At 44.3% G+C, this 71,040-nt stretch overlaps 2 protein-coding genes across 6 annotated transcripts; one reads left to right on the forward strand and one right to left on the reverse strand.

Annotated features, from left to right (window-relative positions):
- Positions 1-15,372: 15,372 nt before the first annotated feature.
- On the forward strand, positions 15,373-43,664 carry LOC133147176 (neural cell adhesion molecule 2-like). 5 transcript variants are annotated; one of them, XM_061271230.1, is made up of 18 exons: positions 16,169-16,338; positions 23,588-23,662; positions 25,196-25,402; positions 26,793-26,936; positions 27,177-27,314; positions 27,967-28,084; positions 31,785-31,954; positions 32,418-32,563; positions 34,880-35,030; positions 35,232-35,419; positions 35,530-35,626; positions 36,037-36,210; positions 37,802-37,921; positions 38,447-38,568; positions 38,661-38,835; positions 39,416-39,614; positions 39,857-39,896; positions 41,623-43,664. In XM_061271230.1, exons 1-18 carry the CDS (start codon positions 16,287-16,289, stop codon positions 41,689-41,691), a joined length of 2,385 nt encoding a protein of 794 aa, XP_061127214.1. In that variant the 5' UTR covers positions 16,169-16,286; the 3' UTR covers positions 41,692-43,664. The 5 variants fall into 5 exon arrangements, with proteins under 5 accessions (XP_061127219.1, XP_061127214.1, XP_061127218.1 ...); XM_061271234.1 differs by having other exon boundaries at positions 41,580-41,767; XM_061271235.1 differs by lacking the exons at positions 16,169-16,338; positions 39,857-39,896 and adding an exon at positions 15,373-15,496.
- Positions 43,665-53,883: 10,219 nt separating this feature from the next.
- On the reverse strand, positions 53,884-58,525 carry LOC133150243 (uncharacterized protein K02A2.6-like). Its single transcript, XM_061272654.1, has 2 exons — positions 54,728-58,525; positions 53,884-54,316 (listed from the first exon to the last, which is right to left on the reverse strand). The coding sequence occupies exons 1-2, from the start codon at positions 58,295-58,297 to the stop codon at positions 54,224-54,226; spliced, it is 3,663 nt and encodes a 1,220-aa protein (XP_061128638.1). The 5' UTR covers positions 58,298-58,525; the 3' UTR covers positions 53,884-54,223.
- Between the last annotated feature and the right edge of the window lie 12,515 nt (positions 58,526-71,040).

The raw sequence follows: 71,040 nt of genomic DNA on the forward strand, positions 1-71,040 counted from the left end.
TTAACAAGAATTTCTGCTTCAGTGTCTTGGCATTTTCCTACATCTGAAGAAATCAAACGAGCACGCAGTGAGTAAATTGGATGACAGGTGATTGGCAATGGCTTTTGCCGTGAGGCGCAGATAAATAGTTTTCTTCTTGCTAGGGGGGGGCGTAACAGAAAACAATTGAGAAGCACTGCGTTAATCCGTCTTCACATCAGGCAGAGATGATTCTCACAATGATTGTATTTGCCCGCGCCTCAATTAGACAGAAGCAGAGGTCTGACTGACTGACTGACAAAGAGACGGAGGATGCGCATACGTCAGCGGCGTGGACCTTGGAGCTCCACTTATCCGCGGTATGATGCCACTTGATACTCAGTAGTCCTCACTTGTGTACTTTCTGTACTACGGTCCTTTTATTCTCGCACCTTTAGATGTTCACAATGCGGAGCTAGGAAACACAGAGTGATTGATTCAAGTGCAAAGAGAAATGATAGCTTCAGCGGTAACAAAAGCAAAACAATTGAAGTGTCTGCGCTTGGACTTCTTAATATCTTCAACTTTCCAATTTGCCAGTCTGAAGTCAAACCGGGTGGGTGACCTTTTTCATGCCCCTTTTCTGGTGTCATGCTTATCTTTGAGGCCCCCACCACCCCCCACCGCCCCTCTCATATCGCTAGATGCAGCCGGAAAGATTTGCAATCTTGTGTGTGCGCGCAACAGAAGTAGACTCCAAAAAAAAGAAAGAGAAAACGTATCCAATAGCGTCTAATTGGTTCAATTGTGATGATTATGATGATGATGATGATGATGATGATGATGATAGAAGTTGTTTATTAAAGCTATTCCAATCAACTAAAGTGCAATCATGACCCACTTCTCAGTGCAGGCCAATTTTGTTTTCAGCAGGGAAGAAAATGCGCGATACTCTACTCAGTCCAGTAAGGCTTCATTCATTTTGCATTTTGCTTCTGTATTGAAACTGCTGATTAAACTGTGAATTGAAACTAATAGGTGGAGAACTGAACTCTCGCTCTTTATATAGCGGACGTGTCTTGCGCATCTGTTCTGTGCATACTCTCATGGCGGCCTCCGTATGATATCCGGTCTTCGATGGAGATTAAAAAACAAACAATATTTGACAATAACACACCTTCGAGGATTTGCATCATCGGATCAAACCATGTGTCGTCAATTATGAATTTTACTGACAGGATGGCTGAATGCGACGCGCGATTGACAACAAACAAGAAGAAAGGTGATTTCTAGTTTTATTTCGAAGGAGATTTTCTTAAAAATATATATATATCTAAAAAAAAAATTGTACCCATGTATAATGCGCACCCCAGATTTTAGGACTATAAATTAGTTAAATTTTGCGCATTATACATGGGAAAAAACGGTATTTACAAAAGCACGATTACTGACCAGGATTCTTCCTTCGGCCACAATGCGACGCAGCATTTTAGTTTAAGTCGGACATTTTAAACAAAAAAGAAAAACTTTTCCGTCGTTAATAGCAGAAGTTTCAAATCCAACCGTCAACTCGATAAGGGTTGCGTTGCGTTGCGTTGCTGAGCACTCCGACTTTTCATTGCTATTGAAAAGAGTTGCGCCTTAATTTCAAATGATCTGCTGCACTTGACAGCTAACGTAATAAAGCCTCTTTGCAAAACTGCTTTTGTAGGAAAAGAACATTGTGGGGTTTTTTTTCCTCGCCTTTAGAGATGATCGACGCTATTCTTTGCCGGCTGCTCATTTGTGCCAACATGTATTTGTAGTGTGTGCGTGTGCGTGCGTGCGTGCGTGCGTGCGCGCGCGTGCGTGCGTGCGCGCGCGCGTTTAAATCTGGTCTCTACCGAGGTTGGTAACAAGAGCCTGATCAAAATCTGGGATTTTCTTTCCCTTCTACCGCTGGTCTTGAAGGGAGCCTTGGCGAGGCTTTGCTATTGATCACTGTATTTTGGCAATACTATCTTTATTTCTCTTATCTCTATATATTCAAGAAGGCATTGTAGGACTAAAAAAACATAGTAACTGAGTATACATTACAGACTACTGATTAAAAAAAAATCAGAAAAATTATTTTCTGAGGAGTTTATATGTATTACATCAATACGCTTGTCAAACAATCTTCAGTAATTCCTCTCTCAACATAAGATACAAGTCACTTGCATGCAATGGATCTGATGGAGCGTGCCATTCATTTTCCTCCATTTGCAGACAACACAGTTCAAATACAGTTTCATCGCAAGGAAACTGGCATTTTGGAGTGCACTCTTCCATACACGCAGTGATATCTTGCATTCCAGTGGGTTTCAGTCGATCCTCGGCACTGTGCATGGCAGGGAATGAATACATGACGTCTGGCCGACTGGCATGATGGGAGAGACAAAATATTTTACCTGCACAAGATTATTTATCATAGCCATCCATGTGCCAAAGAGCATTTGGGCCTCTGCAGCTGTACTGGCGTCTTCTAAGGCGTCGTGCTCTTCTTAATTCCACGCCGACTGGGTCAACCGATTTTATAATTTGTCTTATTGTATCTTGTGAGACAACAACGAGAGAGGAATTACTGAAGATTGTTTGACAAGCGTATTGATGTAATACATATAAACTCCTCAGAAAATAATTTTTCTGATTTTTTTTAATCAGTAGTCTGTATACTCAGTTACTATGTTTTTCTAGTCCTACAATGCCTTCTTGACCTTTAAATATTCCTTAATGACCCAAATTAAACAGAATAATTCATTGCAAAATTGAATTTTTTTTTAACTATGCTTACCTGATCTATGGTTATTCTTTTCCATTTGTGACTAACAAAAACCAAGATGTTACATTTTGCTTGAAATGTCCTGAACTTGACTGCTTAAATATGTATTAAGTATTAATGTATTACTTGTATATTAAAAATTGTGTCTTTTCATAGAAGGCATCTGTACAACATAATACTTTATTTTTATATACCAACATTCAGGTGCAGTCAGGAAATACATAGTGGATGAAGAGTGAGTTTATTGAATGCAATAAAATATTACCACTCTTCATTACAGAAGCATTCACTTAATACTTTGTAGCTGCTGAAAACAACCATCCAATGGTTATGCGTAACATCTTGGGTCATTTTAATAAAGCCCTAGAACTTTTATATAACTGGAACACAATGCCAAATGCAAGCTGTTTCTATAAAATTCTAAAAACAGTGAAGGAACAAATACAAAGTTTGTTTCTATTTGACCAATACGAACAGTGAACAAAATATGTTGTGTTGATGCAACTTACAACGGATAATTAACGGAGTTATGGTTATTGACAGAATTAAACAATATCCATGACCCAGATATTGCTTTCGAGAACGGCATTGAATTCTGATCGGAAGTCTGGGAAATTTTCATTTTCTGTCAGCAATGTACAAAACCTCTCCAGACGTGTGCCCCACTGGTCTTCTACTAAACTCTGTCATTTGTTGAAACTGTTCCTCTCTGGTCAAAACCACACCACACTGACTTTCCCTCCGCCACCCCACGTCAGAAATTGGGAATAGTCAGAATTCTGACTTTATTCTCAGTATTCTATGTACTCTAATGGTTGCAGTGGGAAGTTGTTTTTGAGAGCAAATACCGAATGGCAGCAAGCAATGTCGACTCGTGTGCATGTGTTAAAAGCTGATGTTTAAACCTTTTATGTTGTGCCTTGGACAAGATTTGTCCGTGAGTATTATTCGAATTGTGAAACAATATTTTATTTTGGTGTGATGTTTAATGCAAACCTATTCACCGTAAATGTGATGTAGCTTGTATGTGTTGAGCTAACGCACAATTTTACTTGTATTTTCTCCTAGTTTTAAGACGGTCTTAAGAGGGCAATGGTTTGAGGCCATTCTACAAATAAATCAGCTAAAAGAAACCAAGTCTGATTATTTGGAGCGTCGTTAACTCGCTGTCTAGCTGGTGAAAAACTAGATGCTTCAGAGTGAGGACAGCACACTCAGAATTCTGACTTTATTCTCAGAATTCTGACTTTAAAGTCAGAATTCCCACTTTAAAGTCAGAATTCTGAGAATAAAGTCAGAATTCTGAGAAAAAAAGTCAGAATCCTGTCACCCTTGGTTTTTTTTTTTCTTCACTGGCGTTCCTTGTTGTTTTTTTGCCACCTCTGGCTAACTGAGATATTGGCTGGGCAAAAAGCTGCCGGGGAGGGAGGGAGGGAGGGAGGGAGGGTGCAGCCAGCGCCAGCTCGGTGAACGAGCGTGGCAGCGGGAGCGAGCGTAGAGGCAGGGGCGGAGGAAGGAAGGAAGGAAGGAAGGAAGGAAGGAAGGAAGGAAGGAAGGAAGGAAGGAAGGAAGGAAGGAAGGAAGGAAGGAAGGAAGGAAGGAAGGAAGGAAGGAAGGAAGGAAGGAAGGAAGGAAGGAAGGAAGGAAGGAAGGAAGGAAGGAAGGAAGGAAGGAAGGAAGGAAGGAAGGAAGGAAGGAAGGAAGGAAGGAAGGAAGGAAGGAAGGAAGGAAGGAAGGAAGGAAGGAAGGAAGGAAGGAGTAGAGAGAGAGCAATCATGTCAAATGCTACTTTTTACAATCAAGCTAAGAAGTGATTGGAAAAAAAAAAAGAGTGAAATGCAATGTTTGTACTCAGAGATGGCCAATTTGCAGCACTCCATCTTCACCTTTGTCCGGAACCCGCCCACCGCCACCGTCATTTTATGCGGCATTTTTTGGCGGATGGAGTCCTCTTGTGGATGTTCCACAATGTATTGTTTTAGAATCTGAAAAAACAAGAAAGGTCATTCAAATAATAGAGATGGCCAATTTGCAGCACTCCAGCTTCACCTTTGTCCGGAACCCGCCCACCGCCACCATCATTTTGTGCGGCATTTTTTGGCGGATGGAGTCCTCTTGTGGATGTTCCACTATAGTTTTAGAATCTAAAAAAAACAAGAAAGGTCAAACAAGTAATAAAGATGGCCAATTTGCAGCACTCCATCTTCACCTTTGTCCGGAACCCGCCCACCGCCACCATCATTTTATGCGGCATTTTTTGGCGGATGGAGTCCTCTTGTGGATGTTCCACAATGTATTGTTTTAGAATCTGAAAAAACAAGAAAGGTCATTCAAATAATAGAGATGGCCAATTTGAAGCCCTCCCCTCCACTCCTGTCGGAAATCTTCGTCGTGTAACCACTCTTCTAACCCCTCTTGCAACTTTTCATAAAAGTGACTACGACCTATTGTGTTGTTAGATTTGATATTATCGTGTTGCGGTCAACAGCATCAAAAATAAGTTTTATAATTGTGGAAAAAAAATGCTTGAAGACTTGACAGTGGAGGCAGAGAAGTAAGGGGCTGAATTAATTCTGGATGCATAAAAAAAAATGCAAATGAATTCCGGTTTATTCCAGAACAAATTTAAGACTTGGAAGAAAAAAGTGTGCCATCTCTATTCAAGTGAAATGAATCCCCGTACTTTTTCTCTCTGTCTGTACTTTTCACGACAGCCTCTTGAGATGTTTAGCATCCTGTTTTCCCCGGACGGAGGTGAACTCACAAGGAGCCTCGCCTGTAAGGAGAATACAGAAGATATGAAGATAAAGGAACCACCAAAGATACGGCTCGGCATGAAATCTTGGTTGAGCAATGATTGGCTTCCCCGCATTTTTTGTTGTTGTAATTCCTATGAATAGAGAATCGGTTATGAAATGGGAACGAAACCTCAAACTACATTTTCAATACGCTCTTTTTTTTTTTTTTTTAAACAACAATCAGTCTTGTGTAACCCAACACTAATTGCAGCAAGAAGGAAGTCACCACACCGAGCAGGGACGCAGCATACGTACGTAGCTGCCGCCACTAATGATGTCTGCTTCCAACACGGCCGATAACAACAGAATAAGTCATAATAAGCTGTAGTTATGCTAAAGAAAGGGAGAATTCCAACACACAGCGCAGCCAGACATGCCGTGTTTGATGCAGACGGAAATGCGAGCTGCGTTCGCAACAGCGCGCCGTGCGGGTCAGAAGTTGCGCTCCCGACCCGGCGGTTTTTCATACCAAAGACTATAAAAATGGGATCCATTGCCTCCCTGCGTGTGTGACGATCATTGGGACTTAAAAAAAAAAAAAAAAAAAAAATTCATAAAAATTGGGTGCGTATTATACTTGGGTACAGGCTTTTTTCCAGCATCAGCATGCCATTTTTAGGGTGCGTACTATACATGGGGGCGCACTATACACGGAAAAAAACGGTATTGATCTGTACAAGGGGGGGTGCTGTTACCCCGCCCCCCCGCCCCACTCGTTGAGCGTCTTGAGCATGGGGCTGACGGCGAATTCCACATTTCTCTCTTGAATGAAACTACGCGGACTTGTCAGGTCTCACTCGAGAGTCCGATGATTCTTTCTCAGTTGACAGTCACAAGACTTTGCTTTGCCCTTCGCCAGGGGTGACAAACTCTGGACGTTTGGCCCGCAGTGTAATTCTATTTGGCCCGCCCACCAAGACAAATTGCGCATCGACTTTCCCTCAATTGTAAAATTGCAAATTGTCTTCACTTTTAAGAAACAGAGATGTTCTGAGCAATTGTTATTACCGTTCCTGTTAGAATAATTAGTTTTGCCGAAGCGCTGGTCGGCCTGAAACCGAAGGTGACATGTCTTCGCTCAAGTCAGGCTAATTGCGTTGACCTCAGTCACAATGAAAACGTCCAAGCGTCTTGCGCTCGCCCGAAATCGGACGCTGGCGCCTTGATGCCGTGTCAAACGGACATAATAGTTGTCCACTTTGATCCCGCTCTGAAAACATTTAATGCAGGATTTCTTCTCGCTTCTAGAAAGTCGAAATCGACACGTTTGATGTAAAAGTGGACAGCATCAAGGCAGGAATTGGAGGGTGCCCCTTTGTTCTTTTCGTTATCTCGCACCGTGACCAAGCGGAAGCGGCGGTGAGAGGCAATTATTAACGCCCTCGTATATCGGACAAATATTCGCTTCCTATTGTCAGGCCGTTAGTGAAATGGAGAGGGAAAAGCCGGCAGGCAGTAATCTCCGATAACCCGCTGATGCTTGCTTATTCAGCGGGGTGGTGTCGTGCAAAGCGGGCCAATAGAATTCAAGAAGTGTGCTGTTGTTGTTGTTTGTGTTGCTGCTGCTGTTGTTGCTGCTGTTGTTGTTGTTGCCGTTATAAATTACAAACATTTCATGAAATGGACATTTTTCAGGGCTCCGGTCCACTGAAGTGCGCACTTGCTATTGAGTGACAGGCCATTTTAGTGACAAATGAAGCCCTCTTATTGATTTCAGCACATAATCATATTTCACATCATTTGCCATGGTCCAGACTTTTAATGATTACCTCGGCTCGTCTTTCTTCCCAACCACTGTGAGAGCCCATTTTCACGCATGCCTATATGTCGCCATATGTTTATGAAGACGTTGTTTTGAGGTTATGACCCCAACCAAGTTCAGTCGAAATGTCCCGAGGACACCTCATAATGGACCGTGGGATGCGACCGTAGTGACGCCCGCGAGGGAAACCTGAGCTCATTGAGCTGATTGGCGCAGCCTCATTTGCTCTCAGTCGGAGGCCCTCGGGGTTGGACTTGTCCCTTCCTTCACAAGTTGGTTTGAACAAAGCACGCGCATTTTCTTTTCCTTCTGTCATCCTTTTGCCTCGCTCGACCTTTGACTGGAGCCTTCGGCCGCTGCGGCTAAATCGATCCAGGGGAAGAACCTCAAAACTGATTTAAGGGTGCGCAAGTGGCGGGTCGTGGGTTCCGAGTGGCCCCTAGAAAAAATCTTTTTTGAAGGGTTGGGCGATTCTAACGATGTTTTCTCTACAGCAGTGCGTACTCATTTTTCGGTAGCCAAGACTTCCATTTTTTACTTTTTTGTAGGGGTCCAAACTCCGTTTTTGAGTGGAAAGCTTCTATTACCGCTGGGTCCAGTTGTTAGTACATATCAATGGGTTTCTGTTTTCTTCCAATGCTAACTGTTTATGCCGTAGCCATTGTGAGGCTTCCTGCTGCGCAATTTCTTCTCCAGCTCTTTTATGAAAGTGTTTTGTTTGTTCGTGTCCAACGGGGCTGAATGGTTTTGATGATGATTTGAATCATAATAATCGTGTTTTTAAAGGGAACATAGCAGGCAGATTCCTTTCTTCTCCTCTATGATTGACTTGACTATTTCTAAGGAGCTGAACAAAAGGGTCTTATTGAGGATAATAAATCCAAAGTAGATGTTTGTTTTTTTTTCTCTTTTCTCGCTCCATAGTTGTCAAATGTTCCTCCTTCTGATGGCAACTGCTCCCAAAAAAACACAGAATTGAGGTTGTTTATTTTCTGTAGCTGGCATCGGAACCTGGAACACCTTGTTCTACATAACGACGCTGTCTCGCAATCGACTCGCTTGTCCGATGCCTTTGATCCAATCAACCCTGTGAATCTTCCTTTGAAAGAGTTTGCGCGCAAACTTGTGGCACGGCAGAAACTCTAACATTGCCGTGTGCTCCGTCAATTGGCCGAGCATTACAGTAGAGCCCAGCTCCCATTTTCAGAGAGTGGCAAATGTTGTTTTTTCAGCTCAGGCGACAAAACCGTCCCGAAACACGTAGTGATCGTTGGTTAAAGGCTTTTTATCTGAAAGGATTGCTAAACAACCCGATTGGCACAGACTTTGAAATGAGTCATTACACCTGGCAAGAAGGACGGAACACAACAGCAGATTTCCAAACTAAACGTGCAACGATCAAATGACAATTTGAAACGAGAAGTTATGACCTGAGCGGATTATCAACCATCGGAAAAAACAGACGAGGCTGTGTGGTGAATGGTCTCTGTTGTTCTGCTGGTCTCCAAAAAAAAACACTCAGTGGACGATGGCTGTCCCGGCCAAGCACTCCAGTGACACACGGCTGATTGGGAAAAGATTTATTCAACCGATGTCAAAGTGATGTCTCTCCAAAAGTTTGAGTGGCCCCAAGAGCAAAGATGTTTCAGCTCTTGACAGCACAGATGTTCGCCCCAAAAAGGCCCTCGCGCTTCTTGCTCTTGCCCCTTGCGCCCCTGCGCCTTTCGCGCTGTTCCTCTTCACGTTCTTGACCACCCTTTCTATCTGTTCTCCCCCATCATTTGTACCTCGTAAGACAACAGCTGCGGTCCGAGTCTCACTCTATTGGTTACTTCCGATGCCTTTAAAAGTGCATGGACAAAGGTCTTCCTGGTCACGGACGAATGGCCCTTCCATATTCTAAGTACCTACACATTGCTGAAACTAGATCTTCTCTGTACCGCAAAAATAGCTTAGGGTCTTCTCACTGCTGCAAGGTCGCCATTTAAGGTGACATACAGTGACGCATAGAATCCAAAATTTACCTCAGCTGTTAGCATTTTTATTTCATACCTTTCTTGATTGCATGGTCTTTGTTGTTTCGCTGGTCTCCAAAAAACACTCGGTGGACAATGGCTGTCCCGGCCAAGCACTCCAGTGACACACGGCTGATTGGGAAAAGATTTTATTCAACCGATGTCAAAGTGATGTCTCTCCAAAGGTTTGAGTGCCCCCAAAAGCAAAGATGGTTCAGCTCTCGACGGCACAGATGTTCGCCCCAAAAAAGCCCTCGCGCTTCTTGCTCTTGCCCCTTGCGCCCCTGCGCCTTGCGCGCTCCTTGCTCTTCGCGCTGTTCCCCTCTCTTCGCGTTCTTGACCCCCCTCTATCTGTTCTCCCCCATCATTTGTACCTCGTAAGACAACAGCTGCGGTCCGAGTCTCACTCTATTGGTTACTTCCGATGCCCTTAAAAGTGCATGGACTCAGGTCTTCCTGGTCACGGACGAATGGCCCTTCCATATTCTAAGTACCTACACATTGCTGAAACTAGATCTTCTCTGTACCGCAAAAATAGCTTAGGGTCTTCTCACTGCTGCAAGGTCGCCATTTAAGGTGACATACAGTGACGCATAGAATCCAAAATTTACCTCACTTGTTCCTTTGGTCTCTGCTGTTCATCCTAAAACACAAAGGCGCTCTTTAAGCAATGCGACAGTGAGCGCCCGGCGCGCTGCGGTTGCGCGACCGCACCAAATTAAGCTCCCTGCGCAGTGCGCTCTGAGGTCCACTTAAGTCATTACATTTCACTCTAAAGTGCTTTATTGTCCTCCCCATTGTGGTTTCAAATCTCCAGAACTAATTTTCACCCAGGTAGAGTAGCATGGCAAATTGGCAACATGCAAAGCGGTGCTTGCGCACAGACTAATGGAGCCTTAATTGCCAAGGTCCTTTCAGTAGGTTCTTTTCAGACGGGTAGGAAAAAGTTCTTTTTAAAAAGCTCAACAAGATTGACGCCATCATAGAAAACGTTTGGATTCATTGCCACAAAGAAATGGAAGATGAATCATGTATTGTAATCTCCGTCTAGTGATGCAGACCAATAAGTGTGACGTGAAATGTCCCGGCAGCGACGATGACAATTGGTGCTTGCAACTGTATATTCGTTGGCTAATTCATTTAGACTGTTACTGTGTTTTTATTAGTTTCAATTGACTTTTCTTTTTACTGTCTTACTGTGCTTGTCCCCTTGCTATAAGATAAGCGCTTTGTTACAGCAATGCATTCTATAAATAAAGTTGGATTGAGTATATAGAGATATTGATCTAGATACGTCGTATACATAGATATATAGTCAGTCAGGATCCTGAACTTGCTTCCCCGTTCTGCGTAGCGTCCTGTACTTTTACTGTCTGTATGCACACTGGCTTTTATTCGTTGTGTTATCTATTCATTTATTATTTATTGTTACTCCTATTTATTGTTTGTGCCTTCTTGTTTTTTATATTGCGTTGTTTACTTGTGTGTCTATCGTCTAATATGTCTTGTCACCGTGGGATAGGGAAAACGTAATTCTGATGTCTTTGTGTGTCTCGGCATGTGAAGAAGTTGACAATAAAGCAGACTTTGACTTTGACTTTGGTATAGATCGATATTTCTTATGATGATATGAATAATGAGTTTTTGATTTGAAGGAATTTGGTCGAAATACAAAGAGTCCTGGCTAGCTACAAAAACAGATATGCTCAAACCTCATTGAATAAAGTACATAAACAGAAAAGTAGATTCCCATATTAAATCAATAAAAGACCTATTTTAAGCATATAACGAATTATACCTACACACCAAATCAATAAAGAAGACATAACTAGACAAGCATGATTAAACTAAGAATGTAATGATGTAAGCAAAGACATGGAGTATCAAAAGGACAAACTTTGCATAGTCAGGGAACATTAATAAATGGATGATGTCACAGCCAAAAGCTCACGTCATTCCGTACAAAATGACAAAATTGAAAGAATGACGAATGGATGCGGTGCGACAGTGTAAGAATGGAGCAGAATGTTTACAGGAAGGTCACTTGGAGATAAAGACCAGCAGGTGCCAGAGGGAGACAGCCAAGGATGATCGCCAAGGCCGAAAGACGGGATGGAAGACAACAAACACACACACACGCACACCGAATCGCCCATAATCAGCACCCACTCCCATGGAATCAAAATCTCCTGCGAACTCGCCCCACCCCAAAGACTCATCAGCCACCAAAGTGGGCCCACACCGACTGGCATGTGCAACTGAATATAAGCTGACCAAAGAACCTTGAACGTTGCCTTCTGTGAATGGAGACTTTCTGCTCTTGAAAGGCCCAGCGCTGTATTGTGCTTTCCTCAAAACAGAGCTTTCTTAACAAGAATTTCTGCTTCAGTGTCTTGGCATTTTCCTACATTTGAAGAAATCAAACGAGCACGCAGTGAGTAAATTGGATGACAGGTGATTGGCAATGGCTTTTGCCGTGAGGCGCAGATAAATAGTTTTCTTCTTGCTAGGGGGGGGCGTAACAGAAAACAATTGAGAAGCACTGCGTTAATCCGTCTTCACATCAGGCAGAGATGATTCTCACAATGATTGTATTTGCCCGCGCCTCAATTAGACAGAAGCAGAGGTCTGACTGACTGACTGACTGACAAAGAGACGGAGGATGCGCATACGTCAGCGGCGTGGACCTTGGAGCTCCACTTATCCGCGGTATGATGCCACTTGATACTCAGTAGTCCTCACTTGTGTACTTTCTGTACTACGGTCCTTTTATTCTCGCACCTTTAGATGTTCACAATGCGGAGCTAGGAAACACAGAGTGATTGATTCAAGTGCAAAGAGAAATGATAGCTTCAGCGGTAACAAAAGCAAAACAATTGAAGTGTCTGCGCTTGGACTTCTTAATATCTTCAACTTTCCAATTTGCCAGTCTGAAGTCAAACCGGGTGGGTGACCTTTTTCATGCCCCTTTTCTGGTGTTATGCTTATCTTTTCTATGATGGTGTCAATCTTGTTGAGCTTTTTAAAAAGAACTTTTTTCTACCCGTCTGAAAAGAACCTACTGAAAGAACCTTGGCAATTAAGGCTCCATTAGTCTGTGCGCAAGCACAGCTTTGTGTGTTGCCAATTTGCCATGCTACTCTACCTGGGTGAAAAAAAGAAAGAGAAAACTTATCCAATAGCGTCTAATTGGTTCAATTGCGACGATGATGATGATGATGATGATGATGATGATGATGATGATAGAAGTTGTTTATTAAAGCTATTCCAATCACATAAAGTGCAATCATGACCCACTTCTCAGTGCAGGCCAATTTTGTTTTCAGCAGGGAAGAAAATGTGCGATACTCTACTCAGTCCAGTAAGGCTTCATTCATTTTGCATTTTGCTTCTGATTGAAACTGCTGATTAAACTGTGAATTGAAACTAATAGGTGGAGAACTGAACTCTCGCTCTTTATATAGCGGACGTGTCTTGCGCATCTGTTCTGCGCATACTGTCATGGCGGCCTCCGTATGATATCCGGTCTTCGATGGAGATTAAAAAACAAACAATATTTGACAATAACACACCTTCAAGGATTTGCACCATCGCATCAAACCATGTGTCGTCAATTATGAATTTTACTGACAGGATGGCTGAATGCGACGCGCGATTGACAACAAACAAGAAGAAAGGTGATTTCTAGTTTTATTTCGAAGGAGATTTTCTTAAAAATATATATATAAAAAAAAATTGTACCCATGTATAATGCGCACCCCGGATTTTAGGACTATAAATTAGTTAAATTTTGCGCATTATACATGGGAAAAAACGGTATTTACAAAAGCACGATTACTGACCAGGATTCTTCCTTCGGCCACAATGCGACGCAGCATTTTAGTTTAAGTCGGACATTTTAAACAAAAAAGAAAAACTTTTCCGTCGTTACTAGCAGAAGTTTCAAATCCAACCGTCAACTCGATAAGGGTTGCGTTGCGTTGCGTTGCGTTGCGTTGCGTTGCGTTGCGTTGCGTTGCGTTGCGTTGCTGAGCACTCCGACTTTTCATTGCTATTGAAATGGGTTGCGCCTTAATTTCAAATGATCTGCTGCACTTGACAGCTAACGTAATAAATCCTCTTTGCAAAACTGCTTTTGTAGGAAAAGAACATTGTGGTTTTTTTTTCTCGCCTTTAGAGATGATCGACGCTATTCTTTGCCGGCTGCTCATTTGTGCCAACATGTATTTGTAGTGTGTGCGTGTGCGTGCGTGCGTGCGCGCGCGCGCGCGTTTAACTCTGGTCTCTACCGAGGTTGGTAACAAGAGCCTGATCAAAATCTGGGATTTTCTTTCCCTTCTACCGCTGGTCTTGAAGGGAGCCTTGGCGAGGCTTTGCTATTGATCACTGTATTTCGGCAATACTATCTTTATTTCTCTTATCTTTATATATTCAAGAAGGCATTGTAGGACTAAAAAAACATAGTAACTGAGCATACAGACTACTGATTAAAAAAAATCAGAAAAATTATTTTCTGAGGAGTTTATATGTATTACATCAATACGCTTGTCAAACAATCTTCAGTAATTCCTCTCTCAACATAAGATACAAGTCACTTGCATGCAATGGATCTGATGGAGCGTGCCATTCATTTTCCTCCATTAGCAGACAACACAGTTCAAATACAGTTTCATCGCAAGGAAACTGGCATTTTGGAGTGCACTCTTCCATACACGCAGTGATATCTTGCATTCCAGTGGGTTTCAGTCGATCCTCGGCACTGTGCATGGCAGGGAATGAATACATGACGTCTGGCCGACTGGCATGATGGGAGAGACAAAATATTTTACCTGCACAAGATTATTTATCATAGCCATCCATGTGCCAAAGAGCATTTGGGCCTCTGCAGCTGTACTGGCGTCTTCTAAGGCGTCGTGCTCTTCTTAATTCCACGCCGACTGGGTCAACCGATTTTATAATTTGTCTTATTGTATCTTGTGAGACAACAACGAGAGAGGAATTACTGAAGATTGTTTGACAAGCGTATTGATGTAATACATATAAACTCCTCAGAAAATAATTTTTCAGATTTTTTTTTTTTATTCAGTAGTCTGTATACTCAGTTACTATGTTTTTTTAGTCCTACAATGCCTTCTTGACCTTTAAATATTCCTTAATGACCCAAATTAAACAGAATAATTCATTGCAAAATTGAAATTTTTTTAACTATGCTTACCTGATCTATGGTTATTCTTTTCCATTTGTGACTAACAAAAACCAAGATGTTACATTTTGCTTGAAATGTCCTGAACTTGACTGCTTAAATATGTATTAAGTATTAATGTATTACTTGTATATTAAAAATTGTGTCTTTTCATAGAAGGCATCTGTACAACATAATACTTTATTTTTATATACCAACATTCAGGTGCAGTCAGGAAATACATAGTGGATGAAGAGTGAGTTTATTGAATGCAATAAAATATTACCACTCTTCATTACAGAAGCATTCACTTAATACTATGTAGCTGCTGAAAACAACCATCCAATGGTTATGCGTAACATCTTGGGTCATTTTAATAAAGCCCTAGAACTTTTATATATGCCAAATGCAAGCTGTTTCTATAAAATTCTAAAAACAGTGAAGGAACGAATACAAAGTTTGTTTCTATTTGACCAATACGAACAGTTGTGTTGATGCAACTTACAACGGATAATTAACGGAGTTATGGTTATTGACAGAATTAAACAATATCCATGACCCAGATATTGCTTTCGAGAACGGCATTGAATTCTGATCGGAAGTCTGGGAAATTGTCATAGCTGTCAGCAATGTACAAAACCTCTCTGGTCAAAACCACACCACACTGACTTTCCCTCCGCCACCCCACGTCAGAAATTGGGAATAGTCAGAATTCTGACTTTATTCTCAGAATTCTGACTTTAAAGTGGGAATTCTGACTTTAAAGTCAGAATTCTGACTTTATTCTCAGTATTCTGCCCTTTGTAATAAGTTTAAGTAGAAACACGTTTACATGTAGCGCTTTACCTTCCTCTAATGGTTGCAGTGGGAAGTTGTTTTTGAGAGCAAATACCGAATGGCAGCAAGCAATGTCGACTCGTGTGCATCTGTTAAAGGCTGATGTGTAAACCTTTTATGTTGTGCCTTGGACAAGATTTGTCCGTGAGTATTATTCGAATTTTGAAACAATATTTTATTTTGGTTACATGTGATGTTTAATGCAAACCTATTCACCGTAAATGTGATGTAGCTTGTATGTGTTGAGCTAACGCACAATTTTACTCCTAGTTTTAAGACGAAGAAGTCTTAAGAGGGCAATGGTTTGAGGCCATTCTACAAATAAATCAGCTAAAAGAAACCAAGTCTGATTATTTGGAGCGTCGTTAACTCGCTGTCTAGCTGGTGAAAAACTAGATGCTTCAGAGTGAGGACAGCACACTCAGAATTCTGACTTTATTCTCAGAATTCTGACTTTAAAGTCAGAATTCCCACTTTAAAGTCAGAATTCTGAGAATAAAGTCAGAATTCTGAGAAAAAAAGTCAGAATCCTGTCACCCTTCGTTTTTTTTTTTCTTCACTGGCGTTCCTTGTTGTTGTTTTTTTGCCACCTCTGGCTAACTGAGATATTGGCTGGGCAAAAAGCTGCCGGGGAGGGAGGGAGGGAGGGAGGGTGCAGCCAGCGCCAGCTCGGTGAACGAGCGTGGCAGCGGGAGCGAGCGTGAAGGAAGGAAGGAAGGAAGGAAGGAAGGAAGGAAGGAAGGAGGGAAGGAGGGAAGGAGGGAAGGAAGGAAGGAAGGAAGGGAGGGAGGGAGGGAGGGAGGGAGGGAGGGAGGGAGTCGATAAAAACCAGTGGACCACAGTTGCCCGCCGAGTCCAAGGCGAAGTGGATGAACGGATCCGACCTTTTTCCTTGTACGGCGTCTTTCTATAGCTGCGAAGGAGCTGCTCTACAATGATGCTCCAACTCGTGCATCTCGTGGCGTTGTTGGTGTGCGGCAGCCAAGGTAAAACGTGCGCGCGTGTGCGTGCGTGGTGTGTGTGTGTGCGCGCGGAATACCCGAGCTTTATGACTTAGTGCACAACTTTATTTGGGCGTTTTGAGATGCTGTGGACGGACGGAGAGAGGGGCTGGATTGTTGGACTGGACCTTGTTTGGTAGTTGCAGCACGTCTTTGCAGGAGCCAGGGGGCTTTGAAAGGAGGGGGCGGTTGAGGGAGCCTTTTTTTTTCTTCTTTTTTATTGAGCGAAAACACTTTTCTGGTCACTGTTTTCTGTTTAGGTTCTTTGAAATGTCCTACATGTACATCCAGATACTTGGAACTTTAAGTCGCAAAAGAAAGATTTGTGTTCCGTATTGTGAATCGTGCATGCATGACCCCCCACTTCTTCTGTCCAGTCGATCCAAAGTGAGGCATTTGCACTTGTAGTCAGTGATGCCTTTGAGAAGTTTGCACAAGCTGCATTGTTGCGTCTGTGTCTTGTGTGCACAAGTGGAGACGGTGCCTGTGTCTGCGCTTGCACATCCGATGAGCAGCCTCATGGTTGTCACAACTGAGTGTCGGTCGGGGAACGCACATAGGATCTGGCAGCTTGTGTTTAACAAATCCATCAATAACCACCCACAGTCAGGATCATTGTAATAATGAAAAGGTCCAATTTTCATTTCTTCTGTCAGACTTTCATGGTAGGCGATTGTTTTCCCTTTTATAATATTGGTGGCGCACGGTATCACACGGAGAGCTGTTTGTTTGTTTGTTTGTTTGTTTGTTTGTTTGTTTGTTTGTTTGTTTGTTTGTTTGTTATTGCTTGTGTTGGATATCAAATGAAAAAGAAAAAAAAAAGCAGCATGACGCGGTGCGCCACTGCAACCACGACAACGAAAATAGTGTCAAATATATTCCTCTCTGACCGAGTCATGGTATTCTATTTGCAAAGCAAACATTTTGTCACAGCTCATTTAACATGTAGGCAACCTAGCGATACTGTTATTACAATAAAGCACCAAATAATCGGCAATTATGGAAAAATGGTCGCATGCACAGAAATCGACAGTATACCAAAACCTTGTGTCTTTAAATAGAGATCATGACGTTTGTTGATGAGATCAGGGATTGTCAACTGGTGGTCCGTGGCGGGCGGTATTGCAGGTGGCCCGCCAAATTGGAAAAATGAAATTGCTTTATTTATCTAGTGTTGCACTTGATTTCTTTGAGAATAATTTAGCCATCCGAATGATGTCAAATGGAGCTGAGATTCCAGACATACTAGATGCAAATAAATAGCCTGCAAAATCAAGAATATTCTGAAAATCTGGCAGCTGTTTTCGTTCACGGCAGAGCCAAGAAGACATTTGGAGATAATAACCTCATCATCTTGTTTGTTTCACTTGAAATCCTATGCACAAAGCTATAATTGGGATCAATTCATCTCATCTCATTTTGTTTTTTTCATATTGTAAGGTGACACTAGGTTCCAACACGCTGAGGAACCAAGTTGGAATTTTTGGGGAGAATTCATCCCAACTCACTGTCTGACTTCTGCCCTTAAGCAAGGCAGCGACTCTCACTTCTCGCTCGTCTGCTCGTGTGTGGTGTGCGGTAGCAACAACAGAGAACGGCTAGTTACTGAAATTCCCCCCGAGGGATTCTAATGAGTATATTCCGAAGAAATCAAAGTTCAATGTAGGAAGGACAAAAAGCATTGCAGTCATTATTCTGTTCTTGTTCGTTTGTCAGCGACACCACGCAACATCTAATGAAGCGCACTTGTCGAGACAATTTGGTTGATTGGGGAAAATCGACTGTTTCCTTCTCTTGCGCCGCTTGTCGCCAAGGAAGCGGCAACACGGGCTCATCTATTGTCTCCTGCGGCTGGCGAACATTTTGGCATTACTTCTCGCCGCGGGTGTGTAAGGGGCTAAAAGTGCTCGGCATGACACGCGACTCGCATGTCCAAGAGCGCTCGCTCCTCAAAGACAAGAGTAATGAGCAAACATCCCAAACACATGTCGAGTCGCGTTCATTAGTCCCGCCGTTGGGAATGCTTCCTAAATCACAACCATCTGGAAACGCCCGTCGGCCGAGTTGCCATGCGGCGGGGCGGGCGGGCGAGCTGGATGCCAATCCTTCTCGCTCGCCATTTCCACGCCATGGCATTGATTGCGGGATCCCACGGTGATTGCAGGGACAAGCAAGCGCTCTTCAGACTGCAATGTGTAGATTGGAACGCATTCTGGCAATGGCCTTGTCAAGCTTTTTTCCGCAAGTTTGCCGAGGTTTAGAATCCGTGTTGATTCAGTTCATAATAACTAGAATCCAACTGTCTTTCATATGAATTCATGCTTTGTTTACCTTCATCTTAGCGTTAACCTTAGCTAAAGGGCTTGAACATAGATTCATTTCTTGCTTGTGTTGATTCAAAAACACACGGGAAGAGGAACTTGAAAAATAATCAGGTGAAATCACAATACTAAGAGAAAACAAATATTCAAAAATATGAATGAAAAATTCATTATAAAAATTCATTGATTTATAAATTCATTATAAATGAAATATAAAATAGAAATGTTATTTTCTACTTTTGTATGAAATGCCTCAAAAGAGAGTCGCGCACATTGCAGTTAAAGGAAACATAGAGGATGGCGGCCGAGACTCGTACAATTCCCGAGCACGCCTGCAATTTAGTCACAAGGTGATGTGTCCATCCTGTCCGTGTCCTCTCTTCCCTTTCCCGCCATCTCCAGGGAAATCACCCGTGGGACGAGTGCAATGTTAGCCCTGTTCTCAGTTTTTCCTCCATCCATGCATCCATGCATCCATCCATGCATCCATCCATCCATCCATCCATCCATCCATCCATCCATCCATCCATCCATCCACAGGGCTCGAAACTAACGATTGCCCGATTGCCCGGGGCAAGTAGCGATGGCAGACGGGCAAGTAGAATTTTTTCCTCACTTGCCCGAACTTGCCCTGCCATAATACCATGTTTTCAAGCTGTAAAAAGACGATTTTGTGCATAATTTCTCGCAACTTCTGCCGCTTCTGGTCCGACATTTTGTTTTCTAGGGAGCGGTTAGTTTCTCGTGTAAGTCTGCAATACATTGATAACGGCAAAGCGCTTCGTAATTAAATGCATGCTCTCTCACCCGTCCCTGGCTCTTCTGCGCCTGCGCACCAGCAGAGCTTGTTTCCGGTTGGCGGATACGAAGGCATATGAAGGCAAAACTTATAGTGTTGTCTTTTTTATTGCAAAAATGTGTCGGGCAAGTAAAAATCCACTCCAAAAAAATTCGGGCAAGTAAAATTTTGTTTCGGGCAAGTAAAATTTTCTCCAACTTGCCCGAGGGCAACTTGGGCAAAAAATAAGCTTCGAGCCCTGATCCATCCATCCATCCATCCATCCATCCATCCATCCATCCATCCATCCATCCATCCATCCATCCATCCAAGCCAAACCCATATAACCATACAGGCTGTATGTCACAATGTACCCTACACAAATCCGAAACATTTGTTGCGGCTCCGAGTCACGACGAGGGGCAAGTTTTGGTTTCCAAGGGTGTTTTTATTCCTCTTCAACGTCTCTCCCATACAGAGCCGCCTCTTTCCCGTGCGCGCACAGAGCGCGGTGGTGCGTTTACGGGCAGTCGGAGAAATCAACGCCAACAAAAAAAATTACATCCAGCCTAGTTAAGACCATACCAAAGACTATAAAAATGGGACCCATTGCCTCCCTGCGTGTTTGACGATCATTGGGACTTAAAAAAAAAAAAAAATTTTAATTCATAAAAATTGGGTGCGTATTATACATGGGTACAGGCTTTTTTCCAGCATCAGCATGCCATTTTTAGGGTGCGTATTATACATGGGGGCGAGCTATACACGGAAAAAAACGGTAGGCCAAATGATACGGTCGTTCAGCTCAGCCCTGCACTCATACCAAATGACCTTGTTACCACTTTTATTTATTGCGCAATGACATGTAATTAGAGCTGTTATTACTTGGCCTTTAGTCTCAGTCATTTAGAGGTGAGTACACTATCAATCCTCCCGGGTTTTTTTCTTCTTCTTCAGTCCCCGAGGTTCTTCTCTTTCCTCAAATGAGGCTGAGAAGAGCAGAAGCAACCCCCAACTCCACAAGTCGTTTTCACCGAGGCCTCTTAATTTAATGAGTAATTCCTCCCCATTTTCAGCTGAACACCCACAAATTGCTCCGGTCAGAGCCCAAAGACAAAAGGGATTTTGTTGTAATGAAGCGTAGTGGCTCATTTCACACTCTCTTCCTCCAACACACAGACGACAACTCTGCAGCTGTCCCTTCATTCCCTTGGTCTTTGTGTTAGGTGACTAACAGCTTTTCGTGAACTTCATGCCTAAGGTTCCTCCTGCTGCTGAAGTGAAATGCACTGTTGACGCACGCCTTTGTGTTGCGATGCCAATCGGCGTCTGCGGATACAGACACAAATGACAAAAGTAGACCTGCATCTTACATCTTTTGAGTCTTTTCAAGAAAAATAACAAAAACATCCAACTTTGAAATGTTGGCATGCTTGCATATTTTTGAGTCCATCTATCCCTTCTGGTCTTCCATTTGACTTCATTTTCTTCCATTGTCGGTCGGCAGCCACTGCTGATGCAGTGTCCCTTATTCACCAGAAAACCCTAACCCTAACCCTAACCCCTAACCCATTCATAATTTTCCCCGCTGCGTGGAGGAGTATCTTTTCTCTAACTTGTGATGCTAATCTAGCAGAGAGCCGTTAATGAAGCAAATTACAGCAGCGAGGTGGCCTAGATTTGGAGCGCTTGAAATTGGCACCCCTGGATGCTCATCAAGCAATTAGCCCTATTTGGATATCATTTTATGCTAAGCCTTTATTTTCTGACCCATTTTGCTCATTTCATACATTTTGGACGCAATCGTGAAGAGTCTGGGAAAAAGATGCCAGACGCCATGCTCACCCATGTCCAATATTCAAATGCCCAAATGGCATCCTAATTTAAAACACAGAGTGAGAGTCACATAGCAGATAATTGAGTGTAGCCTGTGAATAAGAGCACAAGGTTGAATTATTACAAATTGTGTTTAGGAAGTACACGAGCGAGCGGAAAAGGCCGTCTTCAGATTGGAGTTTGAATTCATCATCCAACACTGCGTTTGCTCAGCCAGCCACAATCCCGCTGAAGCGAGCTGCACTCAAACTTTACTATACGCTGTAAATGCATAACCATTCAATAAAAAAGATCGGTTCAGGCTGAGCTTCACTTTATGATGCAGAATGACTGCAAGAGTAGAATTGTGGCTTTATGATTGCCCCGCTGTTAACATGAAAAGCAACGGATGAGTTTGTTTTCACCCGCTAATTAGCATCTAGCCACACAATTCTGTTCGCGGGGGTTGGGAGGAATTAGTAGCTCCAGCAGAAAGTTATTGCAGTCAGTCTTTCTCTGTTCAAATATCTCTGTCGTCTTTCTATTCCCAAGCTTCCATTTAAGAAATCAATCTCATGAATGAACTTGAAGAATCATTTAATTAAAAGCTTGGATGTGTTATTCCCTACGGTTAGCATTTCCCGAGATAGCGTGCGACGTTTTCCCTCCAGTTTGTTTTCCAACAAAAAAAACTCCAAAAATAGCCGCAAATGTCTTTGGGCTCTTTGCGCTTACAAAAAATCAAAAGAGATACAAAAGAGAACTCTTTTTGCGCACTGATTTGGAAATGTGGACATTTGCTCGCAAATACAAACACAATGTTGGCCTCTCGTGCTTACAAGAAGTCAACCTCTGTGTACTGGGGGACTCTTGTCATAGCGCAATTGTCAAAGTCAGTCTGAGTAGCCGCCACAAAAAACAACACGCTTGGTCCCGGCGGATGTAAGAAGAGTTTTGGAGACAGCCAACTTATAGGTTATTACTTTGTGTCGTCTTTTGTCAACAGAAGAAGCAAACACACTTATTGTGTTATCGTGAGCGCTGACTTGCTTCAGAAGGTCGTCATGGTGGATGAAGATACAGCCCGTTCCGTGGGCTCTATTAGCAAGCACTTGGCGAGGTTGCTCTGCAATTTGCATTGGAGCCAGCGCTGCAGGCTTAGGATTCAATAGGTTTGTCTTGAAAAATGGATTGTTGCACATGTCGGATTAGCAGATCCTGCCTGGAAGCCCTTTTGCTTTTATTACTGAATCTATCTTCTCACTCAGTCCACGCCACCTCCTCCTCCCACCGTGGTTGCTTGCTCAAATCGATGTTTGCGTGAACGGCGGGAAGTAGCCCCCACCCCGCTGGATTTTTTTTTACGATTATTATTTGGAGCCAACTGTGTTGTTTTTTACCAGTCTGTCAGGCCTCCCATCTCTTTTCCCATTCAAAAGACAAACAGCAATGGGAAAAGTAATGGTCTTGGTTGGTTTTGCGATGGAGGAATTGTGTGTGCGTCTTCCACGGGGTGAAAAGTGCTTGTCCTCACATTGGCTCCCAATTCCTTCAGTTCATTCGGCGAGCAATCGCTGACCTCAATTCTTTCCATTCTCGCGGTTGATTTCACGCTCCATGCGACTGCAATGCTCTCGTATCAGACGCTTGCTCCATCACCTGCTCGTTTGCTGTCCCGTGCGCGCACGGAGCGCGGTGGTGCGTTTAGGGGCAGTCGGAGAAATCAACGCCAACAAAAAAAATTACATCCAGCCTAGTTAAGACCATACCAAAGACTATAAAAATGGGACCCATTGCCTCCCTGCGTGTGTGACGATCATTGGGACTTAAAAAAAAAAAAAAATTTTTTTAATTCATAAAAATTGGGTGCGTATTATACATGGGTACAAGCTTTTTTCCAGCATCAGCATGCCATTTTTAGGGGTGCGTACTATACATGGGGGCGCACTATACACGGAAAAAAACGGTAGTTTATTAACCCAGTTGAAGGAAACCTCCCAAAATGCATTGCGTCGGCAAAGAAGCTTGTAGCGGCTGCACTCAGTCACTCAGTCAGTCCCACAAAGGCTGTCTTTGTCTTATTCAAGCATCTCAAGGTTGTCGTTTAAGTCTTTTGAAAAGTAATAGCATTGCTAACTTCCCGCTAATTGGGTTAGAAGGCTAACGGATGACTCGAAAACCCTTGAAGGTTTGCATTCCCGCTGGAAAATCGTTCTCGGCAAATGTGTTAAACTGTTATACAACATATGATCAGCTCAGCCGTAACTAAGTATTTCTGTCCCCCCCACCCCCTCTTCTTTTCTCTGTCTGTTTGTCACAGCTATCCTGCAGGTTTCCATTTCTTTGAGCAAGGGGGAGTTAAGTGTTGGAGACTCCAAGTTCTTCATCTGCTCAGGTAGAAAACGCCACTGCTGTGTGTGTGTGTTTCCATGCATCATATGTTTGGAGACTGGTTGTATCGGCACAGTCGGGGGGACTGTTTGTTCTTTTAATGACAGTAAACAGCAGCTCCATGCTCCCCATATGGTGAGTGACATTTCGACCCCGCCGGAAGAAGCTCTTCTTGACACCGCAGGCTGTCTCGCTCGCTCATCCTCGGCCTTGCTCTATTTAAATGCAATATTGGCTTAATAATGGCCTTGCTTGCATAACATTGGCCTGTCCTAATGACAATCATCATGGACATGTGTGACAATGACAATATTCTATTCTATCAAATTCTAAACAACCTATTCGAAAAAGCAGAGAGCGATACGTTCAATGAATCCAGCCTGGAATTAGTACATAATCCAAATATTTTGGGCATTTTTACAAGTGCGTATGAGCAGAAATCAGTTTGACCATGTAAAAAAAATAAATAAATAAAAAACTGCGGAGAAATGCTGACGGTGTATTCCAAAGCAAAGACAGTTGAAAAGGTTTTACAGGATTTAAACAAGAATTCAATGCAAGCATGAGTTAAATGCAAATAAGAAAAGGTTAACCGTACGAGACAGGAATAAAACAAATAGAAATAGAACTGGTCCAAACCAAAACTCACAGCTAAAAAGCAAATAGCACAGAAGGTGAAAAATTGAAATCCTCAGTCGTGCTTAAAAGCAAACAGAAAAAGGATTTCCTGGCAAGACGAGAAGCTGGCGAAACAAGCACCAAGGTGACGATGGTGACAAGCAAACATCAACTTTCCTTCCAGCTCTCCTGCATGGACAGCAGCGGGTGGGAGAGTAAAACAGAAGGGTTAAAAAAATGGACACTGCTAAAAGTTCGATCTGCATGGGTAAGGATTTCAAATAAAAACAATGGCTACCAGAGAAGAAGAGGCGCCAATCATCAAATCAAATCAAATCATTGCGCTTGGCTGGCTGACACTAAAGAGCATTTATGCCATGTCAAACAAGCGGCTCCAGCAAAGCGAGCGGCTCCGCGTGACAGATATGGAGGGAGGGACTCAACTGACATGATGTAACCTCTCCAATTAACGCAGTGGCATCACGCCAAAACAAGCGTCAGCTGCTCAAACACATCACAGGCGGCGCCATGTTTGTTTGCCTGTGCTTTGGAAGAACTGAAGCAGGATTTAGCATGGGACTGCACAAGTAGCTAGCATGCAACCCTCCGGGAGTATTTCTTCTGCTATCATTTCTTCTTCCACTATCACTTGGCCATTGGCAAATATAGAACGTGTGGTGCATGACCACCACCACCACCACCACCACCTTCTTCGCCACCAGGAGACCCCAAAATGCAAGGCATTGGCGGAATGGTGGAAACAATTTGGGATCCAGAAACCATGTGACATGGGTTCAACCAACGCCTTGTATGTTACTTCCGCCAGTTGGACGAAGGATATACATACAGTAGAATGGTCGCTGTCTAATCATCATCTTGTAGCCATCTTGACGCCGTTCCGACTTTTGCTTTTTTGCAGCCATTGGCGAGCCGGTGAGGCTGGAGTGGTACAATCCTCAGGGCGAGCGCATCGTGGCCTCCAAGCGAATGGCGTTTCACACGGAGGCATCGCGATCCCGGCTCATAATCTACAACGCCAGTGTGGAGGACGCCGGCATCTACCGCTGCCGGGCCACTGAAGCCAGTGGTCGCATGGCGGAGGCATCAGTGGTGCTGGAGATTTACCGTAAGCTCCACACACCTTTCTCTATTTACTGCTCCGAGCGTGCCACGCGAGCTAATAATCACGTCGCAGCTCAATGAATCCGCATCATTGGGTGATTCGGAAACCGTTTTATGTCCATGTGTAGGATTATGGGTGTCTATGTTCCCTCTTTGTCTTGTAATTAAAGTCGAATGACTTGGAGCCACGCCATGGGACTCTGATCCTGCCAGGCATGATGAGGGAGGGATATGCCACTGAGGCCAGCCTTCCTTGCTGACCCAGCAAGGATAAAACCCAATGTTATGAGGCACAAAGGAAGGGGGGGGGACGCGGAGCGTTTGTTGTTCAGTATTTACACAGACAATTCCATTGTGAGGATGGCATGGTTAAAACAAACTCAGAATTGCAGTAGGATTGCTCTCAAGAGTGATAGCATCCATGTTTCATGTACTGTAAGTCAGCGGTTGCCTTTTGTGATGGCCAAGTAAGTTTCTCGAATTCTTGTTTTGCTAGCACCCATTTGCACAAAATCTTCCAGAGGTTAGCCCAAGACGTCCGTTGCGAGACTTGTGAAAATAAAGACAGGAGAGCAAAATCAAATCAAAAGAGTACAGAATTAAAGGGGATGCTTATTTGCCGTTTTGAACGTGTGCAAAGATGGAATGCAACAAAAGTGGACATAGAGAACTCAAATACACAAGATCATTTTCTGCTTGACAAAAAGAACACAGTGCTCAAGATGTCCAATGTACAAGGAGGAAAGGACATTGGATGAATGACCATGCAGGCACTATGCATTGACAGGTCAAGAAATACAAATATTTTTCAGTCATTGTGATTTTGATCATCAAAAGAAGTGTGATTATTTTTTTTCCATAATCTCCCAACCCCACTATTTTCTCACCAAAATGTCCTCCGATTCTTTTTTGAACTGTTGATTGTAATTGCTGTTATTTAAGGAGGCAGGCGTCTGCTCTGTCATATGCACTGTGTTAGGATATGGATTTTAGATATTGATCTGACTCCAAATTGTGATCAACACTTAACACAAGAATTGCTATGTTCTAATCCACACACTGGCGCACCTAACAATTTTGCGAGTTCGTTCTGTCAAAGAGAAGACCAGTAGATCAATCAGACCGAATTTACCAATTGTTTAATCTTGTCAAAGCAAGCTAATACAGGCGCCTGGGTCTTGGGTCCTTAACACAAAAACTCGTGTGCCTTCGTGACCAGAAAAGACAACACATTCAACCACACAAATGTCCAAAATGTCCAAGGTGAATAATGCAGACTGGTATTTATTTGGACTGAAAACAAAGCAAACTTTTGCACGATAAGTAAATACTTGAGTGTGTAACGAACGTTGCCACTCGGGCAAAAAAGTCGACAATCTTGTTTGATCTCGCAGAGAGGCTGACTTTTCGAGACATCCAGTCGCCGCAGGAATTCCGCTACGGTGATACGGCGGAGGTGCTGTGTGATGTCATCAGCTCGCCGGTGCCGCAGGTCGTGTGGTCCTACCAGGGGAGGGAGATCACTGAGGAACGCCACAGTAAGTGGAAATCAGAAAGAAAGAAAGAAAGAAAGAAAGAAAGAAAGAAAGAAAGAAAGAAAGAAAGAAAGAAAGAAAGAAAGAAAGAAAGAAAGAAAGAAAGAATCTGTGTCCATTTGATCTGCCAAAGATTGACTGACAATCTTCTTTTGTCATTTTGTTAAACATGCTTCTCTTGTCTGTCAATTTTTTCCCCTGCCTTGTTTTTGAAAAGTTTTTTTTTTCTTTCCCCCGATTCAGGCAGGTTCAAAATGCTGACAAACAACAGCCTGCAGATCCACCGCGTGACCAAAGCGGACGAGGGAGTGTACCGCTGCGAGGCCAGCGTGGAGGCTCGCGGCGAGATCGACCATGTGGATATCGCCGTGGTGGTCAACGGTGAGTTGGATGAATGTCAATGACGTAGCGTTTGGCAACGGTTATGTTTCCATCCCGAGTCTCCTGTTATTGCTTCCATGCGATTGGAAATGTCCAAAATGGCTTGGAGGTTTCAAAAAAAAAAGAAAAAAAGGAGGATGGAATTTTGATTTCCAAATTTGTATTCATCTAGCGGCACCATTCCTGTCTTGTAATGGTTGAGCTGCTCCAATCCTGTCTGTGCCTCATGTAGTAATATCAAATTGTCCCTTGAGCCGCCACCCCCCCCAAAAAAAGCTGTGTTGGATATTACTCGCCATTTATACGAGGCGAAGCTTGCTCATTGATTTGCGACATGGCTACCTGCAACAATCGGTGCAGTGTTGGGCTGAGACAAAATGGATTCTGTAACGGATTGTAATGGATTAACCAACTTTGCTTTCAAGCGAGCAACGTGCTTGCCGTTGCTTGATGTCGGCCAGAAACCTCAAATGTTCAAATATGGTCCAAATTTTTGTTGAAGAAAATGTTAATGAAGGTTAATTGGAAATATGGACTCACGTTTCAGCAGGATCAATCGCAAATTGCACATTTGCTAATTTTGTGTCCAGTTGTGCGCAGTTTTGGGTTGCCTTCTTTTTCTGATGCGATTCTTTTCCCATTGTGTCCACAGTTCCCCCGGTTCTGTCCGTTACCCAACAGTCATTCAACGCCACCGCCGACTACCAGGAGTCCGTCACCTTTACTTGCATCACCTCCGGATCGCCCGACCCTGTGGTAACATGGCACAGGTATGTTCCACTCTCCAGAAAAACATTTTGCGTCCCATTCACGGAAATCTCACAGCAGCTCTTGAATTTGTGTTCCCAACTGCGTCAATACTTCCTGCAGGTAAAACAAGGAGCTGCGGCACGGCACGCTGGTTATAGATCAAGTCGATAAACCTTTGAATTGATATTCCGTCCTCGCGCACAAGCCTTCCCCCAGCCGTCTAGTAATAGCACACGCTACTTTGGGAGCGGGTGTGTAAAAATGAGCGCCTGGAGAGCCTTTGACACCGCGCTGTCAGCTTTGCACCTAGTGCTCCGAAAATGAGCTCATAGAAAAGCAGCCATTTCCACATGAGGGTCTATTGATAAAGGTGCTTGTTTCCTGTGGCCTGCTTAATAGGGGTGTAAATCGCGGGTTTTGTCACGATACGATATAATATCGATATAAAGAACTACGATACGATATTTGCCGATATCTTAAAGCCTGCTGCGATTCATTCACGATGTATCGCGATATAGTGCTCTACGATCGTTTTTTTTTTTTTTTTTTTTTAACTAAAAAATATAGAACAATATCCTGATTTATAACAATTCATACGCAAAATCAACAAGGTACTGCAAACTCTTTATTTAGGAAATGACAAGAGTATTGTAGTATACAAATTGCTTACTTTAACACTGAACTTTGATGTGGTGTTTTTTCTTTAAATGTGCGGCGAGATTTGTGCTCCCTGAATATTTGTTCAGCGCATGGCAGGATTTACAAACTGCACGTGTCTTGTCCGTTGAGCCATCTTTTCTTTGGAATCCAAAGTGCTTCCAAACGAATGACTTGAAGCCTAAAGGGGAGCAAATTTCCACGTCTTTTTGGACACTAGCCATAGCACCAGCCCAGGAGCCGCGTACTAGTTGTCGCCTCCCTTTTCACGTGCCTGCTCTGCTCACAACACAACAACGCCGCGCACCCGGAAAGAGGAAGCAAGCAACAATGAACTGGATTTCAAAATAAAGTCGCGTCTAATGTCCGAGGTCAAACACGGCGATATAAATCGATGTTTACCTTTAGCATCGATGCCAATAAATCGTAGAGCATTATATCGATTAATCGATGTGTATCAATGTATCGTTAAACCCCTAGTGCTTAATTCTTTGATGCGGCGGATTCATCCGAGCTGGCTTAGCATTGCTAATTGTTCCACATGTCTATGCTGCAGCGTGTCAATGTCATGCTTGCAATACGTCGTCAGGCATGGACGGCACTGTTTAAAAGTCAAAAATGTCTTCCTCCAAAGACTGATTGGCGCAAACGGTCAAGGATTGACAATGGTAACACGTTGACGTCTGCATTCCATACTTATGCTAGCCTTGCATTTTGTCATTCATGAATGTTCAAATATTATGCATCAGGATTGAATGGGATGAAGACAATTGTGCTGCCGCTGCCAGCTGTGCCTACGTCTTCCAATTTCTGTTTTGTTTTGGGGGGGTCTTGGACTGATTGGTTGAATAAAACGGTGCGCTGCCTCAGCAAACTTGGGCTGACCAGCTCCTTGCGGACCGATTACATTACAGCCGTTCATTATTAACAAGTCAGGCTCGCTGGTATACATACATATGTCGACCCGAACTATTTCCACTCGAAAGAAATGGTCTGAAAAAAACATCCGGGCTTTCATTTTGGACATGTCTTGTCAACAATTATTGTACGATCATTATTATGTCCATTATTATAATAGCAAGTAATAGCAGACGATGTGGGGAAAGAACAATCATTCAATCGGTTTGTTTGAAAAACAACAACAAAAACGGAACTCATCATATTGGGATGTACAGCAACCCTGCTGTAAGCAGCATGGCCGTTGTTTTTCTCCATTTTGTTCTTTGTCATATTCTTAAAAGAGAGAGATCTACTTTATACTGGAATTCCCCCATATAGGGACAAATAAAGGACTATCGAATGTAATTGAATCGACACCATTGAGCGTGTCCTCTCCAGCTGTATTGCTGTTTGGGGTGGCGGCTGCACTGACTACAACTTGAAGGCCCTGCAGCGCATAGTGAACACGGCTGGTAAGATTATTGGTGCTTCGCTCCTCTCCTTGAAGGACATTTACACCTCCCGTCTCACCCGCAAGGCGACCACGATTGTGAGTGATGTGAGTCACCCCGCTCACTCCTTGTTCGAGCTTCTGCCCTCTGGGAAGAGGTACAGAAGCCTGCGCTCCCGCACCACCAGGCTCTCAAACAGCTTCATACTCCAGGCTGTTAGGATCCTGAACTCGCTCCCCCGTTCTGCGTAGCGTCCTGTACTTTTACTGTCTGTACTGTCTGTATGCACACTGGCTCTTATTTGTTGTGTTATCTGTTTATTTATTATTTATTATTACTCTTATTACTTACTATTTATTGTTATTATTGTTTATGTTTTTACTTTTGCGCTATGCTTGCTGGCTCCGTTTTGCTCCTCTTATTTATTGTGTTATCTGTTTATTTAGTATTTATTCATCACTCTTACTATTGATTGTTTGAAGTTTTGCCTTCTTGTTTTTATATTGTGTCGCGTACTTGTATGTCTATCGTGTTATGTGTCTCGTCACCGTGGGATAGAGAAAAACGTAATTTCGGTCTCTTTGTGTGTTGTGACATGTGGAGAGATTGACAATAAAGCTGACTTTGACTTTGAATGGGCATTAGCAAAGATCCACTTTTACAGGTAGGTCTCCCTTTTAACTCTCTTCCATTTGGCACACCGTTGAAAGTCAAGTCATAGCGACTCCCCTGCCTGCCCTCACAAACTTATGAATTGAACCTTTAAGTAAGCAAGCCCAGTTGCATTTCTTGTCTGCGGGATGTGCGGCCTCGCACCCATGCATCTTGAGTAATGGAGCTCCTGTCAGTCAGCGTAATGACATCCACCGAGCCACCTGTCCCATGCTGCTCGTGCCCGGGATTCTATACTTGCTCTCTTGTCACTTTTCAATTCAGTAGCACAATGGCGGCGCTTTGAAAAGAAAACAGGGTCCGGCTTCAGATTGAATGCGTCTTATCATTGCCATCAAATAAACAGGCTTGAATTTTTAAAAAAAATCATATAGCTATTCTATTTTTTTTTTGTAAGACCTGTGAACACGGATTTGTGTTGTGCTTTGTTGTAAGGCCTTAGATGTGTTTATAAACACACACACGCAAACGCTGGCAGTTCACATTTTCTACAGATGCGATACAAAAGCCGTACCAAAAAAAAAGTCATTGTGAGAAAATTGGCAAAAACTAACTTTTTCCCAGGAGTCAAAAGACAAGTGAGCTTAGGAAATGGAAGCCGGCTCACACTGTGACGTGCGTGCGAGCGATGAAGATTATCAACGGCGTATTCCACGCCACAGCCGAGGGCCGCCGGCAGCCGAGTGTAGCCAATACACGTCAGCCTTGACAGACAACGCACTCCCTGAGCAGAGGAGGAAGAGCTCTCCGGGCGACAGAGTTTGAGAAGTTGTAGCTCGTGTGGAGAATTTGGATGCAGGAGAGGGGGGGGGGGGGGGGGGGGTTGATTTAACCATTCACTAATGAAAGATTCATTGAAAAAAAACATGTGCTCTGTCTTTGCGTAGGAAAGGCCAGCGACTGGAGCCATGGGATCATCAGTACATTGGAAGTCCACTGGAAGGGGGGGCGGAGCATGAAAGGTTCATTGAAAAAAAACATGTGCTCTGTCTTTGCATAGGAAAGGCCAGCGACTGGAGCCATCGGATCAGTACATTCTAAGTCAACTGGAAGGGGGGCGGAGCATGCTCACCATCCGCAACATCCGTCAGGTTGACGGAGGCTTCTACTACTGCAAGTCTGCCAACAAGGCCGGCTCTCAGGAGATGGAGCTCTTCCTCAAAGTATTTGGTGAGTGGGAAAATGCCCGTAGCTCCCAAGGTTGCGTTGCGTGTACATCGTATAACATCAAGTTTATATTGAATCCTATTTCGCCGGCGTATCAAGGTGATGTATTCATCTGCGCTTCGGAGCCTTTTTTTAATCAAAGATTTCAATTTACTATCGAGGAGGGGTCACCGACTGAAGTACGGAAGGCAGAATGTGCATGGCAGCAGAGGCAGGCTGGATATTTGAGAAAGACGTTTCATCTGTAAATCTGCTGAGAGTGGGCCAGAGGGTTTCCTCCTCGTCTTGACAGAAGCAGAAGCCAGTGATTTAGAAATGATCAGCACCTCGGTCATGCATCATCTGTGTGTGTTTAAACCTGCCGGCGGCGCAGCCTTCATCTTCTCTTTCTGACTGGCGCTCTCATCTTCTCTTATTTTTCTGGTGACTGTCTCCACCCTCCAAATACATTCGACGTGGCCTGCAGTCCAGCCCCACATCACACACCTGAAGAATGTGACAGCGGTGGAGGGCAGCGCCGCCATGATTTTCTGCATGGCTGAGGGCGAGCCGTTGCCGGACATCTCCTGGAGACGAGCCAGCGATGGGCGGACCTTTGTGGACGGAGACAAGGTAGCTAGCGACCGACCGACCGAGCGCCAAAAGACCCATCTGCCATTGGAATTGTGCACAGTGTCTTCTGGTGGGAACACAAATGTGTTGATTTGGTAATGCTCAGACCCCGTCCCGTCCCGGTGCATTTTTCCTTTCAGAGCCTCGCTCAAAACACAAGCACGTCATAAAACAAACGATCCCAAAGATTCTGCTACAAATTGCTTGCGTAGATTCTCCGTTGTCCAGGTCACACCCGCTGAGCTGCAAATGGAGAGACTCCACACCTACACATTTTCAACTGGAGAAGATTTTTAGATTAAAGGTGAAATTTGTTCCCCCCAAAAAACCCCAATAGCAATTGTTATAACTCAGCCTTTGCGGCTTTACGCTGCAAACTGCTTGTGTATCCTGCAAACTGCTATTCACCGTGTAGCCTCCCTTCCCCCAAGACAATAACGAAGCAAACCAAAATGTATTTGGAAACATTCACCCTAGGCTATTTGAATCCTCGAAATTGGCCATAGCTGTGAATGTTGAATTTTGCCATCTTTTATTCACCGTCTTTCAATACAAGTCATCTGCATTTTTTTGAATCGAGCCCAGTAAAATGCATTTGACGTCGATGCAAAGTAATCGAGTGCCTGTGTTTGCCTGGTCTAGTTGAATGCTAAAAGCCAACATTTACAGGTCATCACTGCTATATGTCTTCATAAATGTCGAGTCATAATCCTTCCCACTCGCCATGTCTGAATGGGTGAAATTAGTGTCAGCCTGTCGGCCTACAAGTGCTGCCCGTGACCAGTCCATAATCAGATGCTTTTAATATTCATAATAACGTTGTTTATTTTTCACGCACATGCCGCAACTCAGGATGGCAATGACCTTGTACTTAAATTGACCACAAGGAATGATTTGAAATTGAATGAGGAACAGCTAGGCTACTTTGGGAATGGAATCATTGACGGACGGCGGAGGGACAACAATAACAACAGCGCTGTTTTGGGTTTTTTTGCTGGAAAAAGGTCACCACAAAACATTGCCATCACTCAGTTATATTGATCTTTTTTGATATCGTCAGTAATGATACATATAAGCAGCTATAATCATCTGGATTTTATGAAACAAGACAACAGCACTAGGAAAAGAAGACAAAAACTAACGACACTTTCAAACCATGCTGCCATTTCCAGCTGCCATTTCGAATACGTCCCTCGCACATGCCAGCCCCCCCATCTGAGAGTCAGATGCTTGCTTGTATTATTGATGCATTCTGTAAGATCTCTTCTACCTACTCCTCTTCATCAAGCCTTCAAACCGACGCACCATTTCTGCGCTTCCCTGTTGTGTGCTGGCCACTCACCTTCCACTGAGCTGCATATCAAACAGGCTGTGCTTTGGCCGCCCTGGTCTCTGCTCACACACCCCGCCAGTTGGCAGAGAGGAATGGGATGGGATGCATGCGAGGGAGGGGGCGTTTCCTGACGCAGAAGCTCCTCCCCTGGAAGGTGTCCTCTCTCTCTCTTCCTCCTCCTCCTCCTGGCTGCTCCGTCCATCCTCAGCATTCAAAGTGTTGCGTGCTCCTCCAATCCCATTGAGCCCGGCTGGCAAAGTAAACAGTCAACGTGTGAAGTGGTGAGCCACTGGAAGTCATTGGCTGATAGATATAGATAGATAGAGAGCGAGCGCTGCTGTGATAAGAGTGCCGATAAGCTAAATAGGATCAAGCTGAGACAACAAAGAGTGTGTTGGTGAACTGGGGGTTACATTACAAGAGCAAAATGTGCAAGGGAAGATGCACACTGCAGGGAATAAATAGCATGACCAAAGCCACATTTACACCAACAATGGTCCAGTTTAGATTTGTTTTCAACTGAATTTGTCTTAAATAAGAAGCAACCTGGAGTCTTCAGCTGATCACTATGAGGTGTTTTTGCACTTTCTTGTCCTGAGATTTATATATATATATATATAGCTACACACATACTATATAAGTACACACTCTCCCTCCCTGAAGTGCCCCCTCGTTGACTCTAATCAATGATTAAGTCAAGAAATAACTGAATAAATGGAGCAATCTAAAGCAATTTGACAATCTCAAAGGTAAGAGCGTAGCAAAAGCTGACTTGGGAATCAGATTAATGATGCCCGTCATGATGTAATATTTCCTCTCAGGTGCAGTTACTTTGTGAAATATGCACGAGTCCAGTGTTTCACCTCCCAAACTATTTTCATCTCAACAGCAGCTGAATGAACTGAACTCGTGCACTGCCATATAGACGTCATAGGCTTATTGGAAATGAAAAGGTGGGCCTCCTGAACATTTGATGTCCTCAGAGCCAGGACGGACGCTTCGAGGTGCGCGCTCACCACGGCAAATCGGTGCTGACCGTCAGCGGCGTGAGGCTTGCCGACCTGGGCCGCTTCGACTGTGAGGCGCTCAGCAGGATCGGAGGGCATCAGAAGAGCATGTTCCTTGACATTGAGTGTAAGTGGCCATTCCAGGATGTTTCCCGTGACTTTTGTCCTCCCAGCATCGCATGCACAAGTGTCGTAGAATACCTCGGCTGCGAGGAAATATGTTGGCCGCCGCCATTTGGCCCAATTTGCATCTGCTACTCGCCGTAGGACGAGGCTCCAATTAAGAGCGCCCTCTCTTATTAACACCTCCGCGATGTGTCTCGGACAGACGTACCAAAGTTCTTGAGCAACCACACCATCTACTATTCTTGGGAGGGCAACCCAGTGAACATCAGCTGTGATGTGATGTCCAACCCGCCCGCCACTTTGCTGTGGGGGAGGGAACACTTTGCCATCTCGCCGGAAGGGACCAGCAACACTCGGGTGCACAACGCCATGGGCAAGTCTCTACTAGAGGTGTGGCAGAAGCATGAGCACACGGATGCATGACCGACCTACTTGTTGTCTTGTCACGTTTGCTTTGTATTTCTTCCGGTATGAAAGTCGACGGCTTGTTATACTTGTAGGTTACGCCGATGTCCGACAGGGACTTTGGTCGTTACAACTGCACCGCCGGCAATAACGTCGGCATTCGCTACCAGGAATTTATTCTGGCCCAGGCAGGTGAGTGTGACTTCCGAGCAAGTTGGCAAAGTTAGCCGACCCGCGTCAGGGACTTGACTGTACAAGGACTTTGTTGGACATTCAAATGCTAATGAGCCTATTTGTAATTATGGCAAAGTTCCACGTCCACTTGTATTCTCCCTATCTTAATCTCAAACAAAGCCGTCTGATTTACCATTCCCTCGGCTATTTGCAGAAGTGGCCTCTAATTGACTGCAGTGCAGGCCAATACATGATTGCGCATTCCAATTATCTTCAGTGCGGATTGAATGGTAACCAAAGTAAGGAATAAAAGCTGACCTCGCATGATTACATCCAATAAGAGACAAGATAGGCGCCCCTATTCAAATTGGGGGTCTTTCGGGATCCCCCCCCCGCATACTGCCACCGACTTTTGATCCCATGTCCAGATGTGCCGTCCAACCCGCACTCGCTACGCCTGTCAGCCATCTCCCGGCGTTTGGCCGCCGTCACGTTCGTGAAGCCGGATTCCCACGGCGGCGTGCCCATCGGCTATTACCTGGTGCAGTACAAGGAGTTGGGCCCACAAGACTGGAAGGACGTCCGATCGCATAGTGTGCACAGTGAGTATTCCACGGAGCACTGAATGACAAAAGTATCGGGAGGCGCAATTGAAACGCGTCATGGAAGAAGAGACGCCGTTGGCCGTATTCATCAAGAAGACACAAGGTCAGAGGTCAAAACCCTCTAAAAACAGACTTCCTCCAACTTTTTCATTTTCTCGCCAAGCTCATCCGGTTCATCGATCGACCGAGCTGCGCTTTGCGAAATCGTTAGGCTATCGCTCGTTTTCATCCTTTACAGTAAATGAATGGCACGTTGTAACTCAGGCAAATTCGACTACAGAATGAAAGCGGATGAATAAGCTGGTCCAGTTGAATGTAGTATTTCTTCTATTAGTCTCTCTTCTTTCAGAGACCACAAATACAGTTTTTTCCGTGTATAGTGCGCAAAATTTAACTAATTTATTGTCCTAAAATCCGGGGTGCGCATTATACATGGGTACAAAAAAATTAATTTCTTTTTTTTTTATTTTTTATTTTTTTAAGAAAGTCATGGTACAACAAATCCAACAACAGGACTGACCGACAAAGTCGTGGAACAAAAAGACAGGGTGACATTACCAAAGACAGGAACATAAACCACATCATGACAGTAACACATGCAATGATCCGACGGTGAGCGAGGGGCAGACAGGACTTAAATAAAAAACACGTTACATCGATTGAGGTGACACAGGAAGAGAGGGGCGACGCGACGCGAACAGAAACTATGGCAACACATAGCAAAACTGGGGACGAGACATGACAAATCTCCCTCGAAATAAAACTTGAAATCACCTTTCTTCTTGTTTGTTGTCAATCGCGCAACGCATTCAGCCATCCTGCCCAACACACTTAGTAAAATTCATAATTGACGACACATCGTTTGATGCGATGGTGCAATCCTTGATGGTGTGTTATTGTCAAATATTGTTTGTTTTTTAATCTCCATCGCGGACCGGACGTCATACGGAGGCCGCCATTACAGATGCGCAGAACGGTTGCGCAAGACACGTCAGTTATATAAAGAACGAGAGTTCAGTTCTCCACCTATTAGTTTCAATTCACAGTTTAATTAGCAGTTTCAATCAGCAAATAACAAAATGCGTATTACAGGGGCAAGTTTTGGTTTCCAAGGGTGTTTTTATTCCTCTTCAACGTCTCTCCCATACAGAGCCGCCTCTTTCCCGTGCGCGCACGGAGCGCGGTGGTGCGTTTACGGGCAGTCGGAGAAATCAACGCCAACAAAAAAAATGACATCCAGCCTAGTTAAGACCATACCAAAGACTATAAAAATGGGACCCATTGCCTCCCTGCGTGTGTGACGATCATTGGGACTTAAAAAAAAAAAAAAAAAAAAAATTTTTTAGAATTCATAAAAATTGGGTGCTGATCTTGAGGTCCTCTGTGTTTACACTCCATTTTTAATATGCGGTACGCGCGCCGGGAGATGAGCAACAAATGAGCAGGTATTGAGCAATTGAGTGAATCCCAATCAAGCTGGTAAATAAAGAAAGAAATATTTATGAGGGAGGCAACTTGTTCTCAACAGGAAAAGTTGTACGCTCCTGTTTGCGCTGGCCCTGTGATCCATGGCTTTCTGTCTCACCAGCGACGGTGGTGCTGAGCGGCCTGGAGCCCAATACGACGTACGAGGTTCGAGTGGCGGCCGTCAATGAGATGGGTCAGGGCGAGTTCAGTCACATGGAGACTTTCCAGACTTTACCCGTCCGTAAGTCTCTCATTTGGCATATTTCTTGATGGAATTCAGGATTCCTTAGTCCTTATTGATTTCAGTCAGTTCATTGTGTTCAAGGCACAGTAGGCCTTCTGTTTGGGACAGGTTGTTTTCCCTCAGGCGCGGTGGTTTCATTTACATTAACTAAGAGATGGAGTCGTCAGTCACCTGCTTTGTTGTTTTCTACGGATCATTTTATCTCATCGACTGCCTTTAAATGGTGCCATTTCACCCTTAAGAATAGAGGCAATTCAACAACACCCACTAGCTTGGGAGTGTCCCAAAAAAAAAAAAAAATGGGTATAGTGCTTTTCCAGACACAATAATTGCATTATTCATTCGTTCACACATTCCCATTTGGGTGCTGATCTTCTTTCCGAGCCTGTGTCAATATAAATGCAAGGCGTTGTAGTTGTGCCATAAAACTATGACTTACTCTTCTGATACGTTAATCAGTCAATAGCATTGGAATGAATGGAATGGAATATCATTAGAAATTCAAAAGGCTCCATTTGTCAGGAGAACCGAGCCCACCAGCAGTCCACGGGCAGAGAGGACTGGGCAAAGCCTACAAGCTGGGCTTGGTCAAGCAGGATGATGGCGGCATGCCCATCGTGGAATATATCGTCAAGTACAAGACAGTGAGTGACAACAAAGGTTGTCCGTTGTGATCACAAACCTCTCATCCATCCATCCATCCATCCATCCATCCATCCATCTGACTCGATTGCAGGATAAAGAAGAGCAATGGATGACCAAGCTGGTTCCGGGCTCCAATGACTTTGCCACTTTGCAGCCGCTGCAGTGGAACACCCGATACGAGGTGGAGATTACGGCCCGCAATGTTAAAGGCTTGTCGGAGCCCACCTTCTATCAGTTCTTCATGCCACAGAAACCGGAAATCACAGGTAAGCGCATTTTAAGGGAGGGACGGTTCTCATTAGGGCTCAAACATATTGGAAAAAAACACAATATGGATTTTGCTAGATCTAACATTTTATTGGACTTGTTTTTCATGTGACATGGCTGAATGTGACTTGATCTGTTTTTGTTTTTTTCCAATAGTATTATTGTTTTAGTTACAATTATATTGTGAGGCAATCTGGACATTCTTATTTGATAGTTTTGTCGTTTTGATGTTTGTGCGCTAATGAAAAAAAAATCTGAATTTAAGCAGTAGTTTTATTTTTCATTGGTCCAAAAAATATCCAATTTAAATAGAGTTATTTAATCACAGAAAATACCTTTGACTTGGCTAATCCCATCCTAACAGTTCCTTTTGATTCTTTTTGTAATAGTACAATTTTTTCAAGAGCTATTTCTGTGTGCGGGAGCAACATACCTAACCCACAGTGCTCTCAAGTGTTTGTTATTAGTTTTCTTTTCAGTTTCGAAAGGTGCTGGCGCTGCGACTGCCATGACTGAACGAATGAATTTGCAAAGCTCAGCTAAATGGTCATCACTGGACCTCTTCTTCTGTGTGAGCAGAATCCCTCTTCAACGGGCTGAGCCTCGGGGCGGTGGTGGGCCTGGGCCTGGGAGCGCTCCTCCTGCTTCTTGTCCTTGTGGATGTCAGCTGCTTCTTCCTGCGCCACTGTGGTCTGCTGATGTGCATCACGCGCAAGCTGCGCAGCAAAAAGACAGCCACCGGCGGCAAAGAAATGGAAGAGGGCAAGGCCGCCTACCTGTGAGTGTCCTTTTCTTGTCAATGTCAACATGAATGACTTTCATGCTTGCCCAGGGAGCATCTGCTGTGGGTGTCACGGCCTTTGGGTCACGACTACATTATTATTATTTTTTTTTTCAAGCTAATGTGCACACGTGTTGAGTGACCTGTGTGGCAAAAGTTAAACCAAACCCGTGAAAGACTCAAATCTAGCTAGCTTTTTATTGGAGAATGAGAAAAGAAACCTTCTCTTTGCCGTCTAGGTGCACCTACAACAGCAGCCCGACCACCTTTTCAACCACAGTATGTCTCTGATAATGTCTTCTTCACAAACATCTCATCCTGCGTGTCTCGTTTGCATGTAGACGTTCACACGGATCAAGTGGTTGTCTCCGTATTTGACCGCGATCCATTGAAGCGTTCATGATTCAAACACAGTTGGAATTGTGCACGTCAAACACAAATTCAGCTTGTCATTCACTTCCTCATTTCATGGACATGAAATTAGGTTGCAGCAGTACACGGAAAAAAAGTTTTTGATGGCTTGATTGAAATTTGGTTCATCGAGAGGTCAAATGAAATCTTCGACTATCATCAACCCAAGGTTGGATGCAGGCCATTTATTTGCATCTGCAGGTCTATTTCGGGAAAATTCAACTCCATTTGGATGGGTAAATGAGGCCCAAAATGAATTGGAAAATCCATTTGACTTTGAGAATCTTCCTCATTTTCCAATTTGCCCTGTTGACAATCCCTGATCGAATACACTAGACATCTACCGTAATTTTCGGACTATAAATCGCGTTTTTTTTCATAGTTTGGGTGGGGGGGCGACTTATGGTCAGGAGCAACTTATATACATATATATGGGTTTTTTTTTTCACTTTTTTGGGCATTTTATGGCTGGTGCGACTTATACTCCGGTGCGACTTATAGTCCGAAAATGACGGTACTTGAAAAGTATTTCTGGATTTAGATGATTTGATTTTGTGCAACCACTTGAGGAAATAAACATGTTTTTAGTGTAGCTTCATGCAACCACTACTAAATGGCACTTAAGCTTGTGTTTCCGCTTTGGGCTTGTTACAGTGACAACGTACGTAATAAGCAGCTAAGCGGCGTTATCAGTCGTTCTGGCCCAACTTGATTGAGGGATGTCAATATGCCGCCGGATTCATCCCGAATGAATCCATGCAAAGCATGGTGGCAAAGGTGCCGGCGCTAGTCCAATCTGGGTTTGCATGAGCTCATGAAACATGAAATTGCTTAACGTCCTCCAATCAAGCACTTATTGTGCTTATTTGGCTGGATTTCACTCTCCTATAATCTCACTTGTCTTGTTGCGAGAGAATTTGTGTCCCATTTCAATGGATTTGCATCGTGAAAGGACGCTGGATGTTTCTGTCGCTTGTGCCTCGTCTTTGGGCTCATTCGGTGGGCCAAAGCTAGTCAGTCTCTCCGCGTACTCACACGAGGCTTTTTGAAATCGATTACAATGATTTGACCGTTGAAGTGACCAGTTACCAGTTACTGTGTGAATAGAGCAAAGATTGAATCATTCACACTGATCATCAAGTAAATAGTGCGATTTGGAGAAAAATGATCCCATTTCCTGAACAAATCCTTCTTGAGGCTGGATATCAAGCGGGAATCAGCTTACTGACAGCAGTACACGAAGGCGTCTTGCTTTCGCTGTCTTCATCGAAAGAATTTGAGAAGATTTAGAAAAGACCCTATCATCTCACACTTGCGGGAGAAAACCTCTCTCTCTCTCTCTCTCTCTCTCTCTCTCTCTCTCTCTCTCTCTCTCTCTCTCTCTCTCTCTCTCTCTCTCTCTCTCTCTCTCTCTCTCTCTCTCTCTCTCTCTCTCTCTCTCTCTCTCTCTCTCTCTCTCTCTCTCTCTCTCTGTCTCTCTGTCTCTCTGTCTCTCTGTCTCTCTGTCTCTCTGTCTCTGTCTCTGTCTGTTCTGTGCTCTGAAAATTGCAGGAAACTCACGATGAAGGAAGAAATTGGCAAAGAGTCTCTCAAGGATACTATTGAAATCAAACTGCAGGGCGACCGCCGCATCCACCCTAAGCCGGACGACAACAAAGCATAGAAGGGATGGGGAGGGGGGCCGGCGGCGGGGGCAGCTTTCCCGCAAGAAAATTCGGATCACCAGACCAAAACCCTAACAAACATACTGCGGTGGAAGGAAAAATGATTGTATATTTTGTGTTTTGTTGTGTCTGGTTATGATGCTTTTATTTGACCCCCCCTCCTCCTTTTCATATCAAAAGTATTCACAGTTGAGTCATTGCTCCCCCGCTGAGCTCTCTCTCGCTCAGCATCATCACGCTTGCGGGCCATTCTAGCCAGAGAACCTCAACGATACGCCGATGATGTCAACCTTCTTAGTTTCCCTGGCGTGATTGGGCAAGCTTCAGTATGGACAAACTATTTTCTACAGAACAGGGGGAAAGAATCGTTTCATTCTGTGTTGCCAGAGAACAAACAAAAAGGGACTCGTCAAATAAAAAAGACAAAAAAGAATGATGTCGTGGCAAGTAGCATATGTGGGTTGAGTTGTTTTCAAAAGTCTTTTTCTAAAGTATTGACGCTGAGTATTGTTGCCACTGTTGTCATCTGTCATTACGCAATGGATGTTTTTGCTATTTCGGTCTCCTCCTGTGAGCTTGAACTGTGAACGTTTCGATCGATCCGAGCGAGCGCTTTGTCGGAGGGAACCAACCGACCAATCGTCAACATTTACCTTGATCTCTATGCGCTCTGTGCCTTTGATGTCTCCTCAAAGTACCCCCCCCCCCCCTTTCTCCTTTTGCTCGCTGACATTGTCACGTGTTGTACATAGGTGAGAAGAAAAAAATATTTTGCAGAGCTTTTATGTAAAAACACTATAAAAGATGTGACTTTTTTTTTCTTTCGCAAAAGGCAGATCGTTCTTTTGTCATGTTGTATTTGGTCCAAAGCTTAGTGCTCGTCCAACTTTTGATTGTTTTGTCAAATGTGCAGCGATCGCGTTCATCTGAATTGAGGAGGTCATTCTATTTGTTGAGACATGAATGTTTATATGCGCTGGGAAATGTAGTAAACACTGAAGAGAACATTAGTATGAGTGGTGGGATGACTACTGATGCTGACATAACAGGTCTGTCAGAAAGATTCCAGGACCGGCGGCGCAATCCATATCTTTCAACACACTTTTTCAGTCCACTCTGTGATGCCTTCGGATCTCCTTGAGCTAGGGAAGGAGGGGCAAAATCATGAGTGCTCGAGAACGTTGCTCCAGCACGGACACGGCAATGTTGTTCTCTGCCAGGAAGTGTCAGACGCTCAGGGTATTGAGAGCAGGTGCGAGTTGAAAGCACAACATTTGCTACAGGATCTCTTTGTGGAGGTGCTGCTTGATCGCCTGAGCTCCACAGAAGGACCATTTGGTTTCTTTTGTGACACCAGCCCTAGAACCTTTCTGACATACCATGTTGAGCTTTGTCAACTTTGTCTTTGGCAACTCTGATTTTATTTTATTTTTCTGCTGTATTTTTCATCTGATGTTGTATGAGATGATCATGACCTCCCATGAATGTGACTCGTTGATTTATGCACTTGTGGACCGTGATTGACTCCCCCAGGCCGCCGCTCAGACCGTGGATTATTTTTTTGGTTTGTTTTTTTACAACGTGCTTTGTCCCAGCCAGCCTATTCTGCCTTTTGTAATAAGTTTAAGTAGAAACACGTTTACATGCAGCGCTTTACCTCCCTCTAATAGTTGCAGTGGGAAGAGCAAATACCGAATGGCAGCAAGCAATGTCGACTCGTGTGCATCTGTTAAAAGCAGATGTTTAAAGCTTTTATGTTGTGCCTTGGACAAGATTTGTCCGTGAGTATTATTCGAATTTTGAAACAATATTTTAGTTTGGTTACATGTGATGTTTAATGCAAACCTATTCACCGTAAATGTGATGTAGCTTGTATGTGTTGAGCTAACGCACAATTTTACTCCTAGTTTTAAGACGGTCTTAAGAGGGCAATGGTTTGAGGCCATTCTACAAATAAACTAGCTAAAAGAAACCAAGTCTGATTATTTGGAGCGTCGTTAACTCGCTGTCTAGCTGGTGAAAAACTCGATGCTTCAGAGTGAGGACAGCACAGTAAAAGGACACTAGCGCGGCGGGCACAACCACGAGGAGCTACATCCAGCAAGATAACCATGAGCCTACCATCAGGAAAGCGGTATCACCCAGGTCTACCAGAAGAAGATCTAATGCCAGACCCTACAGAACCAGGACAAGTGCACAACACAGACGATGTGGACAGCACGGAGAACAAGGGTAACGCAAGCTACACAGACACAAAGATGAAGTCTTCACGCTCGCATACATCCAAACGTTCATCCGTAAGTTCTGCAGCGCTAAAAGCACGTGCACAAGCAGTTGCTGCACGAGCACAGCTGGAGTATTCATTAAAAGAAGCAGCCATAATGAAACAGAAAACTGAACTTGAGGCTAGTTTACATGTTTTGAGTAGTCAAAAAGCTGTTGCAGTTGCCGAAGCAGAGGCTGCTGTTTATGAAGGAGAGGAGGGTCTCTCAAAGACTGAACTGAGTCATGTGTTTGTAGAACCACCTGCTAATCCAATGCAACGCACAGCAGAGTATATTCAGCAACACACAGACATTTGCCATGAAGGATTCACGTCACGAGTCGATCCTCTCGCTTGCCACAATGCTGCACGTGAACAATGTGAAATGGCTATGACTACAAAGATAGACAATAAAGGCATGCACAGCGTGGAAAAAACGGATATTAAAGTAGAGCACCAAACACAGCAAGGACAGACGAATTCCCCCAAACTGTATCCGTACGACACTCCTCCGTCCAAACGGGTGCGTGTGATCTCAGTGTACAGTGCGCGTCGTCCTCGTGCCCCAAATTTCTTTGCGCCCGTTTGGACCTTCAACCCTAACCCCTCGCGGAATGTGCTTTGTGCAGGCAGGACGTGGGAATATCAATGTCTCTCTGTATGTACATGTGTAACACTTGTGTCATATGTAAATAAACATGTCCTGGTAGAAGAGGCCCTGGTTCCCGATGTGGCTTTCTCTTCGTTGCTTCAAGGACGTCGACGGGCAAGCGGCGGGCGGGCGGGCGACACGCACGCATGCACGCACGCACGCACGGACGCACGGACGCACGGACGCACGGACGGCAGTCCTTGTCATTATCCCGGCCGGCCGTTGTGACAAACTGTCGGTGAAATCACATTCTTACACAAACATCGATTTTTTTTTTTTGCCCTTCAATGGACAATTGGGTGGGCTTTTTTGTCTTTCCCAATAGAGGGCAAAGTGCTTTTTTCCGTCAGGGTCATTTCCAAGCCAGTATTATTTCAAATGGAAGCTGTGTTGCATTGAAATCCATCGTCCACTCCAGGACGAGAAAGTCAAGAGAATTGTGCGTGCAAGGTGAAATGAAATGAAGATTTTAATGCGGCGTGCTTTTCACTTCACTCGTTTGAGTGCCATCAACTACAATTTCAATTCCAAACTGCTTTTGATGAAGTGCGCAATTTTAGACAGGCAGCAAATTGCTCATGTAATTCTCTCTGAAAAATACTTAGTATATAGTACATAATAGTAGTATTTTTAGTATATCGCCTTTTTTCCTCCATAATTAACAATCAAAGCCTTCTCATAAAATTACTTTTCCTGAATTCGTGACCACTCTAGCAATTTAATGACCAGTTCCAAATCTTTCTGGGTTGTTATTAGCACTGATTAAACTCCCTCCATTTTTGAGCCCCTAAGCATCCAGACTGCAAATAAATGGAGCTTGTATGAATATGCCACTGGCGGCTCATTTAACTCCTTTTGTTTCCAGACAGAGACCCAGAGAAATCTATTGGAAAGTCATAAAGGCTTTTGTCAACATTTGGTGCTGCGGAGGCCAAAGGTGGACTGAAAGCCAATCAAGCTGATTCTGATGAAAGAAAACAAAATATACATCCAAACAAAGTCAACAAAAGCACAGATCATGGCAGTTTGTAAAAATACTCCACTCCGGTTTATTGATAGAGCACTTTTGAAAGAACCTCATCTGAAACAAAAGGCCTGACGGAGATGAGCTGGCCCTCAATCATAGCCGGCGATCCAAAAGGATAGCACGCGGATGGATAGCCGGCCGCTCCCTCCCTACCTCCCTCCCTCCGTTGTTCAACTTGTCATGCTCAGCTGTCTTGGTTGGGCCACATCAATTCAAACATTGTTTTGAGCTGACTGGCAGGAAGTCATAAAGCGGAAGAAAAAAAAAGAGAGCACAATAAGCCTCAGGTAATATTTTCCCCCTAATCTTAGGCTTTGCAGAGTCCCCCATGATACTGACAGACAGCACCTTAATCCCAACTACTCAAGAAAGTTTGAGACAACACCCAAGCCATTGTTGGAAGTTTGGGCTCCCTTATGCGTAAAAGCAAGCGTGCACTTAAGACACCACTTCTCCGCACAATTCCGCAGTGACAGCCGCACACAAATTCAGACCATTATCAGACCAGACCAGAAGCACACAAGGTATCCGAGCGGCTTCAACCGAATGTTGACGCTAATCAGAGCGGAGGAGCTTGACCTCAGATTCAGGTGGGGTAACCTGACACCATGGTTCCCATGTGGCCGCGTCAGAAGTGCCAAAGGCTCTTTGGCAGGCAGTCCATTTGTGCTGACCACAGATGAGATCGCAAAGGCGTCGCGAAGGTACTTTCCTTCATTTGAATTACTGTAGTAGGACTGACGTGGCATTACCTGTCACACGTTAAAAGCTTTGTTGCGACACCCGCTGCAGCTCAACTTGCCGCCTTACACCTACGTTCACATACAAGATTTCAGTCGCCTCTCTGCCCCGCGTGGACCTGAGGTCGCGTACGCTAACCAGTGATGTGACCGTGCCAGATGCTCTCCTCTGCCTCCCTCGCCAGCTGCGGTCCGTGTCCGGCCCGCTCGGTTCGCTGGCCTGACTTTAGCACGCTAAAAAAACAACACGGACCGACTCTTTAGTTCCCAAATGGCTCACTCCAAGACAAGACATTCAGCGGTATCCAGCTAGCAGTGACTTGGCAGCTAGCAAGAACTTGATGCCGTCACTTGTTTTTCTTTCTTTTGTCTGTCATGTCAAGTCAGAGGTGCAAGCCACAGGCAACTTGCAATCAGCTCCAAACCTCCTAACCTGCAGGGGGTAGAGAAAGAGGAAAGTGTCAGCCAAAAGCAGGAGCCCAAGCCAATGAGCCCTGGAACTAAACTACCTACCTACCTACGTATCTATATACTTCCTGTAGCCTGCATGGCATGGAGAGCAATCAACAATGTTTGGGAGCACTGGAACAAGCAACCAAAAGTCACTCCGCTCACGGTCAACACGCAACTGGTATGAAAATGGACATTTGTATCGATTGTTGAGGAACCTGAGCTATTGGAACGGTCAAATGAATTGAAATGGGAAATTTGAGTACTTGTTTGAAAGTTGAAGTAGGTTTTGTTTGAATTACAATGAGACACATGTTTATTTGTTTAAAGGTTATCAACCTGAAGTACAATCTACATGACAACCTTCATTGGGACCTAAATGGAATGTAAACTGGAACCCAATGAAAGGAAAACGAAATGAAGATTGGACTTGTCCCTTTGCATTCTTCAGAGCAGGCTTTTTTCAAGTTGAAGCAAGAACTGGGTGAAACATTGACAGAACTTGACATTGTCACACGCGCGCCCACACATTCACAAGGTGGGAATCAAACGCGCGGTGTCGGCGGCACACAAGACGAGCAAGTGTAGCCAGCCCTCCACCCCATCAGCCGCTCCCTTGATGCTATCGCTAGCAATGTTCTGCCTGTTTACGTTGCTCGTTATTTGATGAGCTCATCATTCCAAATAGGTGTGTTGGAAGAGAGCCACATCTAGTCATTTATTCATTTTTTATTTGATCTAGCGAGTTAGCTTATCTTTTTTGAGCTAGCTTGTCTGTCCGTCCGTCCGTCCGTCCATGTATCTATTTATCCAAAGAGCAAATCTGCTAGTAACTAGCAGATTTGCTCTTTAGATAAATCTATCTATCTATCTACTACCAGCTAGTAGATGTGTACAGAGTTGTTTCTCAGACAAGCTTAAAATGGTGACAGGTGTATCTTGTTCCTTTCTTCTCTGCTGTTCACTTCAAACACGCTCCATGCGACCGCAATGCTCTCGTATCAGACAAGGCTTGCTCGATCACCTGCTCGTTTGGTGTCCCGTGTGCGCACGGAGCGCGGTGGTGCGTTTACGGGCAGTCGGAGAAATCAACGCCAACAAAAAAAATTACATCCAGCCTAGTTAAGACCATACCAAAGACTATGTATAAAAATGGGACCCATTGCCTCCCTACGTGTGTGACGATCATTGGGACTTAAAAAAAAAATATATATATATTTTTTTTTGTACCCATGTATAATCCGCACCCCAGATTTTAGGACAATAAATTAGTTAAATTTTGCGCACTATACACGGAAAAAAACGGTATACTAAAATGAGACTGTATTTTTTGGCCTTCAGTCACAGTTGTACATTTTCTCTCTTTTCTCAGTGTTTATTTTGCTTCCTCAATTTCATTTGGTTTTATGGAGGGATTTTGTCTGATAGCAAAGGGGAAGCTCACTATTGTTTGTGTATTTGAATGTTCCGAATCAAAGTTGTCAATCAGTCCAAAAAAAAAAAAAAATCGTGTTGACAAAACCCCAGAGAATGGTTTTGACTTGGGGTTTAACAAATAACTTGTCATTTTATGATTCTAATTCTGTCCGTTTTGAAGAGCCCAAATTTAGTTCCTTGACCTAGTAAGTGGCAAACCACTGTTGGATACACATTTCTGTTTTGCTTAGCTGAATTCAAATTCAAACGTAGCGCACACAGACAGTCATTAGTTTATTTCCAGTTGGCCTTGAGCCCGACCTGAGAGCATTTTACTCCCTCGGCTTGGCCATATTGTGTTTGTAGGATGAAATGCAGTCACCATAGCAACCCTTGGCGGACGGACGGACGGACGGACTGACGGAGAGAGCAAGCTTCTTTCTTTCTTTCTTTCTTTCTTTCTTTCTTTCTTTCTTTCTTTCTTTCTTTCTTTCTTTCTTTCTTTCTTTCTTTCTTTCTTTCTTTCTTTCTTTCTTCAGAGTGCGAGCTCAGCCTTTCTGTGTTCTATTAGGGAAAAGGGCCGACGATCCTATTACCGCTCGAGTAATCTCACCGGGCCCGGCCAGACAGGACTTGGAAGGATTTCCCATCCAGCCCTCCCTCCCTCCCTTCGTCTCCTTTGCCCACTGACCCTCCGGACGGAGTCCATTTCCCCACAGCTCGGCCGCTCTCAACGGTGCTTTGAGGCGCACTGCGCACACGGGTGGTGTGGTGCGGTGCGATATGATGTGAAGAAGAAGCACGGAGCGGCAGGTTAAGGAAAGAGAGTCGACTTCTAGAGAGCGTACACTTCACCTCAGGTCTGCTGGTTGCTAGTTAGGACATCTTCTGTTTGCCTTGCTAACAGCCGTGACTTTTGGAAGTCGCGCATGCAAGCAAGCAAGCAAGCAAGCATGCAGTAACTTCTAATCTGGCCTGTTGCTGTTATCAGGTTGAATCCACCTGCTTGCTGGACGGTCGGTCGGTCGCCCTCAACCTGTAAGGATGACCATTCAAAAGCCAGCCAGCCAGCCAGCCAGCCAGCCAGCCAGCCAGTCATTCTGTTGTTAATGCTCCTTTGAAAAATGCCCTTTTGAACACAATGGTTTTGCTTTCTTGCAGCCAAGCTTTGAACCTTTTGAAAAAGTAGAGTGCCGCTTGTTCTTCCTTTTCATTCGTTCATGGTACTAGCATGCTGCGTAAGCCTGCAGGGAATCAATTCGAACTGGGCAGGGAGACTTTTTCAAAGACGTCCCGTGCAGTCTCAACTAGGGGTGTAACAATACATCGATACACATCGATTAATCGATATAATGCTCTACGATTTATTGGCATCGATGCTAAAGGTAAACATCGATTTATATCGCCGTGTTTGACCTCGGACATTAGAGGCGACTTTATTTTGAAATCCAGTTCATTGTTGCTTGCTTCCTCTTTCCGGGAGCAGTGCGCCCGGCGTTGTTGTGTTGTGAGCAGAGCAGGCACGTGAAAGGGGAGGCGACAACTAGTACGCGGCTCCTGGGCTGGTGCTATGGCTAGTGTCCAAAAAGACGAGGAAATTCCCTCCCCTTTAGGCTTCAAGTCATTCGTTTGGAAGCACTTTGGATTCCAAAGAAAAGATGGCTCAACCGACAAGACACGTGCAGTTTGTAAATCCTGCCATGCGGTGATCAAATATTCAGGGAGCACAAATCTCGCCGCACGTTTAAAGAAAAAACACAACATCAAAGTTCAGTGTTAAAGTAAGCAATTTGTATACTACAATACTCTTGTCATTTCCTAAATAAAGAGTTTGCAGTACCTTGTTGATTTTGCGTATGAATTGTTATAAATCAGGATATTGTTCTATATTTTTTATTAAAAAAAAAAAAATCGATCGTAGAGCACTATATCGCGATATATCGTGAATGAATCGCAGCAGGCTTTAAGATATCGGCAAATATCGTATCGTAGTTCCTTATATCGATATTATATCGTATCCTGAAAAAACCCGCGATTCCAGGTATCGGGTGCTAACCAAAAATCGTAAGCATTTGTGGTTGATGTGCTATTTGAAGCAATAATTACTACGCTTTAGTCAGTCATTTATAAATAAAGTTTTCCCCTTTTCAATTTGTGGTCGAACGCCATACGTTTTATTTGTAACTCCACTTCCTAACACTAAAGTATTACAATATTAAATGTAAGTATCCAGTGGCTTTATAAATTGATAGTTATAAATCGATTAAGCCATGTCTCTTTTTAGATTATACTAGCAGACAAAACTTTTTCCCAACGAGAGAGAGAGAGAGAGAGAGAGAGAGAGAGAGAGAGAGACACAGAGAGAGAGAGAGACACAGAGAGAGAGAGAGACACAGAGAGAGAGCGAGAGAGACACAGAGAGAGAGCGAGAGAGAGACACAGAGAGAGAGCGAGAGAGAGACACAGAGAGAGAGCGAGAGAGAGACACAGAGAGAGAGCGAGAGAGAGACACAGAGAGAGAGCGAGAGAGAGACACAGAGAGAGAGCGAGAGAGAGACACAGAGAGAGAGCGAGAGAGAGAGAGAGAGACACACAGAGAGAGAGAGAGAGAGAGAGAGAGAGAGAGAGAGAGACAGAGAGAGAGAGAGAGAGAGAGAGAGAGAGACACAGAGAGAGAGACACAGAGAGAGAGAGACACACAGAGAGAGAGAGAGACACAGAGAGAGAGAGCGAGAGAGAGAGCGAGAGAGAGAGCGAGAGAGAGAGACACAGAGAGACACAGAGAGACACAGAGAGACACAGAGAGAGACACAGAGAGAGACACAGAGAGAGACACAGAGAGAGAGAGACACAGAGAGAGAGAGACACAGAGAGAGAGAGACACAGAGAGAGAGAGACACAGAGAGAGAGAGACACAGAGAGAGAGACACAGAGAGAGAGACACACAGAGAGAGAGAGACACAGAGAGAGAGACACAGAGACACAGAGAGAGAGAGACACACAGAGAGAGAGAGACACAGAGAGAGAGAGACACACAGAGAGACACACAGAGAGACACACAGAGAGACACACAGAGAGACACACAGAGAGACACACAGAGAGACACACAGTTAATAATTCATGTACATGACGTAATACTTTTTTCTACAAAATTCAATAGATGACTCTCCAAGAGCAAGAATGCCACTGCATTTAAATTGTTTTTTTGGCGGGAAATTACACTTCCGGTATCAATATCGGATCGAATATCGGGTATTTTGGGTAGGAAATACTTGGTATCGGATCAATTCCGAAATCATTGGTATCGCCCATCCCTAGCTCTCGTATCAGACGCTTGCTCGATCACCTGCTCGTTTGCTGTCCCGTGCGCGCACGGAGCGCGGTGGTGCGTTTATGGGCAGTCGGAGAAATCAACGCCAACAAAAAAAATTACATCCAGCCTAGTTAAGACCATACCAAAGACTATAAAAATGGGACCCATTGCCTCCTTGCGTGTGTGACGATCATTGGGACTTAAAAAAATAAAAAAAAATAAAAATAAAAAAATTACTTTTTTTTGTACCCATGTAAAGTGCGCACCCCAGATTTTAGGACAATAAATTAGTTAAATTTTGCGCACTATACACGGAAAAAAACGGTATTCATCACTCTTACTATTGATTGTTTGAATTTTTGCCTTCTTGTTTTTATATTGTGTCGCGTACATGTATGTCTATCGTGTTATGTGTCTCATCACCGTGGGATAGAGAAAAACGCAATTTCGGTCTCTTTGTGTGTTGTGACATGTGGAGAGATTTGACAATAAAGCTGACTTTGACTTTGACTTTGAATAAACGAGGGAAAAATAACTAGTGGATCATTTTCAGATATGTCACCCATCCAGGAAAGCACAAAACGTTCTGGGTTGGAATGTGGAGATTTTTGTGAGGATGTCACAAAATGAATTCATCAACGTTTGCGTTAGTCCTGTTTTTGCTTTGTGGAGTGACTTTTTGCCCTTTTGGACGTAATGAATGGCAACAAGCATGTAATGAGTGTGAAATAGCTCCCTAACAAGGGTGCTCTTTCTATACCGTACACCATCAAGGTTTATCAAGTCATCCCGTGATAGACTCATGGCATCAGTGGAATGGAAAAAAAATTGTACAAGGTCGGGGGGCACAGGGACACAGAGACCTTTCTTTGGTGCCCCCCCTCCCCAACCACCAAATTCTCACCCTTTAGATGGCACTTGAATTCGAGGCAGGATTTGATGTCATGAGATTGGTTGCAATGCAAAACAGAACATGCTTAATTCATTCATTACTGTTAAAGACGCCACTGCACTGACAAGTTCATATGTAGCACCCCCTAGTGGAACATCGGTGTAAAAATCTATATTGTGATAGCGTCCCTCACTTTCCAATAGTACATTCCGTCCGAGTTTCTCTCAGCGTTATTTGTAAACAATCAGGTTTCTTTCCAGTGGGATAATTGGTGGCATCATGTTGTTGGATGTGAGATTTAAAGCTCAAATTCTGCTTCAAGACTTAAATGCTGGCGTCAGTGCGGCAAGATCACATTCGAGAGATTAAAGTCTTACAAAACGTTTGTAAATATATGACGCATGAGGCTGGGATACGTGGTCAGAAATGAGAGCAATGGCGGAGGAAGAGGATGAAGGAGTGTGATAGAAAACACATCGACTAGCAATCATCATAAAAGTGACAGCGAGGGAAATATGGAAGTGAAAAGGGAAGTTTTTATTTCAGAGTGAAATGGGGTTACAAAGCCAGTTGATGGTGAAAGAAAGAAAAGAGGATAAAGATGGAAAACGATCGATTATGGAGAAGAGGCCGATCCACTTTCCAATGTTCTTTTACGTTTATTTGCATTATAATACTGCCTCTCAGTGGCCAAGGCGGGGATACCAGCATCATAATACATCTAGAAAATTCCTTATTAAAAGGACAAAGGCAACATTTTATCTTTGTTTGTTGACCTTTCCGTCCATTTAAGATAGAAAAGTGTTTTTAATAACAGGAACGATTCAAGCCGTACCATTGTTTACTAAATGAGGACGCACAGACTACAAGACCCACAATGCACTACGCCACTTTTCTCTGACGTCATCGCACCAGGTGGTCAACTGCGCGGGGTGTGCGCGCTTTTGGAGCAGCAAGAGTGCAACATTGTTCCAGGTTTGTTGTCTCTTACAAACGTCACTTTTCATTCAGTGTTGACAACTTATGGAACTTGTGGTGTGTGTTTAGCAAAATGGCTCCGTTTATTTTGGAGAAAGTATTAAGAGAACAAGCCCAAGTGCGCTCAGTGATATATTTATTTGGCACCTTGTGTTGATGAGTGACAAGAAGTAGTGACGCTCGTGACGTGTTTTTGCACAGCTCGGTTCTTGCTGACAATGACTTGTTCGTCGCTCCTTTGGAGGAAAAGGAAGGAGGTGACGACAATGATGACGATGGTGGCGCACACTTCGCGGGCAGCCAGGCCGACGGAGCCGAAGCCCTGGTCGGAGTAGTTTACCTGTCAAGCCGAATTTGCCGCAAAGGATCCCCGCGGGGAGGAGGCAAAAATGCCGCGGAGGAAACAGTTGTTTGTGCGTGATATATGTATTGATATGAATCAGACCCAAGACGACAGCTGTTGTTTCAGTCACTTTCTGTATTGAACTGCCGCGCCTCCCCTCATGACGTCACACAACACAGCCTGACATCCCTAACATCTCACCTTCCATAGATGGCAACTTATACATGCAGATCGAAGATAAATTCCCACAACATTTCCCCCCCCACTTGTCTTTACGTATCAGCGAACACTTCCACAACTCCTAACTCACATTTCAAAGAACAGTGTACATGTAACTCACATTTCAAAGAGCAGTGTACAACATATAACCCCTTCTTTTTTTTTCTTCTTTTTTTTGTTTGTTTCCACATTCAACAACAACCCAATTGACCGCGAGGCCCCTCAGTACCCACACAGCTCACAAGTCCAGTCTCTTCGGCGCTCTTATAATCCTGCCACTGGCCGTCCTGCGCCCTGGCACAGGTGTATGTGGAGGCGATCCATTCTGAGGCTGGCGGACGTCACTCTGCCCCTGCAGTGCGACCTCCTGGGCGACTGTGTCAGTGTCGCCCGTAGTGTCGATCGCGGTGTCAGGTGGATCCCCGGGTTCGTCAGCTGGTGGGCTGATGTGCTGCATCCCGGGCTGCCCCGGCATTGCGGCGCTACTCTCCGCAGGTCGCAGATCCACCCTGTTACGGCGGTACAGTGTCCCCTCGACGTCCACCAGCCGTAAGCATACTCCTCTCCGCCACCTGCCCGTCCTGTCCCCAGGCAGGGGCTTCATCCTTATGTCCTGTCCGATACACAACTCGGGCAGATCTCTGGCCAATTTGTCATACCAGAGTTTGGCTGTCTGGTGTTTTACTCGCAGCCGGTCTGGGACCCCCCCCACCACACTCGGCTCCAAAAGTGTGTCAGCAACCGGGAGTGGCGTCCTCAGTCTGCGAGACATCAACCTCTGCGCGGGGCTGCTCAGCATGCCTTCCGTAGGCGTGTTCCTCCACTGCAAGATGGCCAGCCAAGGGTCGGTCCCCGCCCTTGCTGCCCTCCTGCACAGGCTCTTGACAATCTTCACGGCCGACTCAGCCTTCCCATTCGACCTTGGGTACCTGGGAGAGGATTTGACATGGTCAAAGTCCCAGTCTCTCGCAAACCTCCTGAACGCTTCGCAGTCGAACTGGGCACCACAGTCTGTAATTACCCGATCAGGCTGACCGTGCCGTGCAAACTGGGCCTTGCACCTCAGCACCGTGGTCTCAGTTGAAAGATCTGGGAGCAACTCTACTTCCCAGAAATCCGAATAATGATCAACCATGATCAGAAAGTCCTTGCCAGCCTGCGTGAACAGATCCATGCTGAGGATCTGCCATGGTCGAGTAGGGAGTGCATGGGACATCATCGTCTCCCGCTGCTGTCCGTGTGCGTATTCGTTGCAGGCTGAGCACTGGCTCACATAGTCCACGATCTCACCGTGCATGTTGGGCCAGTATAGCGTGTCTCTGGCCTGTCTGTAACAGGCATCTCCTCCCACATGGCTGGCATGGATGCGTTTCAACATTTCAGCACGCAATGATTTGGGCACTATAACTCGCTGACTCTTGAAAAGCACTCCATCCTGTGCGCTGATCTCGTCCCTGATGGACCAGTACTCTCTGATTGCCAGTGGAGTGTCCTCCCGGCGATCCGGCCAACCACGGAGCACCACCTCCTGCAACAGCTGAAGACTCCCATCACTCACTGTGTGCAATTTTATCTGCCTCAGCCGTTGGTTGGTGACGTTCAGATGCTCAGCCTGATTTATCTGTTCAGCGTCCACTTGTGCTTCCTGCATGCAGCAAACAGTCTGTTTCGAATATCTCGAGCCAGGCCCCTGCGGCGAAGCCGTGGCCCTACTCAAGGTGTCACTGAGGTGCATGTCGGGCCCTGGCTTGTACACCACCTTCAGATTGTATCCCTGTAGTGTGAGCAGCATGCTCTGGAGTCGTTTGGGCGCTGAGAGGAGTGGCTTGGTGAAAATGGAGATGAGTGGCTTGTGGTCGGTTTCAGCTGTGATCTCCCCCCGCCCATACAAATAGTAATGAAATCGCTGACACGCGAACACTATGCTCAGACATTCCTTTTCGATTTGTGCATAGTTCTGCTCCGTCTGAGTAAGTGCCCGCGAAGCAAAGCTTACCGGCTGATTCTCCTGCAGCAGGCAACAGCCAAGTCCCTTCTGACTCGCGTCACTCTGTATGGTGACTGGCTTGGTCACATCGTAGTATCGCAGGATCGGGGCGGACGTGACGAGTCGCTTAATCTCCTCGACCGCTGCGTCGTGTTTTGGCAGCCAATGCCATGGGACATCTTTGTCCAACAATCTCCGTAGTGGCTCACACACCTCAGATAGGCGTGGCATGAACCTTGCGAGGTAGGTCACAAACCCAATGAATCGCTGCACGGCCTTGGCGTCCACGGGGTGTGGCATGTCCCGGACCGCTCTGATTTTCTCCGGGTCTGCTCTAAGGCCCTCCGCTGATAGGATGTGTCCGTGAAAGTTGACCTCTCTGACCCTGAACACTAGTTTCTTTAAACTCAGTCTCAGCTTTACCTCCCTGCATCTTTGCATGAGCGCTAACAGCTTTGCACCATGGTCCCGTGTGGCTATCTCATCTGTCCCCCCACACCCCACAATCAAAATGTCGTCCGCTATAGGTTCCACCCCGTCTAACCCTGCCAGTAGCTCATGCTGCTTTCGCTGGTAAATCTCAGGGGCCACAGACACTCCAAACGGCAGCTTTAACCACCGCTTCCTGCCCCACGGCGTCCAGAACGTGGTGGTATAACTGCTCTCCTCGTCTAATCTGCACTGTAGGAAGGCATCTCTTGCATCTACTAGTGTAAAGATGCGGGCCCTGGGCAGCTTGTGCAACACATCTTCAAGTGTCGGCATAATGTAGTGGGACCTCTTTAGAGCCTGATTCAATGACTTGGGATCTATGCAAATTCTCAACTTTTCTGCCTGCCTGACAATCACCATGTTGCTAATCCACTCAGTAGGCTCAGACACTGACGTCAGGTGGCCATCAGCCTCATACCTATCTAACTGGGCCTTGACTGCCTCCCTGAAGGCCACCGGGACGTTGCGTGGGGAAGCCTGCACCGGGGGTACATTACTATCTAGCACAAAGTGAACATCCCCTGGGAGTGACTCAACTGGATCGTTGAAAACATCTGCGTACGTCAGTACAAGCTGCTGTCTGGTTAATGGCCCTGAGCTGCTGTGTCTCACCATAAGAAGTTCTTCTGGGATGGTGAAATGCACCAATCCTAGCCGCACACTCGTTTCGCCTGACAACAGAGGTCTCTGCCCACTTCTCACTATTTCGAACCGCAGTCTGTGTACTCTACCCCTCACTACGCACTTTGTGTGGAATATGCCCGCGGATTGCATGGATTGGCCTGAATACAATACTAGCCTGGTCTGGCTAGGTAGTAGCTTTGCCCCAGGGTCAAGTCTTCTCATGTCTTTTATGCTCATGACATCACATGTGGCCCCCGAATCTATCTGGCACCTCTGAAACCCACCATGCATTTTCAAGTTAACAAACCATTTCTTCCCTCGCCCCTGAACTGCCCCTATGCTCTCCATTGTGTAAATGTGGGCTCCCATGTCAGACCTGTCCATGTCCTCGGGAACTTCACCGTCTGCCGCGTGCAGCTGTCTTGTGGCTTGGCCCCTCTTCATGCAAACCTTGGCAAAATGATTTGCGGTCCCACAGCTCCTACAGTTCTTCCCAAAGGCTGGGCAAAAATCACGCCCACGCCTGTGCGTGATGCCGCAGAATCTGCACATAGCGCTGTCATATGTGTTAGGTGTCTGATTTCGGATTCCGTCCGGACGCTCCTGCCTGGGCGGGGAACGTGGCCGTGGGCCATCCATTTTGTGCACTGTCTCCGGAGGCCTGTCCTGCGTGATTGCTTGTATCCTCGTGTCTGTCATCTCCGCCGTTCTGCATATGTCTATGGCCGATGCCAGTGTGAGATCTTTTTGTCTGAGCAGCCGGCGGCGCACACTTTCATCAATCACACCCAGCACCAGTCTGTCTCTGATCAAGTCCTCTTTGAGTTGTCCATACTCGCACGAAGCAGCTTTCTCCCTCAGTTTCGTTACAAACACATCAATGGGCTCCCCTTCATCTTGCTTGCAGGTTCCAAAAACAAATCTCTCAAATATGACGTTTCTAGCTGGTTTGAAGTACTCCTCTAAAGCATCAAGAATAACTTTAACATCCTTCCCTTGGTCCACCGTGAGACCCAAGTTATGCTTGTAAATGTGACGACATTCATTACCCATTACTCTCCGTAGGGTTGCTGCTTGCACTGGTTGCTCTTTCTCTGATAATCCCGTTGCCAGTAGATAGTCTTCAAATTCCCCTCTGAAATTGTCCCAATTGCTCGCCAGGTCGCCGCTCATCTTCATCTCCTCCGGCGGTGGTATATTCGTTGCCATGGCGGGTGGTGTCGTTAGCCTAGCAGGCCGCTAACCGCCGTTTCGCTCGTCTTTGCCTTCTGTCCGTCTGTCTCTCCTCACCGTCTTTCACTGGCCCCGCAGCGAAGCACAGCGCCGTCCAGCCACTTCTGACACCATGTTTGTGCGTGATATATGTATTGATATGAATCAGACCCAAGACGACAGCTGTTGTTTCAGTCACTTTCTGTGTTGAACTGCCGCGCCTCCCCTCATGACGTCACACAACACAGCCTGACATCCCTAACAACAGTCTAATCCGCAGCCCGTTAAATGTGAGCTTTTTTGTCACGTTCGCTGAGGGATTTCTTCACCAGCGGCTTATTTCTAGTCAAGGCAATGAAAGCACGTCGTGTTGATTGCCACCGTCCATGACAGAAGAAATCCGTTTTGATTTCTCCTGGCGTCAGATTGACAGACGTGTTGTGTCACCGGTTGAGCGCTTATCTTTTTAAGAGACAACGCGTTGAGGAGGAAGGTGACATCGGATGTTAAAGGTGGAAGGAGTTGGAAGAAGCAGTAAAAACTCCACCAAACTCGTCGTAATGACCCGTGATATAACTAATGATTAACGACAACTCAAATAATAGTATAATATAACATTCATATTATATGAAACCCCCACCCCATTTCACAAATCTTAATCTCCTTTGTTGTGGTTACGTGTCACTTTTGGAGCAACACTCACACGTTAATAAGCGTTCAAAATCGTGGGGAAAAAAAGAAAGAAGGGGAAAAACGACAACAAAACATTTCACGTCACATTGCCAAAAGTTCTAGCCGGGGGCTGGGCACTGAAGTCATGTAACTAAGTCATGTCGTAATGCAATCTGATTTTATAATGTAATGTTCCTTAACAGGAAGCAGTTGTGGTGGCGTCTATCAAATCAACTCCAAAATATCTCCCAACAGTGTGAATTGATTGCCTGGTTGATTTCAGCCATTTCCAATGTTTTCCCCGTAAAGAGAGAACGTTGAGCCTGCGTGCAGCCTGTTAGCATTCCCGCCAAATGGAATCAGCCTGCTGGATTTACACGTTCATTTCTTTGTGAATGGGACCCTTCCTGATTGCGCTTGATGACTCATCTCCAGTCCTGTGATACTTTGAGTCATCTTCACAAAGGCGGGTATATTTTATCCTTGTAAGAGAGCGACTGTCATTTGACCTTGTCCCTCTCGCTCGGTAGATCTTTGAATTACAACTCGCGCTAATGCCGTCATTACCATTATTGATGGGACATGACACAAGTCATTGCCACGGCATTCGGAAGTAACGGCTCCTCTCCGATGTAGTGCGGCCGCTTTCTCGCTTAGTGCGGCGCCAGCAAGTCAAATAGGAAGCGCGGCGCAGGCAGGGCGGGCTGACTCCGCTGCTGATGCCGGTTGTAACGCACGCAATAAAATCCAATTTCATCAGTGTGTGCGTGTGTGCGTGCGTGTGAGTATGCGCGTTTGCTAATTAAGTCCCTTGTCAGTAATTTGCTGGAAACACATTGGCTTTGCTAATATTACCGTTTTTTTCCGTGTATAGTGCGCCCCAATGTATAATACGCACCCTAAAAATGGCATGCTGATGCTGGAAAAAAGCCTGTACCCATGTATAATACGCACCCAATTTCTATGAATTTTTTTTATGAATTTTTTTTTTTTTTAAGTCCCAATGATCGTCACACACGCAGGGAGGCAATGGGTCCCATTTTTATAGTCTTTGGTATGGTCTTAACTAGGCTGGATGTAATTTTTTTTGTTGGCGTTGATTTTTCCGACTGCCCGTAAACGCACCACCGCGCTCCGTGCGCGCACGGGAAAGAGGCGTGCGGACGTGAAAAAGGCGGCTCTGTATGGGAGAGACGTTGAAGAGGAATAAAAACAGCCTTGGAAACCAAAACTTGCCCCTCGTCGTGACTCGGAGCCGCAACAAATGTTTCGGATTTGTGTAGGGTACATTGTGACAGACAGCAAACGAGCAGGTGATCGAGCAAGCCTTGTCTGATACGAGAGCATTGCGGTCGCATGGAGCGTGTTTGAAGTGAACAGCAGAGAAGAAAGGAACAAGGCAAAGTGTTGTGAAATAAAATATGACCGACCTGTAATACGGATTTAGGTAGAGAACTGGACTCTCGCTCTTTATATAGCTGACGTGTCTTGCGCATCCGTTCTGCGCATCTGTAATGGCGGCCTCCGTATGATATCCGGTTTGCGTGTGTGTGCGTGTGCGCGTGTGTGTGCGAGAGAGAGCGAGAGAGAGAGTGCGAGAGAGAACGCTCAACCGTAGCGCGCCGCTGACCGCCCAACTGCACCGCGCTGGTCGATTATTGTGACAGAGCCGTCGCTGAAATTTAGAAGATATTTTTAAAGTCCTGATGTACTTTCTAAAATTTAAGTGGACCTCAGCTTAATTTGGTGCAGCGCGCCGGGCGCTCACTGTCGCATTGCTTAAAGAGCGCCTTTGTGTTTTAGGATGAACAGCAGAGACCAAAGGAACAAGGCAAAGTGTTGTGAAATAAAATATTACCTGTAATACGCATTTTGTTATTTGCTGATTGAAACTGCTAATTAAACTGTGAATTGAAACTAATAGGAAGAAAACAACTCTCGCTCTTTCTATAGCTGACGTGTCTTGCGCATCCGTTCTGCGCATCTGTAATGGCGGCCTCCGTAGGACGTCCGGTCCGCGATGGAGATTAAAAAACAAACAATATTTGACAATAACACACCATCAAGGATTGCACCATCGCATCAAACGATGTGTCGTCAATTATGAATTTTTCTGACTAAGTGTGTTGGCCAGGATGGCTGAATGCGATGCGCGATTGACGACAAACAAGAAGAAAGGTGAGTTTTATTTCGGGGGAGATTTGTCGTGTCTCGTCCCCAGTTTTGCTATGTGTCTAGGTTGCCATAGTTTCTGTTTGCGTCACCCCGCTCTTCCTGTGTCACCTCAATCGATGTAACGTGTTTTGTATTTAAGTCCTGTCTGCCCCTCGCTCACCGTCGGATCATTGCATGTGTTACTGTCATGATGTCTGTTTGCTTTCTGTTCCTGTCTTTGGTAATGTCACCCTGTCTTTTTGTTCCACGACTATGTCGGTCAGTCCTGTTGTTGTTGTTTTTTGTACCATGACTTTCTTAAAAAAAAAATAAAAATTTAAAAAAGAAAAAAATTAAGATTTTTTGTACCCATGTATAATGCGCACCCCAGATTTTAGGACAATAAATTAGTTAAATTTTGCGCATTATACAAGGGAAAAAACGGTACTTGAAACATCTTTACTGGCTCAGAAGAGAAACATCTATTATCACTATTATTGTTGGTGGAAACCCGTCAAGCAAAAAGGAGCTCACAGGACTTCAATGCCTTTGACATTTTAGTGAGCATCTTTAGCAAGTTTATGCAAACAGGACGACCAAGGATTGAGAAGGTGACGACGACGGCGGCGGCGGCGTTAATCCAGACGCATTCAGTCGACAAGTGCGGCGCTGACCCGGCACATTAGGACGTTTGATGGGGAAGAATCAAAGTCATCAAGAAAAGAGCTGCTTTTGCCACACAGAACAGGATGAACATATTCAGCAAATAGGAGAGAAGATGATACAAATGAAGTGGGCACAAGAGGCAATATTCAAAACAGGCGGAAATCACACTGGGAACATTGGCGGCCATCTCGTTCTCGACTGAAATAACGACACGGTCGCCGGGTCGCAGGTCGCGACCAATCACAGCTAATCTCTTTCAGAAGCTGTGCCGTCATTGGTTGTGACTTGAGACCTGTGATGTCACTTTCAGTCCAAAGCAAGTGGTAAAATGGCCGCCCCAGGAGTTGGATTCAAACAGGTGGATTTTGCCTGTTGAACAAAGAAACTTCAGCCCCTAGTGTTTATACCGTTTTTTTCCGTGTATAGTGCGCAAAATTTAACTTTAAATTTAGTTTGCTTTCTGGACCTGTCTTTGGTAATGTCACCCTGTCTTTTTGTTCCACGAATTTGTCGGTCAGTCCTGTTGTTGGTTTTGTTTTCTAAAAAAAAATAAAATAAAAAATAAAATAAAATAAAAAAAAATTAAAACATTTTTGTAGCCATGTATAATGCGCACCCCAGATTTTAGGACAATAAATTTGTTAAATTTTGCGCACTATACATGGAAAAAAACGGTATTTGGACACTGATTGAAATGGCGGTGCTGCCCGGTCAACGTGGTCAAGTCCTCCCCACGGAGCGTTTGGTGCGACGAGATCGTTCGGCGGCTTCGATATCGAGCTGCTCGGAAGTCTGCAATTGACATGAATTATTGGCGGGGGCTAAGAAATGAGCATTTATTACGCTACATAGTAAAGGGTGTAACGTTATGTGCACGAGCCTGATTGCCTTTTCTTCAATGCTTTCAATTCACCCAAATGGTTGCTAACAAACGCTTGCTAGCAATGCTAAACGGTCACGTTTCCGATCCACGCTGGGATCGCAACGCCATTTGGGATGCCAATTAAAACAAAAGCAGTAACGGTCCAATCTCCTTTCCATTTCTCTGTCGTCTGGATGCTGCTCACAGCCATAAAGGCCATATTTGCACGGCGCATGCCGAGATTAAACCGGCGGCGTCCGTCCGGCCGCCCGCCATTTTGAGTATTTATCTATCTGGCCGCCGGCGGCTGATGCGTGCGCATTGTACCTTTCAATGAAATGTCACGCTCGAGTGTTTCAATGATGCATTCATATGAGCTCTTGTAAGAATGCAGCTTGTTATTTGGGAAATGTGCGTGTGTGGTGGACAGCTTGAAAAGGTTTGTGGCATGCGTAGTTGTCATCTTTTGTTGGCCCATTATATTAGCGCAATTTAGCCGCTTTGGACGCAGCGGCCATCTTTGTTCCCTTTGGATGTATGCAAAATGAGTGTTGCTATTGATCTGATTTGATTTGAATTAAGAAACACACAATTGTTTGAAATGTTGTGCTCTTTCTATCTCCGGATCCTCGCACCTCGGCATTTGGAGCGTCTTTTCCGGAGCTCGCTCGCCCGGCTGCTGCTGCTGCTGCTGCTCCAGTGCGCTAATTACCTCGTCCTCCTCTGCTGCTAATGAGAAGGAAAAATATGGTTGTCTGGCAACGACATTCATTTGCAACCCCGGCTGGCTCCCGGCAGGAGAACGCAAGAGGGGAGAGAGCTGCTCATTTCTAGCCAGCGTGCAACCGTGGCGTACATTCTCGCAAGGGTTGTCCCACTGTCGAGCTGTCATAATGGACATCCATCCGCTCAGATTCATCTTTTCCTCAACTCTCGGCATTAGGCCAGCTGGATTAAGGTTAGAAAAGATGACTTTAGTGGAACGCTTTGACTTGTGTATCTTTGATTTCTCAAAGGGGACCTGGCCACCAGCAAGCAAATAAGAGCCATTAAATGGCTTTTTTGTTGTGTTTTTTTGGATGACATCAAGTTTAAAAATAATGTTCAATAGTTGAAGGGTACAGAAAAAAAAACAAAAAAATGTGAGGGGGAAAAAGATGATATTGCATGGGGCCGGGCCGGATGGACTCCGATGAAACAAAATACGTATGTCTTGACAGTGGCTGGCGTCAACCAGGAACATTTGATTCCCGTTCGATTGACACAAGATCATAAAAGTGCATTAGCGGCAATAACGACGCAGCTTTGTGGCTATTTTTCCGGTCCGAAAAGAAATCATTTGAGCCGAGAATGCTAATGTTTACTGGTCGTGCTGACACTTGAATTAGAAAAACATGATGATTGGAGAGACTGAATTAAAAGAGACTTTCCGCCGCCTCAGTGGACTGATTTACAAATGGCTGTTAGAGTGGAGCTATCGCTTGGGGATCTAATGCGGCTTCCGCACTTTCCACACATATCATTTTTTTCCGTGTATAGTGCGCCCCCATGTATAATACGCACCCTAAAAATGGCATGCTGATGCTGGAAAAAAGCCTGTACCCATGTATCATACGCACCCAATTTTTAGGAATTTTTTTTTTTTTTTAAGTCCCAATGATCGTCACACACGCAGGGAGGCAATGGGTCCCATTTTTATAGTCTTTGGTATGGTCTTAACTAGGCTGGATGTCATTTTTTTTGTTGGCGTTGACGAAAGGAACAAGGCAAAGTGTTGTGAAATAAAATATTACCTGTAATACGCATTTTGTTATTTGCTGATTGAAACTGCTAATTAAACTGTGAATTGAAACTAATAGGAAGAAAACAACTCTCGCTCTTAATACAGCTGACGTGTCTTGCGCATCCGTTCTGCGCATCTGTAATGGCGGCCTCCGTATGACGTCCGGTCCGCGATGGAGATTAAAAAACAAACATTTGACAATAACACACCATCAAGGATTGCACCATCGCATCAAACGATGTGTCGTCAATTATGAATTTTACTGACTAAGTGTGTTGGCCAGGATGGCTGAATGCGACAACAAACAAGAAGAAAGGTGAGTTTTATTTCGGGGGAGATTTGTCATGTCTCCTCCCCAGTTTTGCTATGTCTCTAGGTTGCCATAGTTTCTGTTCGCGTCGCCCCTCTCTTCTTGTGTCACCTCAATCGATGTAACGTGTTTTGTGTTTAAGTCCTGTCTGCCCCTCGCTCACCGTCGGATCATTGCATGTGTTACTGTCATGATGTGCTTTCTGTTCCTGTCTTTGGTAATGTCACCCTGTCTTTTTGTTCCACGACTTTGTCGGTCAGTCCTGTTGTTGGTTTTGTTGTACCATGACTTTCTTTAAAAAAAAAAAAAAAATTAAAAGGTTTTTTGTACCCATGTATAATGCGCACCCCAGACTTTAGGACAAAAAATTACCGTTTTTTTTCCGTGTATAGTGCGCAAAATTTAACTATTTTATTGTCCTAAAATCTGGGGTGCGCATTATACATGGGTACAAAAAAAAATTGAATTTTTTATTTTTTTTTAAATTTGGCGTTGATTTCTCCGACTGCCCCTAAACGCACCACCGCGCTCCGTGCGCGCACGGGACAGCAAACGAGCAGGTGATCGAGCAAGCCTTGTCTGATACGAGAGCATTGCGGTCGCATGGAGCGTGTTTGAAGTGAACAGCAGAGAAGAAAGGAACAAGGCAAAGTGTTGTGAAATAAAATGCACAGAACGGATGCGCAAAACACGTCAGCTATATAAAGAGCGAGAATTGTTTTCTTCCCATTAGTTTCAATTCACAGTTTAATTAGCAGTTTCAATCAGCAAATAACAAAATGGGTATTACAGGTAATATTTTATTTCACAACACTTTGCCTTGTGTGGTGAATGGTCTTTGTTGTTAAATTAAGCTCCCTGCGCAGTGCGCTCTGAGGTCCACTTAAGTCATTAAATTTCACTCTAAAGTGCTTTATTGTCCTCCCCATTGTGGTTTCAAAACTCCAGAACTAATTTTCACCCAGGTAGAGTAGCATGGCAAATTGGCAACACGCAAAGCGGTGCTTGCGCACAGACTAATGGAGCCTTAATTGCCAAGGTCCTTTCAGTAGGTTCTTTTCAGACGGGTAGGAAAAAGTTCTTTTTAAAAAGCTCAACAAGATTGACGCCATCATAGAAAACGTTTGGATTCATTGCCACAAAGAAATGGAAGATGAATCATGTATTTTAATCTCCGTCTAGTGATGCAGACCAATAAGTGTGACGTGAAATGTCCCGGCAGCGACGATGACAATTGGTGCTTGCAACTGTATATTCATTGGCTAATTCATTTAGACTGTTACTGTGTTTTTATTAGTTTCAATTGACTTTTCTTTTTACTGTCTTACTGTGCTTGTCCCCTTGCTATAAGATAAGCGCTTTGTTACAGCAATGCATTCTATAAATAAAGTTGGATTGAGTATATAGAGATATTGATCTAGATACGTCGTATACATAGATATATAGTCAGTCAGGATCCTGAACTTGCTTCCCCGTTCTGCGTAGCGTCCTGTACTTTTACTGTCTGTATGCACACTGGCTTTTATTCGTTGTGTTATCTATTTATTTATTATTTATTGTTACTCTTATTTATTGTTTGTGCCTTCTTGTTTTTTATATTGCGTTGTTTACTTGTGTGTCTATCGTGTAATATGTCTTGTCACCGTGGGATAGGGAAAACGTAATTTCGATGTCTTTGTGTGTCTCGGCATGTGAAGATGTTGACAATAAAGCAGACTTTGATATAGATCGATATTTCTTATGATGATATGAATAATGAGTTTTTGGTTTGAAGGAATTTGGTCGAAATACAAAGAGTCCTGGCTAGCTACAAAAACAGATATGCTCAAACCTCATTGAATAAAGTACATAAACAGAAAAGTAGATTCCCATATTAAATCAATAAAAGACCTATTTTAAGCATATAACGAATTATACCTACACACCAAATCAATAAAGAAGACATAACTAGACAAGCATGATTAAACTAAGAATGTAATGATGTAAGCAAAGACATGGAGTATCAAAAGGACAAACTTTGCATAGTCAGGGAACATTAATAAATGGATGATGTCACAGCCAAAAGCTCACGTCATTCCGTACAAAATGACAAAATTGAAAGAATGACGAATGGATGCGGTGCGACAGTGTAAGAATGGAGCAGAATGTTTACAGGAAGGTCACTTGGAGATAAAGACCAGCAGGTGCCAGAGGGAGACAGCCAAGGATGATCGCCAAGGCCGAAAGACGGGATGGAAGACAACAAACACACACACACACACACACACACACGCACACCGAATCGCCCATAATCAGCACCCACTCCCATGGAATCAAAATCTCCTGCGAACTCGCCCCACCCCAAAGACTCATCAGCCACCAAAGTGGGCCCACACCGACTGGCATGTGCAACTGAATATAAGCTGACCAAAGAACCTTGAACGTTGCCTTCTGTGAATGGAGACTTTCTGCTCTTGAAAGGCCCAGCGCTGTATTGTGCTTTCCTCAAAACAGAGCTTTCTTAACAAGAATTTCTGCTTCAGTGTCTTGGCATTTTCCTACATCTGAAGAAATCAAACGAGCACGCAGTGAGTAAATTGGATGACAGGTGATTGGCAATGGCTTTTGCCGTGAGGCGCAGATAAATAGTTTTCTTCTTGCTAGGGGGGGGCGTAACAGAAAACAATTGAGAAGCACTGCGTTAATCCGTCTTCACATCAGGCAGAGATGATTCTCACAATGATTGTATTTGCCCGCGCCTCAATTAGACAGAAGCAGAGGTCTGACTGACTGACTGACAAAGAGACGGAGGATGCGCATACGTCAGCGGCGTGGACCTTGGAGCTCCACTTATCCGCGGTATGATGCCACTTGATACTCAGTAGTCCTCACTTGTGTACTTTCTGTACTACGGTCCTTTTATTCTCGCACCTTTAGATGTTCACAATGCGGAGCTAGGAAACACAGAGTGATTGATTCAAGTGCAAAGAGAAATGATAGCTTCAGCGGTAACAAAAGCAAAACAATTGAAGTGTCTGCGCTTGGACTTCTTAATATCTTCAACTTTCCAATTTGCCAGTCTGGAGTCAAACCGGGTGGGTGACCTTTTTTATGCCCCTTTTCTGGTGTCATGCTTATCTTTGAGGCCCCCACCACCCCCCACCGCCCCTCTCATATCGCTAGATGCAGCCGGAAAGATTTGCAATCTTGTGTGTGCGCGCAACAGAAGTAGACTCCAAAAAAAAGAAAGAGAAAACTTATCCAATAGCGTCTAATTGGTTCAATTGTGATGATTATGATGATGATGATGATGATGATGATGATGATGATGATAGAAATCGTTTATTAAAGCTATTCCAATCAACTAAAGTGCAATCATGACCCACTTCTCAGTGCAGGCCAATTTTGTTTTCAGCAGGGAAGAAAATGCGCGATACTCTACTCAGTCCAGTAAGGCTTCATTCATTTTGCATTTTGCTTCTGATTGAAACTGCTGATTAAACTGTGAATTGAAACTAATAGGTGGAGAACTGAACTCTCGCTCTTTATATAGCTGACGTGTCTTGCGCAACCGTTCTGCGTATCTGTAATGGCGGCCTCCGTATGACGTCCGGTACGCGATGGAGATTAAAAAACAAACAATATTTGACAATAACACACCTTCGAGGATTTGCATCATCGGATCAAACCATGTGTCGTCAATTATGAATTTTACTGACAGGATGGCTGAATGCGACGCGCGATTGACAACAAACAAGAAGAAAGGTGATTTCTAGTTTTATTTCGAAGGAGATTTTCTTAAAAATATATATATATCTAAAAAAAAATTGTACCCATGTATAATGCGCACCCCAGATTTTAGGACTATAAATTAGTTAAATTTTGCGCATTATACATGGGAAAAAACGGTATTTACAAAAGCACGATTACTGACCAGGATTCTTCCTTCGGCCACAATGCGACGCAGCATTTTAGTTTAAGTCGGACATTTTAAACAAAAAAGAAAAACTTTTCCGTCGTTAATAGCAGAAGTTTCAAATCCAACTGTCAACTCGATAAGGGTTGCGTTGCGTTGCGTTGCTGAGCACTCCGACTTTTCATTGCTATTGAAAAGAGTTGCGCCTTAATTTCAAATGATCTGCTGCACTTGACAGCTAACGTAATAAAGCCTCTTTGCAAAACTGCTTTTGTAGGAAAAGAACATTGTGGGGTTTTTTTTCCTCGCCTTTAGAGATGATCGACGCTATTCTTTGCCGGCTGCTCATTTGTGCCAACATGTATTTGTAGTGTGTGCGTGTGCGTGCGTGCGTGCGCGCGCGCGTTTAAATCTGGTCTCTACCGAGGTTGGTAACAAGAGCCTGATCAAAATCTGGGATTTTCTTTCCCTTCTACCGCTGGTCTTGAAGGGAGCCTTGGCGAGGCTTTGCTATTGATCACTGTATTTTGGCAATACTATCTTTATTTCTCTTATCTCTATATATTCAAGAAGGCATTGTAGGACTAAAAAAACATAGTAACTGAGTATACATTACAGACTACTGATTAAAAAAAAATCAGAAAAATTATTTTCTGAGGAGTTTATATGTATTACATCAATACGCTTGTCAAACAATCTTCAGTAATTCCTCTCTCAACATAAGATACAAGTCACTTGCATGCAATGGATCTGATGGAGCGTGCCATTCATTTTCCTCCATTTGCAGACAACACAGTTCAAATACAGTTTCATCGCAAGGAAACTGGCATTTTGGAGTGCACTCTTCCATACACGCAGTGATATCTTGCATTCCAGTGGGTTTCAGTCGATCCTCGGCACTGTGCATGGCAGGGAATGAATACATGACGTCTGGCCGACTGGCATGATGGGAGAGACAAAATATTTTACCTGCACAAGATTATTTATCATAGCCATCCATGTGCCAAAGAGCATTTGGGCCTCTGCAGCTGTACTGGCGTCTTCTAAGGCGTCGTGCTCTTCTTAATTCCACGCCGACTGGGTCAACCGATTTTATAATTTGTCTTATTGTATCTTGTGAGACAACAACGAGAGAGGAATTACTGAAGATTGTTTGACAAGCGTATTGATGTAATACATATAAACTCCTCAGAAAATAATTTTTCTGATTTTTTTTAATCAGTAGTCTGTATACTCAGTTACTATGTTTTTCTAGTCCTACAATGCCTTCTTGACCTTTAAATATTCCTTAATGACCCAAATTAAACAGAATAATTCATTGCAAAATTGAATTTTTTTTAACTATGCTTACCTGATCTATGGTTATTCTTTTCCATTTGTGACTAACAAAAACCAAGATGTTACATTTTGCTTGAAATGTCCTGAACTTGACTGCTTAAATATGTATTAAGTATTAATGTATTACTTGTATATTAAAAATTGTGTCTTTTCATAGAAGGCATCTGTACAACATAATACTTTATTTTTATATACCAACATTCAGGTGCAGTCAGGAAATACATAGTGGATGAAGAGTGAGTTTATTGAATGCAATAAAATATTACCACTCTTCATTACAGAAGCATTCACTTAATACTATGTAGCTGCTGAAAACAACCATCCAATGGTTATGCGTAACATCTTGGGTCATTTTAATAAAGCCCTAGAACTTTTATATATGCCAAATGCAAGCTGTTTCTATAAAATTCTAAAAACAGTGAAGGAACGAATACAAAGTTTGTTTCTATTTGACCAATACGAACAGTTGTGTTGATGCAACTTACAACGGATAATTAACGGAGTTATGGTTATTGACAGAATTAAACAATATCCATGACCCAGATATTGCTTTCGAGAACGGCATTGAATTCTGATCGGAAGTCTGGGAAATTTTCATAGCTGTCAGCAATGTACAAAACCTCTCTGGTCAAAACCACACCACACTGACTTTCCCTCCGCCACCCCACGTCAGAAATTGGGAATAGTCAGAATTCTGACTTTATTCTCAGAATTCTGACTTTAAAGTGGGAATTCTGACTTTAAAGTCAGAATTCTGACTTTATTCTCAGTATTCTGCCCTTTGTAATAAGTTTAAGTAGAAACACGTTTACATGTAGCGCTTTACCTCCCTCTAATGGTTGCAGTGGGAAGTTGTTTTTGAGAGCAAATACCGAATGGCAGCAAGCAATGTCGACTCGTGTGCATCTGTTAAAGGCTGATGTTTAAACCTTTTATGTTGTGCCTTGGACAAGATTTGTCCGTGAGTATTATTCGAATTTTGAAACAATATTTTATTTTGGTTACATGTGATGTTTAATGCAAACCTATTCACCGTAAATGTGATGTAGCTTGTATGTGT

Source organism: Syngnathus typhle, linkage group LG2, assembly GCF_033458585.1.
Source record: "Syngnathus typhle isolate RoL2023-S1 ecotype Sweden linkage group LG2, RoL_Styp_1.0, whole genome shotgun sequence".
Classification (NCBI taxonomy): domain Eukaryota; kingdom Metazoa; phylum Chordata; class Actinopteri; order Syngnathiformes; family Syngnathidae; genus Syngnathus; species Syngnathus typhle.

Bases quoted from the DNA above. Each gene is read 5' to 3' on its own strand.
- LOC133147176 (XM_061271226.1), top strand. From the start codon at position 16,287: ATGATGCTCCAACTCGTGCATCTCGTGGCGTTGTTGGTGTGCGGCAGC. The intron at 28,085-31,784 runs GTATGTTCCACT...GTCTTTGCATAG, and splicing joins CCTGTGGTAACATGGCACAG to GAAAGGCCAGCGACTGGAGC. The intron at 35,031-35,231 runs GTAAGTGGCCAT...TGTCTCGGACAG, and splicing joins CATGTTCCTTGACATTGAGT to ACGTACCAAAGTTCTTGAGC.
- LOC133150243 (XM_061272654.1), bottom strand. From the start codon at position 58,297: ATGGCAACGAATATACCACCGCCGGAGGAGATGAAGATGAGCGGCGAC. The intron at 54,317-54,727 runs GTTGCTGACACA...GACGTCCGCCAG, and splicing joins GACTGAGGACGCCACTCCCG to CCTCAGAATGGATCGCCTCC.